Raw genomic sequence first — 68,348 nt, 5'->3', positions numbered from 1 at the left:
CTAAGTTCACTAGTTCAGCCTACACCTGCCCCCAGGTTCAGCTCTCCTCAGGAGCTGGCATCCCCAGGACAAAAGCCCCCATTCCATGAGTTGGCATCATCTGGGGCTTAAGTAAAACAACCGCCCTGAAACTCCAAGGAAATGGACTGGTGTGGAGAGTTTGACTCTGAGAAGGAAGCAGACACTGTTCTCAGTGCTCATGGACTGGAGGATCAGGGTCACCTCCCACCTTTCAGCTGCAGATTCCACAGCTCTATTTGAGAGTCACCAAATGCAGATTCCTAGCCCAGGTCCCATGTAATTCTCACGGGTTAGCTCCAGGGTCAGAACCTAGCACCCATGCCTTTGTGAAGCTCAGCTTCCAGGCAATGGGCAGAGTCCAGTGATTGGAGAGGGAGGCCAGATGTGTCATTTGTTCTATCTGTAAGCATTGATGGATATCAGTAGGTCCCATCAAAGCGTGGGGCAATAAATCAGACTCCAACCTCTCCTCAGACCTCAAAGCCCAAAGCAGGCCAGGAAATACATGGGCTAAACCAAGGGAGAAATACTTCCTATGAAAAAAAGGGGATCCCATGACTCAGAAACAGTCTAGAGGTGGCTTTGGGACTAGTTAGGACGAGAGACATGGAGGGAAGGAACCTTAGGCAGGGCATTGTGGTGGAAGTGATGGGACAGGAAGTGCATGGTGAGTCATGGAAGGATATAGAGTGGCCAGAGAGGAGGCGTGCATGCTCCTGGTGAGAAGACATAGCAGGATTGGCTGGGAACGGGGGCCTCAATTGCCTGCCACAGAGCTGTAACTTTCATCCATAGTCTGGGGTCACATCTTCTAGTACATTCTGAAGCTTGAGTTCCCAGGACTCAACAAGACTCAGTGCTCAGCCAGGGATTCACAAGATATTATTTTCTAGATGAGTTTGGGGAGTGCCAGAGTTCTGGGACTGAGGGGCCCTGGGAGAACAAGGCCACACACCTCATCTACAGTCACAAGAGGCCCCAGCTTCCCTCGGGTCCTACCTCCTCCCCAGTGCCTCACTACAAAGAATAGAAGAGAATAGTAAACAGAATACACCTTTATCGCCCAAGGGTGCTTATTGGGTAACCCTGGTTATTGACACTCTGGACTTGTTTGTTGGGAATGTCAACAGCAGTGAAAATGCTATTCAGCAAGATGAGTCCCAAAGCCTGACCCTGCTCACTTCACGTGTGAATGACTCAGCTTCCACGAGACATCCTGGCAGGAAGATGTGTCTGCCTATGTCTATGTCTATCCACATGCCCATGAGGCCAGCTTTCTCTGTAGGTTGGTGTGTTTCAGTTTGGAGGGTTGAGCATGTGTCTAGGTTCCTGCCCCTTGACCCTGACTTGTTCCCTTGCAACTAGCCATTGACCAGGCTGTCCCAGTCCTTAGTGGGTGACTTCCTGCTGTGTCTGGGTGGGCTTGTGAGGCAGCAAGCTCACAAGGCTTCTATCAGAGAGTACGAGAAGAAGCACTGGTGCTTGTTGAAGCCACAATTTACCCCAATGCCAAGAGGATGGGTTTGCACTGGCTCCTCTGGGTGTCCTCAGCAGTTTGGGCTATGGAGCTGCATGCAACAGAGACAGACTGACTAACTTAAGGAGGCAAAGGACTCATTGGCCGTGTAGGAAGAGCTCACAGAATTGGCAGGAAGGTTTTGTTTTGTAAACTTATCTTTTTTATTTCATGTGCATTGGTATGAATGTGTCACAGATCCTCTGGATGCAGAACTACAGACATTTTTTAACTGCCATGTGTGTGCTGGGATTTGAACCCAGGTCCTCTGGAAGGCCAGTCAGTGCTCTTAACCACTGAGCCATCTTTCCACCCCCAGCAGGAAGGTTTAAGAGCCAGAATTTTTATCTCATCTTTTAACTTTTCAGAGCTCCAGACATTTTTCCCAATTCTTTTCCTAGTTACTCAAGATTTAATGCTCTAAGTGTAAGAGTCAGTTGGGTTAGCTTGGATCCTCTGCCTAAGCCTTGATTCATGGCTCCACTAAGACCAGGGAGCCATGAAAACTGCTAGAAAAAGCAATGATTTAATTCTGATCATCAAAGCCAAATGCCCAGGGGTGCAGCTCTGTGCTTTCCCAGAAGACCCCAAGTTTGATTCCCAGTGCCAAAACAATGAAAGTTAAAAAAAATAAAACATCCCCTTCCTCAAACAGTAGCAGCATGTACTACAATGATTTGGGGCAGGCTACTGGCCTCTCCACAGAGGGAGAAAGAGGCATCACTCAATGTCCTTCCAGAGACTCTTTGTTTCTGATTGTCTCAGGCCGTGACCAAAGGTGACTGAAGCATCTATAATTTAGAAAGCGTTAAAAATGTTCAAATGAGCCATGTATATAGTAATGCATACAACTTTAATCCCAGTACTTGGGAAGCAGAGACAGGCAGATCTCTGAGCCAGCCTGCTCTACAGAGTAAGTTCCAGGACAGTCAAGGTTACACAGAGAAACTGTATCAGGGAGTGGAGGGGAGTGGGAAACTGTTCAAATGATGGAACAGGAACTTCTGTATGAGTAGGGATTCAGAGCCATCTGTTCTGAGGAGGAGAGAAGCAGAGATGAAATGTTCACAGTGAAACTCATGTGGCAGGCCAAGCTGGGGGATGGGGAAACTGCTGTGAGTCTCTGGGGTGGTAACAGCAGGAGCGGAGTAAGGATGACTTCTCCCCAGCTAGGGTGGTGACCTGCAGGAAAGCTGCTCCAAGGATGGAGGGAGGTGTTATTAGGGAGAAAATGCCTTTTCTACAGGCGGCAGGATTGAAATCTGGCTGGTTTCTGAGTCACCCAGAGCAACAGATATACAATACAAATCAACACATATTTCCTGCACCTGCTAAATGTCATTTGCTCATTTAATCAACAAACATTCTCTAAGCACCTCCTCTGCACTGGATAGTGAAGATGAATCAGACAGGGCAGGAGCCCTTGAGGCTCATGTCTTTGGGGGTGGAGTGGTAGTGGAATCATACAAACATAATCAGAATAATGAGTTTGGCGTGATGGAGGAATATGAATGTTACAAAATAGCCCCAAGGAGGAAATGATTGGTCATCCAGGTGGGTCAGGGAAGGCTTCCATGAGGAAGCGAAGCCTGTCCTGGATTTGTGAAGGACCAGCTATAGAAGCTAGCCTGGAAGGCTTTGTAGACAGACCCCAAATAAGGGGTCGGGGAAGGGGAGGGGAGGGGGACGGTTGAGCATGTGACGCTCTCCGTGGTCCTGAACCGTCATTGTGTTGGCGGAACCATCATTGCTTTTCTGGAGAAGGACAGACAGGGACTACAAACAAATGAGTCCATTTTTTTTGTCACTTGCCTAGGCTCCAGGAAGTATCTGACTGTCAATCTTGGGAGTCCTGTATCCTTGGAAGGACTTCTCAGATCCTTTATCATGAGATAGTGTGCTAGAGATATGTAGGAGGCTCTGAGGCCAGAAACACATGGGTCAGGAAGGGTTGTGAGAGAGATCTATGGAGAGGTTTCATGCCAGGCAGTGATTTGGTCACAGGTATGGTTTGAAAAATTACTAACAATCGGAGTGGGGGGGAGCCTGGAGGTGGATGTGAGAGCAGGCAATTCGAGTGAGACGTCTGAAGTTTATCAGTGGGCAATGGGGAACTTTGCAAGTGAGACTCAGCAGGCTATGGCAGATAAGGGCTTCAAGTAAAACAGTCATAAATGGCCCTTGGGGTTTCTCCTTGCCCCATTGTGGGTCAGGAGATATGATGCTATCTATGGTAAGAAGCAAATTTGAGGGGCAGATGGTGAGTTCCATTTGGGATATGCTGAGTTTAGGATGTGCCTGGGATTGCTAGGAGGATGTATGGGAGATGGAATGTAAAACTGGAACTTGGCAGTGAGGACTATTTAGAGGTGGAGGTCAGGTATTGTAAACAATGTCTGATTATTAAGAGCCCATATGTAAGTGGAGGCTGCCAAAACAGTGTACTAAGTGACAAGAAAAGCTACCACTGCCCAAGCCAGGGAAATGTTCCCTGTGGGGATGGCAGAGTTGAGAGGGACTGACCTCCATGCAGATCGTCAGGCTTGATGGAGCTCATTTTATGTTCCTTCAGAATGGCCTGTAGAGCCATAGACTTACAAAGTGTTTTGTGGGAATATGGTAGTTTCTCTGGGAGACTCATAATGTACATATTTATTGTCTTGGTTAGAGTTTCTATTACTGTGACAAAAAAGATCATGGCCAAAGGCAACTTGTGGAAAGAAAGGTTTATTTCACTTACACATACATTCCACAGTCCATCATTGAAGGAAATCAGGGCAGGAACCCAAGGCAGGAACTGAACCACACCACGGAGAAACGCCTCTTACCTGCTTGTTCTTTATGGTTTGATCAACTTGCTTTCTAACAGCAACCAGGACCACCTGCCCAGGCATAGCACCACCCTTTGGTGGTGGGTTGGGCTTTCCCATATCAGCCATTAATGAAGAAAACATACCATAGGCTTGCCCACATACCAGTCTATTGGGGGCAGTTTCTCAGTTGACTGTAGCCTGTATTAAATTGACATCAAATTAGCCAGCACACTCATAGCAAAGGATCTGAGAGGTCTCTCAATATGGAAATGTCTGTTTACCCCACCATTTCCCAAATATAGTTATTCTTGGAGTAACTGCCCTAATGTTCTGTGTCTCACTTGTTTTGGAATTTGTTGTTGAGACAAGGTCTCTCTGTGTAGATCACACTGGCCTGGAACTTGTGAGCTTCTAGACTCAGTTCCTCAGGTTCTGGGATTACAGGTATGTGCTATCTCATGTGTGGCAGTTACTGTCTAGACCTGATGAACAAACATCAGAAGGTCCTGGATCCATCACTGAGTTCAGATTCCCATCATGCCCAGAAAAAAAGAAAGAGTCCTGCAAAATCTATGGGCAGAGTGGTGGGGAACCAGGAAGTACTGACTTAGGAGGTAGCCATACCTTGGGTGGATTGCTTCTTTCCCAATTTCCTCACCACAGAGATAGAAATAATAACCCATAGGTCTGATGGTCATGGTGGCTCACACCAGACCTCTGTGTGTTTGAGACCAGCCTGGTTTACATAGTGAGTTCCAGGACAGCCAGGGCCCTGTCTCAGTACCCCCCCCCCGTCCACTAACAAACAATATCCTGCAAGTCCCCTGATTTATGGCCCTAGGATGCTTCCAGGAGTTCTCACAAAGTCCGCATGTACTTTCAACTGCATAGCTAGAAAGGACATTGCTGTTTCTGTCACCCTGCCCATGGATAGGAACCCCTTACCATGCACAGGACTAACTCCAGAAACTGCCTTTAACTTAGAAGCCCCATAGTAGGAATGAATGGCTTGCTCGGTGGCAAACAAGTGTTTCCCCCTGCCCCAAATATGAAGGACTTAAAGTCTTCCCTCTTTTCCTGCTCTAGAATTCAGCCAGAGTGGAGATGAGGGCAATGGATCAAAGACCAAAGCTTGCCTCCCTGGGCAGGATGAAAAAGTGGGAGTTCAGGGTGGGAGCTGCAGCATGGACAGAGTGCAGAGTCATGGTTGAATCTCCTTCACAGGTCCACAGCTGGACAGCATCCACAGCAGACACTGGCCTTTAGCTGGCACAGTCACACAGTTCTGGGGATCACTGTGGGGGTCCTAGTCTAGCCACATGGAGCTTCTGGGTCTGTACTTGTCTGCTAATCACCTGTTATCCCTGGCCACCCATTGAAATTCCCCCTGACTGACTTTTTGGGTCTGAATTCAGCCAGCTGGAAAGAAGCAGCAGGCAACTTTCAGAATGAAATCTGTTTTCCTAACCTTCCCGTCACAGTCATTCATACTCAACACAGTGAAGCATATTTTTAGTCACTTCACAGAATTTAAAAGACACCTTGAAGGCGCCAAGAAACACCAGCTTGGGGATTAACTTTGCTCACTCAGGCTGGTGTGTGTGTGTGTGTGTGTGTGTGTGTGTGTGTGTGTGTGTGTGCACGCTCGAGCGCGTGCGCCTCATGCTTTGTCATCCTTTGGCTATGCCATGACTCACTGTAGCCAACACCTTCACAAGATGTTCCTGTTGTGGACGTGGGCTCCGGAGCAGCCTGCAATAGCACGGAAGCTCCCAGCCTGGATGATGATTTCAGAGCCCTGAATTAGTACCAACCAGACCACTGACTAGTTGTCTGTTTATGAAGGGTCACTTTGGTGACCTGGAATCGCAGACAGAAACCACTAGATTTCTGAGGGTATTAATTAATTCTTATTCTCTCTCTCTCTCTCTCTCTCTCTCTATATATATATATATATATATGTGTGTGTGTGTGTGTGTGTGTGTGTGTGTGTGTGTATAATTTGAACCAAGGACTTGGCACAGGAAGAATACAATATACTGGGTTTTAATTTCTTTCTTTTTGTTTTTTGTTTTTCGAGACAGGGTTTCTCTGTATTGTTTTGGAGGCTGTCCTGGCGCTCACTCTGTAGACCAGGCTGGCCTCGAACTCACAGAGACCTGCCTACCTCTGCATCCTCAGTGCTGGGATTAAAGGTGGGTATCACCACCGCCCGGCTAATTTCTTTCTTTTTAAATATTTACTTTCTTAGAGACATGTTGGCTTGCACTCACTGGTCTGGAACATGGAGTTGGCTTTAAACTCACAGAGATCCATCTGCCTCTGCCTCCCAAATGATGGAATTATAAGAGTGTACTTCCATGGACAGCATAGATGTTGTTTTTTTAATTAAAGACCCAAAGAGACAAATGAGAGAGTTTTGGGAGAGCTCCTCAGACTCAGGCCACATCTGGGTTAAAGTGGTAAAGACTGTTCTGTACACAGAAGCTATCCAGCAATTCTCCAGAGTGGACAGAAACCCCCTCCCAACTCTTAGTCTCTAGATTGACCTTCTCATCTCCCCCATAAAGACAGTAGAGGTCTTGTCCAGAATTAAGTCATACACCAGAGCATACATGGCCCAGACGCCAGCTTTCCAACTTTCACTAAGGGCTTTAAGGAGGTGGTACCTCAGGTAGGAGGCTTTCCCTGCTCCATCTTTTCTCCTCCGTTTGTTTGAGACAGGATCTTTCCCGACTCAACTTCCCGAGTACTGACAGGTGTGGGGCACCATGCCTGACTTTAAGAAATTCCTCCTGGCTTTCGAATTCGAGCCCTGGCTTTCACGAGCACCAGGTGGGGGTAGGATAGGTCAGGGTGCCCACATAGGAGTGGGCCCACGGTAAGCGGGTGGCCTGCAGCTGCTTCTCGGGAGAGCAATGTGCCTCTTACGAGTTCTCCATCTTGGGTCCACCAGTTAGGTTTCTTAGGCAGCCCTACCTAAACTGACTGAATCAAGGTAACCGTTGGAGTCACCAGCTCTCCAACAGGTGCCTGTTTCGAGCATCTGAGACCTTTTTCTTCAAATGCGTAGCTCGTGCTGTGGGCTTCCTTCAGCCTCAGTCAGGGGTCCTCTCCCACCGCAGGGACAGGGGGAAGTTAAGTAGGGTCTGGGGCTTCCTGCTTCCCTCACCAAAATCCTGACTAGTGCCGCAATTCCCCCGCAATCCCCTCCTGATCCCCGCAGGTTCCTCGCCTCACCGCTCCTGCGTGACTTGCGCCCCCGTCAGGCGGGTGGGGCTCTGCGGCCAGGCTCCCCCGCACCCCCCGGGGCAGCACGTGCGGGGCGGGGTTGTGGCCTGAGCCTGGAAGTGATTGGGCACGAGCCTGGTGGGCGGGGCCGTCCGCAGCTGTCAGAGCGGCCGCGGCCGCGCGTCTGATTGAACAGTAGCAGCGCCGCAGCCGGGACTGGAGCCCGAGCGCAGAAGCCGACGGGCCGGGCCGGGATGGTGCAGCGGCGGCTCCGCGGCGCGTGCACGCTCTGAGCGGGCCCGGGCTGGGCCTCGCTTCCCCCGCGCCCCCCGCCGCCCCGGCCCCGGCCGGCATGATGTGCCTGGAATGCGCCTCGGCGGCGGCGGGCGGCGCGGAGGAGGAGGAGGCGGACGCCGAGCGGAGGCGCCGGCGCCGGGGGGCGCAGCCAGGGACTAGCGGTAGCGGTTGCTGCGGGGCGCGGGGCGCGGGGGGCGCTGGAGTCGTGTCCGCCGACGAAGAGGTGCAGACGTTGTCCGGCAGCGTGAGGCGGGTCCCGTCTGGACTCCCCAGCATCCCCAGCACCCCGGGCTGCTCAGCCTCTGCCAAGGGCCCCGGCGCGCCGCAGCCCAAACCCGCCAGCCTGGGCCGAGGGCGGGGGGCAGCCGCTGCCATCCTGAGCTTGGGCAACGTGCTCAACTATCTGGACAGGTACACCGTGGCAGGTGAGCAAGTGCCCCATCCAGCCAAAGGACCAGGGCCCCTCCACCCCAGATGCCCTAGGGAGCTTTTGGTTGCCAGCCCACTAGATCCAAGCCCTCTGGAGAGTCCCTAAGGACCCTATCTATGTTCAAGCGATGCTCTCCTGTTCCACGGGTCCAATCCAAAGCACCCCACGCTCCCCCGTGCTAGGGGTTGTAGGAGTTTCCACCCCCGGAGGAGTCAGTGAGTCCTCGCTAGCCCTTGACGGCCCATCCGTTGTCCTCCCGGAGTCTCCTCTGCGTCCCTCTTGCCTTTTCGCCTGTGCGCCCCCTCCCTCCGCATCCGCAGGTTCCCAGGCCTCTCCTCCTCTTCCTCTAGCCCAGGCCGTCTATGCGTGCACCGCCCGTCTGTTCCTTCCTTCCTCGACCGCCACCCCCTCCCTGCATGCGTGCAGCCAGTGTGTGCGCCCCTTGCGGGTGTGCGCCAGGCAGCCCGAGTGTGTGCGCGCGTGGCGGCGCAGATGTGTGTGTGTGTGTGTGTGTGTGTGTGTGTGTGTGTGTGTGTGCTTGTAAGCGCGTGGCTGACAAAGGCTCGGGCCTGCGGGGAGCCGAGGGAGGGGCGGGGCCGGTCTGTGCCGCCTGGGGACCTAGGATGCGGTTTGCAGCTGGCTCTGGCTTGAGGCCTGGAGACGCCTCCTTCTGCTCCATGGCGCTTGGAGCTTAGGGCAGGGCATAGGCCTGGGGGCGCGCGTGGGGCGGGGGTGGGAGGGAGGGATGTCTAAAGAGAAGCAGCCTCATGCTCCTTGCGCATCTCTGGGAATCAACCCCAGGTTTGGGACTGAAATGGATACAGCTGGGTTTCTATCCTGGATGTGCTTGATGTGTGACCTTGGGCCAGTTTCAGCTTGTGTTTAGGTCTCTTTCTGTTTGTGAATTGATTGATCTTGGGCCTCTGAGGATAGATGTGGTTCTGGGATTCTATTCTTCTGGCTTCTCTGCCTGTCTTCGCAGGGGTCAAGAGGTAGGGACTTGTCCTAGAGCTGTCCCTGCCTGAGGATAATGCAGCCTTGAAAAGAAAAGAATCTGGCCAGGTTGGCCGCAGGGCTCTCTGTGGAGGAGAACAGTTCTGGGGACCTAACCATTCTAGCCTAGACCCTAATGAGAGAGAGAGAGAGAGAGAGAGAGAGAGAGAGAGAGAGAGAGAGAGAGAGAGAGAGAGGGAGGGAGGGAGGGAGGGAGGGAGGGAGGGAGGGAAGGAGGGAGGGAGGGAGGGAGGGAGGGAGGGAGGGAGGAGAGGCAACAAGAGGAGAGAGGATGAATGAATTGGGTATTCTGTGCAACACTGAAGAAAACTCAGGGGTGATGGGGAAAGAGCCCTGGCATAAACCACATGCCACCTGGGTACCTGGGTGCTCTTCTTTGGGCCTCAGTCTTCTCCCGAGTTGACCAGGGGAAGGTAAGAACTAATCCGAGAGCAGAAGCTGCCCTTCCCCCACTCTTCTTTGCACACCCACCCACCTTGGCTCTCTATCCCTCCATGTGGGTGAACTTGAAGTAGATGCCAGTGGCATCAATTTTTGGGTCAGGTTGTCCCAAGATACTGTTTGTTCCCTTGCTCTAGTGAGCAAGAGCACAATGTACCCTCTAGTGTGCCAACCTACCACGAATGTGATGTGCTGCCTGGGACTCAAGATCTTAGGGGGCCTTCACTTTCCAGAACAGGATCTGCCCAGCTGGGGGGAACCCAGCAGGCCCATAGACAGCCTGTCCAAGATGGCCCAGGGGATGATCAGCAAAACAGGTGTTAGATCTTCTCAACCTGGCCTGAACGGAGGTCTCTTCTCTCTCTCTTAGGTAGGAAATATTGGTGTGACTTTTAGTTTTGTCATGCTTTTCAATGTGTTTTATTCTGGCCCCAGACTACCATTCTGAGGTTCCCAGAGAAGCCTGCCCAGGGGTAGAGGGGAAGGTGGGATCAGGGAAGTGGGGGTGGGGGTTATCTCCCTCCACCAATACTTAGGTCAGAGTGGGAGACTGAGATAGCAGGTTTCTGGTGAACTGGTTAGGGGGCCACAGTGAGGAGGAATACCTGGAAAGTTCTAGACACGCACCCGCCTGAGCTGTGTATCCCTTACTGTCCTGCCTAGGGTGTGAGCTTGTGCACTACCCCCACCCCATCCCCAACACAGCATGCATCATTTCCTCTCCGGATAAGCCTGCCTCCCCTTCTTCACGATGGCTTTCCCTCCCTCTGCCCCCGAGTTCAGGTTTTAGGAATATTTACAATCTCTATGGTGACTACTGTGGCTTTCAGGGTCTTGTGCCAGGACCCGAGTCCACCTGTTGCTTGCTGGTCCTGCTGGGACAGAGGCAGTCATACAGACACTCTGCTGTGTGGGCACTTTTGATGTTTGTGCCCACTTGGCCCCTAAGAACCTCACAGTCTGGCCCCAGCAGCCTCATCAAAGCACAGGGAGTTCCTGCTTTTCTTTATATCTCTCCTGTTTTCTCATAGCATAGCCAGTTCTGCCTAGAGGAGTGTAATGCAAGCTAAATCTGAATGCCAAAATGTCTGGTCTTCAGACAAAGACGAAACAGGTGCACTTAATATATTTTATTTGCGCGCGTGCACATGGGGTCCGTGTTCCTGTGAGTGCGTATATGAACGTGGATAGGTGTGGAAGCCTCAGCCTCAGGCGTGGTTCCTCAGCAACTGTCCACTCTGATGTTTGAGAAAGGGTCTCTCGTTGGCCTGGAGCTTGCTGCTTAGGCTAGACTGGCTAGCTATGGAGTCGCCTGTCTCTCCCTCACCAGTACTGTATTTACAAGCACAACTGCATTCTGTTGAGCCTGGTTTTTTGAAAATTATTTATTTTATATGTGGGTGGGCGTGAAGGTCAGAGGACCAACAACAGGAATTGGTTGTCTCCTTCCACCATGAGTTCTGGGAATTGGGCTCAGGTCGTTAGTCTTGACAGCAAAAGTCCTTGTTCTCCAATCATCTCAGTGGTCTGAGGCTGCCCCCTCCACACACACATGATGGGTTCTAAGGACAGGTCCTCATGTTTCAGGCCTTCATGAATTAAGCACTTTACCAGACCAAGTGATCGCCCCAGCCCTCATTAATAAATTTGTCCAAGAAACGTGTTATGTTATTCTGGGATATTTTGCATTTCTTCTCATATTGTCTTCCAAATCGTTGGATGATTGGATTTTAGCCTCACAGCCTGGGTCAGACTCGCAGTGGCTGGGGTCAAGGAGGATACAGAGCAGGGTTAGAGTCTTTGCCACTGGGATTTGAATTCAACCGCATCAGTTTACCAGCTTGCTAGTTGTGTGACCTTGCAGCCATCGTCTGAGGCTTCTGTGGAATGAGTGAGAATGTACCCGCAGCACCTGGGTGGAGGCCAGATACCTGGGAGGGCTTCACAAAATGTCAGCTGTCTGCTCTTTCATGCAGAGGCCCACGCTGTGCCCCTAACCGGTGTGTTCTTCCTCATTCTCTCTGTATGTGACAGTCCCTTTCAGGCTGTCCTTTGGGATACCTTTGTGAGAGCACCGCCCTTCTACACCAGGGTTGGTCTCTGTCCTGGGAACTCCAGTGGCTTCTGCCTCTATTCTAGCATTCCCAGCGCCACCCAGTGATCCAGGTAATTATGGACTCTCCTCCCCATGGGAACCCCCTGAGGGCAGGCAGCCTCAGACTTGGGGAGGAAGGCTGGGCCCCCATTCTCTGCTTCTACAGTACTGCTTCACTTGGATAACACTGAACCCAGCAATGTGGTGTAAATCCTTACCTCCACCTTCTTGTGTATATAGGGAAAAGGAGAACAGAGATACCTGTGGCTTCCAAGCCAGGGAGTTCTCTTTCTGTCTCTGCTTCCTGGAGCTCGAGTGACCTCTGCCCCTCAGCTCCAAGGATGCTCATACTTGGCTCCTGAAAGCAGGCCTAACCAAAGAAGGCTGGTCTGGGCTCTAATTGTGTTGGATGAACGACTATTTGATAACCAACTTCCTTCCCCAACTTCTTCAGAGCGCCTGTGCCTTTCCCAAGACCTATTTTCTGTCCCTTTGATCCAGCCTGTGGCACTCTCCCCAACCTGGAGTTGGTCGTCATTGTGGGGGCTGATGAGAAGAGACAGATCCTTGCCCTGGGGGAGTCCTTTTCTGCCAAAGAAGCTGAGACCAGTATCCATGGCAACCACTCACTAACACAAGCCCAGAAGGAGTGATGAGCACAGGGACCCCGCCAGGAACACAAACCTGGCAGGCGTGGGGCTTCCCTTGAGCCTCCGGGCTGGGTCCTGAGCTGTGGTGCCAGGCTGGGGCTCACTCTCCCCCAAGTTCTTTGTTCCTCTGTCTAGTTGAGTCTGTTTAGGGCAGATATATTAGGAAACTGAGGTCCAGGGTATCAAGCCACACTTCAGGGTCTTGTGGCTCTGTGACTGCCACTCTGGATAGAGATGGTCTCCCTAAGGATAAATACGGTCCTTGACACCTTAGGTAGGCTTGTCCTGGTAGTTCACCTGGCTACGTCTGCTCCGTGGGGAAATCCCCACTAGCGCTCTGGGTGTGGTGACCAGAGCACCCGTCCGGCAGGTGAGCTTCAGAGTCCTGGAATACTGGGTGCCTTAAGGTCAGCTGTCCAGTCCTATGCCCCTGTCTCCTCCTCAAGGCTCTTCCTGTTGCTCTTGCCAGACCTTTACCTTTGACCTCTGAGAGGTCAGTACCTCTCAGAGGAAGTACCCAGGGCTCCTTAGAACCCTGATTAGGCTTCAGTGTTCCCCTTTTTTTTTGTGGTTGGGGCAGGAAGGCTGCAGGGGCTGCAGGGTCACAGTCTGGTGTGAGATGAAGACTGTTGTGGATAGATGAAACTGTTGGGAGAAAGGAGAGAGACCCTCATCTCTCCCCCAGATCCTTAGGCAAGAGGAAGTGGTTTTTGTTTCTTCCTGAGCTGGAGGGCCTGAAATCTCGAGGATGGACAGAGATAAGAACAAAGAAGGCAAACTGAATACTGGCCTCATCCCCAGGCTCTGAGTGGCTCCTGGCTAAATGTTTTGCTATTTATTGGCTTTGCTAGATAGACTTCACCACCTTTGCCGTGTGATTCAAGGTGTCTCTTATCCCTGAATCTATAGTCAATGATTTTTGTCTTTCTTGCGGTGTCACTCCCAGAGTGTTTGGGCTCTTGGTCTCAGGAATGCTTGTCTGCTGGTCCTGGCTCCCTCTCCCTGGACCTCCCTCTCCGAGGACCATCAGTCATGGTCCCCAGGAAATTCAGTCACAGGCCTCTGTTTCCCTGTGCATCTTGTATGACTGCTCTTGTTCCAGAAGGTCTCCCTATTCTCTAGTCTGACACTTTTTTACTTTAGGTGTGGTTATTTTGAGTTTTTAAATTTTTTTTTCTTTTGGCCTGTGTGCATATCATGTCCGTGCCTCACACTCTGGGGGGTAAGAATAAGGGATCAGATACTCTGGTCCTGGAGTTAAAGATGCTTATAAGTCATTATGTGGGTGCTGGGAACTGAACCCAGGTCCTCTGCAATGCAAAGGCAATAAGTGCTTTCAGCCACTGAGCAATCTTTCAAGCCACCCTTTTTGAGACAAACTCTCATGCAGCCCAGCCTGGTGTTCAACCTGCTTTGTAGCCGAGGATGACTTTGAGCTCCTGATCCTCTTGCCTCTACCTCCCAAGTGCTGGGATTAAAGGTGTGTGCCACCATCCCTGATTTATGTAGTACTAGGGATCAAACCCAGGGTTTCAGCATGCTAGGCAAGCCCTCTACCAGCTGAGTTACATCCTCATCCCAGCTCTGGGTTTTATTTATTTAATTTAATTTAAAATTGTACATTTATGTATCTTGTGGGCACATGTGCCATAGCAAGCCTGTGGAAGTCAGAGGACAACTTGTGGGAATTGATTCGTTCCTTCCACAATGTGAATGCCAGGGATTGAACTTAGGTCGTTGGGCTTGGTGTCAGCAGCTTTACTTACTGAACCATAGCCCCTTTAAACTGCCTTTTTTTTTTCTTCCATCATGGCACATGTCCCCTCAACAGGGTCACTGTCTCCTTCCAGCCTCAAGAGGCTGACATATCTGTGATCACAGCATGTAGTTATTTTATGGGAGGCCGGCAGAGGCTCGGGCAGTAGTTAGATAGATGATCTAGCTCGGCCAACCCAGAACACCTTCTTTGTGATGGGCAGAGGGAGGATCAAGCCCATGTGTGGAAGTTTGGGCCTCTTATGGCCACAGCTTGTTGGTGGATTCTGCCCTTTTATCCTGGCCAGGGTGCACAGTGAGCCTCTGGGCTGGCATTTCCTGGAAGGAAATGAGAGGAAGTGGGGCAAGCCTGTTCTTGTCTGCCCAGTCAGTCTTCAACCTGGACAATGGGGATGGCCTCACCCCAGGTGGAGCCACTGCTGTGCATTCAGGAGGATGTTCGTTCGGGAGAGGAGGACACTGTGGGGGCTTTCCCTGTCTCACCTGGCCGTGCTGTGAGATCCTGTAAGCAGAGAGCTGGTCTGCTCGAAATCCGGTCCTCTCCTGTTGGCTAGGAGGGCATGAGCAGGCAAAGATAGCATGCACACTGCCAGAGCTGGGGTGCAGGGGACACAGTCCTGGTCTCCTGCTTCCCCTCTGCCCTCAGCTCAGTGACAGACCTTGGTCAAGTCTCCCTGCACCCAGCTGTGGTCTGTGTCACTGTTGAGTGAGACTCCCAAGCAAGGATCTGGATTTGACTGAGTGGGCCTAGGCAGAGGGGGTGGCTTCTATCATGCCTGTGAGGACAACTGGTGTGGGTGTTGAGGACTTGGGTTGACAATATAAGCCCAGGCAAAGCCCCAGAGGTTGGGAGCCAGCTCAGCCCAAGCCTGCTTAATCCTGGCTGTTGTCCCATGTACCTCTGAGATATGGAGGCAGAAGTCCCTCAGGCTCTGTGGCCACTGGTGCAGGACACAGAAGGTTGAGGGTGTGTGGGCTTTAGCCAACACAGCCCTGGCCTCTTATCTCTTCCCTCTGTTCACTGCTCCACACCTTGGCCTCCTATCACCTCTGATGGTCATACTGCCACACCTCTGAGGGTCAAGATAACCCTGTGGCCACCTTGTCCCTGGCCCCTGATGATCTGGGGAATAGCTGGGCCAGACCAGGGCTGAGCTGGAAGGAGTGGCTATGCAGTGCCCCTAAATTGCTAAGGCTGAGTCTGGTTCCAGGAAAGGCAGCCCCAAATGATAGAGTAGAACCACAGGCCAGTGGCTGGTCCCACCCACCCTGGCAGGAGTTTGATGAGGAGGGGCATCCTCAAGGCTGTTGGAGATCTGTGGCAGGTCTCTTGAGAAGCAAGGGTTTTCCTAGGGAGGACAAGACTTCCCAGGTTGGGGCTCCTTACCAACATGGTCCCAGTCAAAACTCACTGTAGGCTGTCCGGATATTAATGACATTGCAGGATGGTGTTAGAGAAGCAGGCTCCACATAGGAGAGTCTAGAACATACCCAGTGAAGATGTGTTGTGTTGCTAGGCCGCTTTTTTAAATCAGCAACTGAGGCTCTGAGAAGGGGGCAGATGTGTTGGTCAGCTTGGTCCTGAAGGACAAGGCAGGGGTTGGTCTAAGACTGTATGCCTCTGGGCTGGGTCCTCAGGCTGTGGCTTCCTGGCTGAAGCCACCCAGATCCAGGCTCTTGAGCCCCTATAATTACCAGGGTAGAAGCTGCCAAGCACTGGATGGGAAATACTCCCACAAGGAGCCAGTACTGAGGCCTCCACACAAGGGCCAGGTTTCTGAGAAGGACTGGCCGAGGGCAATGTGATCCATCCATCCCTTCAGATCCCTAGGACCTACTTTTCCAGGTATCTGCCTCATTTCAGAGAAAAGAAAACTGAAAGGACAGTTGTCTGGGCTTTGGCTGCATTCTGCCCCGCTAGTTAATGATGGGGGAGGTGACCACATGATAGGTATGGAGCACCTCCCATGTGTCAAACTCTGTTCTAAACATTTCAAATGGATTAACCTGCTCAAGCCTCCTGACAAGCATGGGAAACAAAACCAAGTCATAAAGATGGAAACTACCTCAGAGCTGTTAAGTATCCGGCCTAAAGTCACACAGCAGGGGAGGCAGAAAAGCTAGGATTTAAACCCAGATGCTCTGGCCTAGGAGTCTTTGCTTCTGAGAATTCATCTAAGCTGACTGCCACTTCAGGAGAAGCTAAGGCCGGTGAATATGGCTTGGGGGACAGGTTTGAGGGCCACACGGACTGTTCTGGGTAACTAACCCTGAAAAGCCCTCAAGGTCACTCTGTCTTGGCCTTGTATCTGAGGCTGCCTAAAGCAGGCTCCCAAGGGCAGTGCAGTCTTTTTCTTCTCCTTCTTGGGGCATGGGGATGCTTGTAGAGCAGGCTGGGTTTAAAGGGGTACTCCAACACACTCAGCAATGTGACCTTTTCTTATATTTGGCCTTCTGAGGACTCTGGTGTCAACAGGATATGATTGGCTGGAGGAGGCCCAGCATCCTAGGTCAGGAGCTAGTCTTTTGGGGCTACTGGCCAGGGGCCTCTGACACAGCTGAACTATAAGTAGGGCCAGAGGGCATCCAGCTCTAGGGTCCTCTGAGGGGTACAGGCTGCTCCTCACCAAGAGCCTCAGAGAGAAAAGCATACTCTGGTGGATGTGACCGTGGGTCTGGACTTGGAAGGATACAGTGGATCTTGACGGGTAGCATCTGACATCACTGGAAGGGACACAGGAGTGGTACTGGCTGTGAATGGGCAGTCATGGGGGCTTCTGATTTGCCCGGCCAGAGGCTTTTGGCTAGTGTGTTTATAGATTCATGGTCCTGGGAAGTCAACCTGGAACTTGTGCGTGCTAGGCAGCTGTGATATCACCAAGCTACACCCTCAGCTCTCTTTTCACCTTTTTTTAGATTGTGTCTCTCCCTGGCTGTCCTGGAACTCAATCTGTAGACCAGGCTGGTCTCAAACTCACAGAGATCCACTTGCCTCTGCCTTTCAAGTGCTGAGATTAAAGGTGTTCACCAGCGTGCCTGGCTCTCTTTTTACTTTTATTTTGAGACACTGTCTAAGTTTCTAGGTTGGCTTTAAACGTTTACTGTTTCTGCTCCAGCCTCCCAAGTAAATGGGCTTACAGATATATACCACCAGGCCTGATGAGGGAGGCTGTATTGTAAAGCAGGCACTCTCTCTGAGAGTGACTGAAAGTCCTGAGCAGGTTTGTTACCAGCCTGCTTTCTCCATTCTGTCCATTTACTCAAGAAAGAAATGGGGGCCCAGAGAAGTGAGTTGTCACTAGACCTTGGTGTGTGCACGTGTGTACATGTGTATGCATGCATGTGTGTGCACGGGTATGCATGCATGCCAAGTCAGGTCAGATCACAGACATTCTGAGTGCTGGACACCTAGACTTTATTCAGGCAATGGAGAACCACAGAAGGCTCTGGGCAGCCATGGACAGTAACACCTCAGAGCCAGACCTGGCTCATGGCGAGCACTCTTCACCTTGCTCGTGTCTGTTGTAGTGTCACCAAGCCAGAGGCTGAGTCAGCTGGTCTTGAGGAAGTTGTGAGTGATTCTGAGGCATGGTCAGAGCCGACACCCACCAGGCTGCAGTAGTAGCCTCTTGAGTGCAGGAATAGCCTTGAGGGTTCTAGAGCCTCATTCTAGTACCTGGAGCCCAGTCCGTGATTGCTAAGTGCTTTGAGGTTTGGCTGCAGGAGCAGGGAACAAGGGCAAACAAGAAGTAGATGCAGGGAAGCTGCTGCGAGGCTAGGGGTGAAGAAGAGAGTTTGCTGGGGCTTCTTCACGGGGCTGGGGGTGGTAAGAAGAGCTACAGGTGACTCCCAGGGTAGCCTGCGTGTTCAGCGGTGCCACTTAGGCATGGAGCTGTGGAAAGAAGCTGGGAAGCTGAAGCATGAGAGGAGAGTCTAGGGTAAACCACTGGGGGTTGTGCATCCTTGGTGAGGTCACAAATGGGAAGCCAGAACTCTATTTTTGTCTTGTCTTGTTTGGAGGGTCTCATGTAGCCCAGGCTGGTCTTGAACTTACTATATAGCCAAGGATATCTTGAACTAATGATCTCCTGCCTCTCTGCCTCTTGAGTGATGGGATTAGAGGCACCATGCACCACCACACTTAGTATATTATGTGTTGGGGATCAGATTGGGGGAGTTGTGTTTGCTAGGCAGGCAGTCTAACAACTGAGCCACACTCCTAGGCCCATGGTGGGGACAGAATTGCAAGAGCTACTGCTGTGAAGGAGGGGGGTGCTGGGCAAGGGGACAAGTTAGCGTACACCATAACCAGGACACACAAGGCAAGGAGTGCCAGGTGGAGACAGAGGCCAGGAAGAGGCTGAAAGCCAAGGTACCCGATAGAGGTTGACAGATGCAGGATCATATGAGGAGAGGAGAGCCTTCCCCAGAGATTTATGAGGGATGTGATGGCTGTGAGTGGTATTGAGAATTCAGAGATTCTGTTATTTCAGATTATGTGTCTTTTGGGATGGAGACCTTGTGGCTCTTGTGAGTGTGGGTTGGGTGGCCTCCTGGAGAGGCTGGCCTCTGACTGGAATAGGTAGGGACCACCTTGCCCAATCCCTGGCTGGAACTGGTGTGCCAGGGGGCTGGGCTTGGCCTGAGCTATGGGAAGCTGCTCCTGGGCGTGAGGCCCATCCTGTGACCCAGCAAACCTCAGCCTCCAGGAAAGAGTAAATGTAAGGCTGTGGTAAAAAGGGAGGATGTATGTGCCTGCGCCAGGCTGGAGCCCAGAGGAAAATGTGAGCCAGCTGTGAGCTCTGTGACACATGCTTCCCGTGCCAGTGGCTATCGGGATCCTGCTCTCCTGCCACCCTGCCTCTCTTCAGACCGGAAGAGAGAATGACCTAGAAAGGCTCCCAGGGGCCTGACCTCTTTTGATGCAGCCCCTGCTTTGCAAGTTTACTCGACAGCTTTGGGGCAGGCAAAGGGGATCCCAAACTTCCTGTGCCCTAGCTTCTAAACTTCCATAGAGCTCCTAGTGACTTTGGATGCCTGTCTGTGTGGAGAAATTGAGAAGTCAGGGAAAGCTTCCTGGAGGCAGCGGCAAACGTCAAACTAGAAAACCACTGGATGGGGCGTGACTAACTGGACGGTTTTACAGGTTTTGATACAACTTCCTTCCCTGAAAGAGGGCTCTCTTTAGACCCAGGCCCTTCCTTTGGCGATGGGCAGACAGCCATAGACTCAGGCTGAGGGAAGGGGAGGCAGTTCATTCTCCCACTCCTTCCTGATACCCATCCTTTATCTGCCCAGCACTGAGGCTGTGACTGCCATTGTTGTAGGCTCCAGAGCCAATTCCCGTGGCCTGTGTCATACCCATGGCCTCCCATCAATATACATCCACCCTACCCCCTACTGTTCCTGGGGACCAGCTCTGTGCTGGGCCCTGAGCTAGGGGATAGGGACAGATATGAAGCAGGAAGAAGCAGGGCAGCAAAAGAGCCTGTTTACTTCTCAACAGAATCATAGGAATTTTCAAAAGGATTAGCATATTTGGCTTGCTAATGAGTTGACTGGTGGTCATGCCCCCTGGGAGCATCAGTATATGGGCTGGTCGCTGAAGGTAAGGTTGAAAGCTGGGACCGAAGAGGGAAGAGCAGAGGGGTTGAGGTGATCACCACTGGTCAAGGGTTCAGTGAGTCAGGCCTATTTAACAAGGCCTCCACAAAAATCCCAAAGGACTGGAGAGCAGGTTGCTGGGAGGTTCTTGTAGGTGTTCCTGTAGGTGATGTTTTAGGAGATGAGGAGGCCTCATGCCCCTCCCCATGTGTCTCAACGTAGGCATTGTTCTATGGGTGATCTGAAATCTTTGTTATAGGTGTTGTGTGTGTGTGTGTGTGTGTCTGTGTCTGTGTTTGTATGTGCATGCATGTCTGTATGTGTTCCCTGAGTTCTGTGAGTGGTGCTACTAAATGAGTTGAACTTGAGGGGATTGTGGGAGCCCTGCAGGACAGCCTGGGGCTTATGATGGGTACCTGCAATGGGGAACAGCCTTAGGACTGAGTCTTCACCCCGGGGAGTCTGATGCCTCCTTAGGTGAACACTGTCAGAGCTGAAGTGACAGTTTCCCTATTTGTGTCTGCTGCAGCCACCATGACTTGTGTGTTGTATGGGGACTCCCCTGCCTTGACCTTTGCTCACAGAAGCTATCTGCTATGAGAGTACATTGACAGAGACAAAACTTTTTTCCCTTCAGTATTTCAAGATCTGGTTTCAAAGCCCATGTCCAGAGCCTGAGGTGCTATGTGACAATGACTTCCTTCCCCTTAGTCTTGGTTTATTCATGTGCATGCAGAATGGAGGTGGCAACTCATACCAGACAAGTGACAGGATCAGAGTTGCCACGAGAGCCTCTCAATACCAGAATTTGCCAGGAAGCAATTATTAATGACATTAGCCCCCAGTCACAGTGTCTAAATCCCATGTGTCTTTCCCACTGAACTCACCCTGACCCATCCTTGGGATTGGTGCTAGTGTCAGGGTGAACCAGGAAACACTGGGCACTGACTGACTTAGGGTGGCAGAAGGGGGAGAAATAAAGGAAGACTGCTTAGAAGAGGAGGCCTCGATGCCAACCTTGAAGGAGTGGCAGGGATCAGTATAGTGAGCCAAGTGCCAGGCTAGAGAAGAGGTGTTGGAGTGTGGAAGCAGCTTTGGGCAGTTTGAGAGGTGGGGCTGTCGAGGCAGGAGGGCAGGGTTGCCAGCACTGTGGGTCTGTTGTCTGTGACCTGAGGAAGGGCTAGTACACGTGGGGCCACAGGTGACAGCGACTGAGGGAAAGATCTGGCTCAGAAAAGGGAATGGGCTGGGGCCTGGGAGGTTGAGCCCACTGGTGTTGCCTCTTGGCCTCTGGGGCTTGTCAGAACACCTCTGGTCCCTCATAGTAACTGTGTCCATCTATAGGCCTAGCTCCTACCATCCAGCTCTGTGGCAAGGGCTTTGCCCCATTAGACCTTGGTTATTAAGTCATTAGCTGGGCCTCACACTGCCTCTTCATTAGCGTAATTATGGAGAATCCACTCAGGGAATTAGAGAGGAAGATGTTTTCTCCCGACTGTCAGGCTGCCAACCACCAGCCAAGCTTGGTCCTAAAGCCTGGGAGATCCCTCAGCTTCCCGGGAGGGTCTAAAGAGGGACAATGACATTTGGTGCCCCCACCCCATCTGCCTTACTAGACCCAGACACAGTGCTCCGTAATCCTTGATTCCTCCTTCCATGTTGGCAACTTTGAGCTTATGGCTCAATCTCCTGCGCCTCAGTTTCTTCACCTGTCCAGTGGGATAGCAGTGTGGTCTCATGGGGCTACATGGGGAGAAAACAAACAAGGAGTTCCACCCCCAGCAACATAAACTGCCAGTCACCAGTAATGCTGCAATTTTCAGAGAAAGCTCCAGGGTCCCCAAGGGCCTCTGCTCCCTGTGTGGGCAGCTCTTGAAGGCAGGGCGTGGTCTCTTCCTCTCCCTAACCCCTTCTCTGTGGTAAAGGACTGTGGCAGTGGTCCTTCTGTCCACAGAGATAAGCCTGGGGGTGGGAGGAGTGGCTGGGGCTAGGCTGTTGGTGGTGCAAACTCTGGAGACTTGACTGAGAGCTGCAGAAGCGATCTGGGGTCTGTAGCCTCAACGCATCGATGGCTGTCAGCAGTGGATGATTTGTAGCTTTTCTTTAGCGTCTGTTGACAGTCAGAGCCCTAGTGGAGAGCAACGGTGGCAGACTGGGGAGCAGTCATGGCCTCTAGGACCTGTTTCCCTGAGACCTGCTTCCTGTGTCTGGAAATTGGAGTCCTGGTCATGAAGGCAGCTAGCTAGCATGAATGGTGTGCGTGTGTGCGCACACACAGCGTGCACATAGGCTTGCACACAGGTACAAGAGCCTGTGTGAATGTTGCCTTAAGCCACCTCGTCCTTGTTCCTAGTCATTGGTTATCTCCACAACTGGCTGTGGCTGCACTTTGCTGGGGACTTTGTGAATGGCAGAGGACAGGATCCAGGCCTGTGGTTCGGGTCCTGCTCTCTCACCCAGGGTGGAGCACAGGCGTCATGAGTGACCACAGGAAAGCCTTGCTCTGCTTCATATTTCAGGCTCCTACCCTGGCTGATGAGTGGATATCATGCCCAGTCTGAGCATGGGAAGTCCTCAGTAGGGATAGGAGGGAAGGCTGGCACCCCAAGCTTCCCAGTGGTCTGGATAGCCTGGGCAAAGTGTAGGTGACGGCAGGGCAGGAATAGGAGAGATGGGTCAGGCTGGTCTCAGACTGGGGCAGCTAATGGGAATGCCCTTGTATTTGATTTTGTAGTAAGCACCCTCTGTCTCTCCTCCAGGTGTTCTTCTGGACATCCAGCAGCACTTTGGGGTCAAGGACCGGGGCGCCGGCTTGCTGCAGTCAGGTGAGGCCTATTCCTACCTCACTATCTGCCGGGGGTGGTGGCTCTGCTCAGCCTTTGTTCTCCTGTTCTCAAATCAGAATGAGGGAGGACACTGCAGCAAAATTCCACTATTGCCATCTACCATGGGCCCTGTCTTTCTACGCCCCAGCTTCTTTTCTTGTAAAACACAATACATGTGCCTGCCCTGAGTGCGTAGAAGAGACAATGACGAGCACAGGGTTGGAGCTGAAGCCCTCACCTAGGAGACCCTTCTTTTGGGTTCTAAGAAATCCTCGGCACCCAGTGTCTTGGCCCACTTGGTAAGGGGAGCCAGTGATCTGGGTGATGCTAGCTGAGCCTTGGTGACCTATTCCTGTCACTGCACCTCCTTCCCCTCCTTCATTCTGATCCACTTAGGCATCACCTCTTGAATGACAAGGGATGCCACCACCTGTCAGTTTCTGAGGGAGTCTGAGGTTTTGGGTCCTGTCTAGGCTCAGCCTGAGGGTTCCTGCCCCTCCCTCCTGGGATCAGATCCTCCCATAGGACATCAGAGGCAGGACCTGAAGTCTTCTGGGCTGTAGTACATACCACAGAGGCCACAGGGGACCACTGTGCAGCTAACCTAGCCCCTCAGTGTCCCTTCTGGAGACAGAGACCGTATCTTCCCTTTTCCGTGTCCTATTCTTCAGGGTCCCATAGGATCTGTACTCTTGGCTCCCTGGCCTTTCTACTGGCTTTGCCTATACCACCATGACCTAGGCTGGCTCTCAAGGTCTGCTGGAGACTCAGTCCAATGGGAGATCCCAGGATGCCTGGTCTTGACTGGGCTCCAACCTTGTTGTATGACCCCAGCCTGTCTCTGGGCCTTTGGTCCTAGAGTTCATCTGGCTGTGAACCCGAGGCAGGCTGGTATGGGAGAGCTCTGGCTTGCATTCCAGACCATGAACCCTTCCCTAACCTAGCTGTTCTGGGAGGGTGGGGGTGGAGGGAATCTGCCCTGGAACCTGCCTGACCTGTCTAGGTGGCATTCCATATGCACAATGGCCCCTGGAGTTCATAAAAAGACACAGTACGGGCACACAACACTACTGCCCAGGTACCTCAGCGAACACCCAGACCTTTGTCCCTGGTCAAAGATCCTGGATAGGGTCTTGTGGCTTCGTGAGAGATCTTTTACTGGCTCTCAGACCCCTTCTTAACAAGTGACACTAAACTAAGGAGGGGCAAGGCTGTGTGGTCTCATGTCCACATAATGGTCAGGGTCCTACCCCAACAGCTGTGGCCTCCACCCAAGTCGTGAGCCCAGGCCTTTGTTTCCCCTTCCTGACCTCTCTGTCTGGGTTGCCCTGCTCTGGGCACAGTGGTCACCGAGAGGAAGGGGTCCTGGCCAGTGGTAGTATGGGAAGAGTGGACTGCACAGCTTTCTTAGATCCTGGCCCCTACCCCACATGGCCCCTGAGTCCCCAAGAACCTGGATAAACCTTATCCCTCTGGTGTTAATCTTGCTGGTGATCTGGAGGGAGGCTGCACTCCAGCTTCCTTCAGCTACCCTGAGTGTGGTCAGTCCTACATGGCCTCTCAGGGGCATGGGGGTAGGGGTACCAGTCCCAGAGAGTGTGAGAGGTCAGCAGTACCTCCCAGGCTGGATTATTGCTTCACTAGAGGGCACGTGGCCCCGACTAACCTCCAGAGATCTGGTTGGAAGGGGACAGCCCCCTTCCCAAATATGGTTTCCTTTGATTCTTCTAGAACCCTACAGGCTCCCTTTGACAAGTTCACTTGCTGGCGAAAGAGGTGTGGGACAAGGGAGGGAGCAACTCTGGTGTGTTGGAGAGACCCTGCCTCTGCATCCTGCTTCCCTCTTGACTTTCGGAGTCTGAGTGGCTGTCATCTCAGTGTCCCCACAGTGGGTGGCTCTGGGCCCAGATGAGAATTCCCAGTCGTCTCAGTCTCGTGAGTCCTTGCCCCATGGCCTTAGCCCTGTTGTTTACTGAGACACATCTGGGATGGCTCCCTACAGTGTCCTCACCCTGTTGGCCATTTTAGCTGAGAAGCTGGGCAAGCTCAACAAGGATGTGACTCAGTAGGCACCAGAGCAAGGCACCTAATTGGCCTGTGCCCCAGGCACCTGTCTCTCCCCTGAGCCTGATAAGGTCAGAGCTGGCGGAGGGCGCCAGTTTGGTGTCGCTGCTTGCCTGGATCAAAGGGCCAGGGCTGAGAACAGCGCCAACTCACTTGTGGGCTCCAGGGGCTTTGGGACTGGGAGGCATGTGAGGAGACAGAGGGTTTGGTTTAGGCCTGCCCTTTCTGTTATCACCTGGGAAGAGGGTCCACTGTCAGCATCCCCTTGTACATTGCTGCTGGTTCAGCTTGGCCTCTGTGGCCGCCACAGAAGAATTCTGGCCGTTGGGGGAGCCCCCATAGCTCACGTTGAAAGGGATGCCAGCTACTCAGCCTATTGCTTGGCATGCCCTAGGCTGGATGTTGTTCATGCTTAGTCCTTTTAGCAAGCAGATTCCCCCTGTCAATGGGAGTAGAAAATGCCATTCAGTTACTGCTCAGAGTCCAGGGCTCAGTGTGGGAGCCTGGATAAATGTCAGAGTGTGCTCCTAGCTGTAGCTGATGGCAGGTGGAAAAGGCTTCCCTGAAGAGGGAATATTTCAGTGGGGCTTTTTCATTCATGGGAAAGGACACCTAGTCAGTTTGTCAGTAGATGTCAGAACCCCACCTCTACCTCCACCCCTACTCCCACCCCGCACACCTTGCTCTCCTAGCTATAAGAATTATTCAGAGAAAACCTGTTTAAATTACAGAGCTGCACTTGAAAGCTAAAGCTATCAGGGAATTCCCAGGTGCCAGAAGCAAAGAGCTGAAGCCAAAAGCTGGCCTGGGAGATGGAGCTGAAGTCAAGTGCTTCGGAGCACGGGGACACTTGTATGTGTTGGGCACTTGGCAGTGTTCGTAATGAGATTTTCACAAAATTCCGAACATGCGCAAGGGCAGACTAGCACAACATGCTTCCCCCATACGCTAGTTCAGTGGCTTCCTCAGTGAAGCTGGTCACCGTCCAGGCTGGGGGCTCAGGGCAGTGCTGGTGTGGGCTTCCAGGGTCACAGGGCCGACTCAGTTTTCCCTCGGCACTCAGGCAGGCTTCCTGACCCCAAGCTTTCCTAGGCTGGCGAACAACTCAGCTGGTAGTGCTCCCACTCCAGGCAGATGTTCCCTGCCTGCCTCTGACTTTCTGCAGAGAGCCTGGTGCCAGCCCTGGTGCACTCGGACCTGCCACTTACTCCTTTTTCCACGGAAGCCGTCTGTTTCCAGGGACCCCAACAAAAGCAAATCCAAGCGGCTCTTTAGGGAAGCCTTCATGATGTAGAGCTGGCCTGGACACAGGCGGCCGCTCTCCCTGAAGACAAGCTCACATTCAAAATGAATAGCGCACACAGCAAGGCAGGGTGGAGCGCTTGCCTCACAGGTGCTAGGCCTTAGGCTCCATCCCCAGCACCAGGAGAGAAAATAGAGGTCAAGACAACTCATCTTTGTGAGAAGCAGACAGCTGGTCCTAAAAACACCCTGAAGAACTACAGAGAATAATCTAGTTTTTAAAGGATTTTAAAAATAGCCATAATTAGCATGGTAGCTCACACCTGAAATCCCAAACTCTTAAGAGGCTGGGGCAAGAGGTTTACTATGAGTTTGGGACTAGCCTGGGCTATGGAACAAATTCCAGGATAGCCTGAGCTAGAGTGAGACCCTGTCTCAAGAAAACAAACAAAAGCCTAGGAGGCAGAAGAATCACCATGACATTCTTTTGAAGGCTGGGCTAAGGTTCCTGGGTTTGTCTTGGAGCAATAGGGAGCCAGAAAAGGCTTGACAGCAGGGCAGTCCCTGCAGTTGTATGCATCAGCGTGTTCACACCCTGCCTAGTGCAGGAATGGATGTCAGAGGAGGTTGGAGGCTACTCTGGGCTTGAATTTGTGGGGTCACAGGAAGCATCAGGCTGGGGTAGAGTTGGAGGAAGAGCTGGCTCAGACTGAAACCAGACAGTGTCTTGCTCCTCTCACATCTTGATCAGCCCAACAACATGCTCTGCTTCAGCGGACTCAAGCTCCACAGGCGAAACTTGGCATCCCCTCAGCCACCATCCGTTGATCTGCTGTCCAAAGGATGCCCAAGAAGCCACCCACCTGTGGCTGGACAGGCCAGCGCAGACTTTCTGTCCAAAGTAGAGTATAGAGAGTAGTGGTGGGTTCTTCCTGCCTGCGGGCTGAAGTGGAGCCACGTGTGTCCTGCGTCAACCCCATCGGCTAGGGTGGCCTGGGCTGTGCCTGGATGGCAGAGGCTGCCCACATCTGTCTGAGCATCCTCCCTGCCCACAGGATGTGGAGGGTTGTGCGTCTTCTTGAAATAGCAGCCAGCTGGAATTTGGACTTGGAAAACAGCCCTGGTTTAGCCAGGCCAGGCAGGGGCGGTAGGTAGACTCCATGGCCACAGAACTCCCCTAGTAACCACCTTGCCATCTCCTACTCTGATGCCACTTTCTCTGGTCAGGCAGGTTCCATGTATAGTGAGAGTGGCATCTCCTACCATGGATAGGGCTACAGCTGTGGTTGCCTGCCAGCATGCAGATTCCCTGTGAGGCTTGCTCCTACCTTCTGGATGTTGTTAGCACACTGAGGCCTGTGTCAGCCACAGGAGATAGATGATACCTCAGACATGCCATTGAGCCAACCATCTGTCTTATTTTTCTTTTGTGGTACTGGGGAATCAAACCCAGTACCTAACACTTGCTAGGTAAGTGCTGTGCCACTGAGCTATGTTCTAAGCACTTCCCATTTTACTTTGAAACAAAGTCTTGCTTTGTGTCCCAGGCTGGCCTGGAACCCCCTATGTAGCTCAAATTGGCCTCAAACATGTAATCCCACTGCTTCAGTCTCTTGAGTGCTAGGGTTACATGCATCATCCAATATGCCTGGCACCCCTCTCCCCCAACCCCTCCCACTCCCAGACTCCCTTCCATTTTTTCTGATGGCTTTGAGCCAGCTCTGTGAAGGAGAGAGAGTGTGAGGTTTGGTGCCTGAGTTCCAATACTGAGCTAGACTCCTCCCATCAGCAGTAGCCCGGGTACCCTGCCCCCTCTGCCTGGCTCCTTGCCCTACAGCTCCATTGTCCAAGACCTGTGGGCTCAGCAAGCGTGAGCTGAGTGAGGTCTTCCCCACACCCTGGCCACAGGATGTCCTCGTGTATGCGGGAACTGCCGGAAAGCCACTGTGTCTACATTGAGGTTGGGGGCGGGGCAGCCAGCCTGGTCTGAAAGCTCTCCTCCCACAAAGACCATGGAGCAGGGGTGGAAGGCACAGGAAGCTTCTAGCTGTTGCTGGTCTTTATTTCCAGCAGAGCAGCCTGCTGGCTTTGAAAGCCTCTCAGTGCCCATTGTTCCCATGGGACATAGTTCACTGTCCAGGCCTTTGCCTGGGCTGTTCCTCCAGTCTCTATCCTGACAGTGTGCACGGCCTGCCGCTGCCCGGTAACGTCTCTGAGGACTAGGAGGAGCCTGAGGGATGAGGCTGCAAAGATGACCCACACATTCCTGACCCTGGATTCCTTTGTTCCTAAGGGGAAGGCACTCAAGTCCGTGCTGGGCTTGCTATGTCATTCGGGTGTGTTCCTCTGCTCCTTGGGGCCTCAGTGTCCCAGCTGTAATGTGGGTACAGAAAAGTAGAGCTCAACTTTTCTGATGGAGTGGAGGAGCTTGAGGGAGTGGCAGACTGGCCTGGCAGGTGGGAACAGTGCACTGCTGCTCTACCCAGCCCCGGTGCTCCTGCCCACTGCAGGAGCAAAAAGCCAGGGCTGGGAGAGCCAGAAGGCTGCCCTGTTGAAGACAGTACGATGTGGCCAAGGTCTGGGTGCTTGCTTTGGGTTCCTTCAGTCACCCGATGGGATCTTTTCCAAGCGCTGCTCCTTACAAAGGTGGGATGGAGTCATGCTGTGGCTCAGAAGGCAAGCCCAGTCCTGGTGTCTAGGGACCTGTCTCCCTCTGTGCCCTTCTTACACTGCAGCCTGACCCATCCCCTGCTGTCCCAGTACACCCTGACCATCCTCTGACCTCAGGGGCTTCTGTGGGGACCATCTCCTTCCTAGTCTGGCAGTGATGTGATGTGATTTAGAGCAAGGGCTTTAGAGTCAGCTAAACTGAGGTTTAATTCTGCTTCAGCCACACACTTGCCGTGTGACATCACTTCTTTCAGCCGGGTCATCTCCTCTGTAAGATGACGTTAATAGCAAGAGTCTGACTGAGATAAATGAATGCATAGGCCAAGAGTGTGTCTAGGACCCAGCCTGTAATAAGTGATCCACCAATGACAATGGCAGGCATTACTAACAATAAGCATCATGCTTCATTAACTGTCATACACTATGATTAGAAGACTTGAAATTTGCATAATATAGATAAAGTTTATGCATATACATGTATACATGTACACACACACACACAAGTGTTATCCTCATGGTGAATACTAGGCATGTTTTATTGCCTGCTCTGACATCATCAGGATTTGGTGCTCCTGACTGGTTCCCAGGCTTTAAATACATCGAGCTGTGTGATTCACAAATGGACCTGCACTTTGGCCAGACAAGAGGCCTCGCCTGCTCCGATTTTCTCGGCCCACTCCCCACCCGGCTCAGACAGGCACGCAGAGGGCAGTTGTTCCTCTTCCCCTAAGCACGCGGAGGCCCTTTGCCACTAAGCTTTTCCTTGTCCACATCCTGATCTGATCTCGGGCAGGTCTTGGGAGGTGGGGCTGACAAGAAAGCATTCTTTCTGTAGACGTAAGGAAATAATATTGGCCCTGGCTAATGTAAACAAGAGCCTTGTTGACCCAGGCGGGTAGGGCGTGAGGCACCTTCCCCCGCACTGCCTCATCCAATACTCAAGCCACCCAGAGCAGCAGCTATTTTTATCTTCATTTTACAGATGAGGAAGTTGGCGTGGAGAGCTGGCACAGACCGGCTCATGAGAGTCGATTGTTAAATTTTTAGGAATTGTGTGTGAGCTGCTCGTTAGACAGAGCCATTGTTCAGAACTGAGTTATATAAACTTACAACTGAGTGATTTATATTAAAAGAAACTGATAAATACTCAGAAGCCATCATTTCCTAATTACTACAACATCAGGCTATATTACCAGTGAGCTTGAGGTGAACTCCTTTTAACTGAGTGGTGGGAACACCTGTGATTGGGGAGGTCCTGAGCTCTGAGCTTCACATCTCCTGGGTGGTTTGGCCTCAGGGGCATTTATACTATGGAGACACACAATCTCCAGGCATCATGCCCCTCCCCCGCCCTTTTCTAGAGAACCTGTTTTTACACATTTATCAGCACACCAATGAAGCTGGGACACAGATGTGACCTGGCGGAGGGTCCCAGCTCAGAAGGTACAGAGCAAGGCTTGAACCCTGGACAGTGTGTCTGAGGCCCATGACTGGTTCTGCTTAAAGCCTAAGTTACAGACTTGAATTACCAGGTCCTCTGTCCTGTGACTTCAAGTCCAGCAGAGAGAAGGATCTTTCATGTTCCTCCACACAGCCCACATTGCCCTGCTCGAGTCCCCCTTGTCTTCATTACTCCTCCCTACCAAATGCTGCCTTCCCAGGGGCTGCTAAGCCATGCACACATGAGCCCAGCAGGCAGAGGCCGGTGTTGTCTGGGCATCTGCATGCTAGCTGTGGGACTGCCTTCCATGGGATAGAGGGGCTGCCTTGTGTGGTTGACCCCTACCTGCCTTACCTGAGCCTCTTTATCTCACCTGGGACGCCAAGCCCCTCCCATCACCAACAGTGGCATTCTCTGCAAGTCCCACAAGATTCTATACTGTGCTCTTGTCCTTAGTCATTAGTCTTTGCTCTGCACCCTTCTGACTTTGACATGGAGGATCCCACTCCATCTGGCCTCTCAACCTTGTCCTCCACCCCTCCCCACTCCATCCTTTTGCTGCAGACACTCTGGCCTCTCTCCTGCCCCTCAGACATGCTAAGTGCACTCCTGCCTGCTCTCCCCAGTATTTCTGTAAATATTTCCTTGCCTCCTGCAGGCCTTTGCTAAGGCAAAACTTCCCAGAGTGCAATCTCCTGTCTCTTTCCTTTGATCCTCCCTAGTATTTCTCACCATCTTACACAGCTTGTTAGTCATTACTGCTATTGTGTTATCTATGTGTTTTTCTTCTTTAGAATGCAAGTCCTAAACAGGCAGTAGTCTCGTGTTCATTCACTCATGAATCCCAGATAACTAATGTTAGTACGTTGTGAATGTCCTGTCTTAGTTACTATTCTGCTACTGTGGAGAGACACCATAACCAAGACAACTTATAATTTGAATGAGGATGACCCCACAGGCTCATGGATTTCAGTGCTTGGCTCCCGGTTGTCTGTTTAGGAAGGATTAAGAGGTGTGGCTTTGGAGTAGGTATGTCATGGGGTGGGCCTTGAGGGTTCAAAAGCTTACTCCCAGTTAGCTCCCTCACTGCCTCCAACCTTTGGATAAGATGCAAGCTCTCAGTTACATGCCTGCCTGCCTGCTGCCACACTCCCCACCACGATGCTCACAGACTTACCCTCTAAAACTGTAAGGAAGTCCCCAGCTTCTTTTATAATTTGCCATTGTCACAGTGTCTCTTCATAGCAGTAGGACAGTAACTAAGAAATGTTCATCCCCCTACTTTCTAAATGAATAAATACATGCATGCATGTGTGAAGAAGTGAATGGCAGGGTTCCTGTGTTCAGGACAGCCTCTACAGCCTGCTGGGAGTAAAGGTGGCTGAGTGACCTGGCAGATGATAAGACCCAGAGTTCCAGCCTCAAGTTTACCTTGATTTGCTGCATGACCTTAGGGTATCAGATTCCTTACCCTCTCTGAATATCTCTTTCTCTTAAGTGCTTGTGAAGGATTTTTTTTAATTTTATGTGTATGAATGTTTCTGTATATGTGCAAGCACTGCATGAGTGTTTGGTGACTACAAAGGTCGGAAGAGGGCACCAAATCCCCTGGAACTGGAGTTACAGATAGTTGTGAGCTGCCGTGTGGGTGCTGGGAACTGAACCTGGGTCTTCTGCAAGAGCAAAAATTGCTCTTAACATCCGAGCCATCTCTCCGGCCCCTCTCTCAAGTATATTATAGAAAGCAATGCAAGCCAGGCATAGTGGTGCACACTTTTAATCCCAACAGTTGGGAGGCAGAGGCAGGAAGAACTCTGTGAGTTCGAGGCCAGCCTGGTTTTCATAGCATGCTCCGTGCCAGCCAGGGCTATGTAGTGAGAACTCATCTTAAAACAATGTGGGCTGGGCATGTAGCTCGGTTGGTAGAGTGCTTATCTATCTATCATACCTGAGGCCCTGGGTTTGATCACTCAGACTCAGTGGCTAGGGAAGGATTCCATTTCTACCTGTGGGGCCTTGGCAAGTCACTTTCCCTCTGAATCTTGACCTCATCTATGAGATGGGAAGCTTTGGGCCGTCACTCTGTGTGAGCGAGTATTCCAAGGCTCACGGGCATGGAATAAGCTGGTGGTGTAGAAGAGCTAGAGCCCCATGTCCCCTAACCCCAGGCATCCCCCTGCCTGCTGTGTGCCAGGCGCTGAAGTTGTCCTCCCAGAGCTCCCTCTGCCTGGATCCAGGCTCATCTGTGTCTCATCGCACGTGGCCTTAGCCAGGGCATGCACAGCCTCCAGCTCTCCTCTCTTCTTTCCACAGTGTTCATCTGCAGCTTCATGGTGGCTGCCCCCATCTTCGGCTACCTGGGTGACCGATTCAACAGGAAGGTGATCCTCAGCTGTGGCATCTTCTTCTGGTCGGCCGTCACCTTCTCTAGCTCTTTCATCCCTCAGCAGGTGAGTCCCCCATGGTTCTCCTGCTTACCCCTCCCCCTGCCTTGTCCAGTGTACAGGTCCCTCGAGGAGGGCTGGTCTGTGCTGTAGTCTGAGAGCTGCTCCTGAGCTGCCCCCACCCAAGCAAAGCCACAGGACGTATCTTTGGGTTCAATTATAAAACAGCCCTGCAGACGGGGCCTCCTCTGCACTGACCTGGACTAAGAAGCTTGCAGTCCTGCATGGAAACCTGACTCTCTGAGCAGCCTCTAGCTTGGCAGGATGTTAGGAACAGGGAGTAAGTCTGAGTCTGCCCTAGGTATAAGGGCCTTGGCCTCCAGTCCTGCCTCCCCCCCCCCAAGTTCTCTTGCTGTGCAAACCTAGTCTAGTTTCTGACTCTGTTTCTGGCTCACTTAGCTCTTTGGTGACCAGTCAACTCCTTGAATCCAAGTCCCAGTACAGCAAGTGTCAATTCAACATCAAGGTGTTTCTTTTAAGAAATATCCTTGGCACAGAAAAGAAAAGAAAGAAGAAATACCCTTGGCTTTCACAGTCCTGTGTTTGAATATCCTCACTTTGTTGCCCATTCAACTTTGTGACCTGGAGAAAATGTGGTTCACCTCTCTGAGCCTCAGTTTTCCTCATTGTTAAAATGGGAATAACCCTACACAGGCTGGTCCTCTGTGAGAAGTAACTGAGTTGATGCACATCCATCTGTGGAGCATGGCCAGTGTCCAGCAAATCCTCTTTTCTGTTTGTTCTTTCCAAGAAGGCCTGTGTTGTCTCAAGAGGGCAGTGAGCTTCTCATGGCTAGGATTAGTCTGTCATGTGATAGTCTCTGTGGGGATTGATGGAGGAAGAACCAACATCCATCCTCAAGAGCTTTCTGTCTGTCCCTGAGAGACGGGGGTGGGAAGATGTGACAGGAGCTTCAGGCTCACAGCCTTCAAGCTGTCCAAAGTGCTGAACACTGAAGAGGAACTGACCCTTGTTGTCCATAGGTCCCAGGAAGGCTTCCTGGAGGAGGTGACACGTGAATCTAGCAGAAATGACTGAGAAGCCAGCACTTATGGTGAAACTAGCACAGGCAGGGGGCCATACCTAAAGATTCAGAGCTAGTGGATTGTGTTGAGAGAAAGAGAAAGGTGTCATGGTTGGAAAGGAAAGTGGAGACCAGGTCAAAGAAGGCCTTGAGTGCCAGGCCTGCGGCACAGTCCTTCCTCCTGCAGCAGCACTGAGCCCTGGAAGAGTCTGAAGGACAGGGGTGAGCCAGATGCTGGCTGGTGGACCAGACAGGTGTGCAGGAGCTGACTTTGCTCCAGGGAGGTGGGTCAGGTCCAAGGCAATTCCAGGCCCAGTGCAGGGTGGGGCCTCATGGTCACTGTAGAAACAAAGACCAAGCTAGGAGCCTTCAGAGCCTCTGTGCCTTGCCCTGTCCCTGGCTGGGCCCCTGGGGCTGCTGCTGGGACTGATCAATGGCTAAGTCTAGGCCTTGATCCTTCTGTATAAGGGAGAAGAGATGAGCAGAGGCAAAGAGAGAAGCAAACAGATCACTTTCAATTGCTTTGTAAACTCATTGTGATCACCATTCAAGCCCCACAGGGGCTTTTAGGGGGACATTGGCAATGTGGTTTTAAAGTTAATTTGGCAGAGAAAATGTTCCAAACATCCAAGAACAATGTAAAAGATAACAGTAAATGAGGCTTGCCCTATCAGTTGTCAAAACAATGGCCGTTCTGACTAAAGAAGCCAAGGGACAGACTAAGCAATGATAGATCCGTGAAGCAAGGCCCCAAAGGGTGGGGAGCCAGCACTGGCTGAAGGCACATCTCTCACCAGTAGCTCCAGGGAAAAGAGTGCTATGTCAACCACTGTGCAGAGTAAACTACAAATGGGGAAGTGAAAACCAAAGCAAGACTGAGAAACCAAAACTATAAACAAGCAAGAGAAAAACAATAATGCTAGGAAAATAAGCAAAGGGTTCTCAAGGCATTCCAGAACATGACCAATGGTCAGTGAATGGAGGAAGAGATTCCTCAGCCTCCAGAGGAATCAGAGAAATGCAAAACAAAACAACAATGAGATACCATTTCACACCCATCAGATTCGCAACAATTAAATAGACTGTCAATACCAAGTGTTAGCACAGCTGTGGGGATCCCAGAGATGCCTAGTTATTGGTGGGAGTTTAAATTGGTGGAGCCTCTTTGGAGATCAGAATGGCAAGATACTGTAAATCTCTGCTGTGTCCCAGCTTCTGTCTGGAGGAACACAGCCTAGAAAAACTCCAGCATGTGGACAGACAAAGGTGAGGATCCTCCTGTGGTCAGGGAAGCCTGGAAAAATGGCTTAGTGGTTGAGAGTACTGACTGCTCTCCCAGAGGACCCAACTTCGGTTCTCAGCTCCCATATAGGTGGCTCTCAACCACCTATGACTCCAGCTCCAGGGGACTCAAACTTCCTCTTCTGGCCTCTAGCACTGCACACTACACACACACACACACACACACACACACACACACACACACACACACACACACACACTTGAAAATAAGTATTTAAAAAACAAAAGGAAAAAGAGAGACTGGAAAGATGGGTCAGTGGATAGGAGTGCTTGCTGTGCATGAGTCCTGAGTTAGCTCTCCAGCAACCTGTCTAAAAGCCAAGTGTGCTGGTATGTTCCTGTAACCCCAGGGCCAGGGAAGGGGGGATGGCTGGCTCCTAGGAGCTAACTGTCTAGCTACATTGGTGGTCTCCATGTTCAGTAAGAGACCCTATTTCTGTGAATAAGATGCCCAGCATTAACTCCAGGCCTCTCTGTGTTCCTGCACACACTCATGCACATACTTCTTATGCACACATGCACGCACACACACACACACACACACACACGTACACACTGAGAAGGAAGGAAGGAAGGAAACTATCCAAATGACCACCACTGGACCTGCACAGATACTCTAGGTGTATTCATACTGAGTGGCCAGTGGAAGAATGAATTTGTTCAATGTCAGCCATCATGCATATATCTCAAAAAATAATGAAGCAAGTAGTAGAATAAAACAAGTGGCGCGCCCCTTTCTGTCCACTTGTTGCAAACAGAGAGGCCATTAAATGCTGGTTCTTGGTACTTATGTGTGCAGCATAAGGGCAGAGATAGCATCAACCTGGCAGACACTGGTGGGGAGGGGACAGAGTCACCTTAGCATGCTTGAGTGCTGAACAGGACTGATGTCTCTCTCCAAATTGTTTCAAACATGAAATAGAAGAGGGTGTTTTTATACTTTGGGGCTGGAATAGGCCTTCTTGAACAAGGCATGGAGGAAAAAAATCAAGATTTGACAGCATCAAATTAGACATCAGGAAGCCTGTGAATGGTGAAAGTGGGTAAACAAAGAGGAGAGAAAGGATGCTGAGAACAGTGATAACACAGATGACAAGGGATATATCCCTGTGATGTAGAAGAAGCTAATGTAGATCTATACAATAAAGACAAGACAGCCCGATAGAAAAATAAGGAAAGGCTGTGGATGGCTGATCTGCACAGAAAGAAATGCCAGGAACCAGGGAGAGTGAGACAAGGTAGAGGCAGAGTCGGCAGCTCCCAGCAGAGACAGCCAGGGGCCAGAGAGGTGGCAGGAGGTGGCTGGAAAGAGACAATAGGGGAGAGTTGGATGTGGGTAATGCTGGCTGGATGGGTGGTAAGGTGGGGCAGGGAAACCGTGGCCACACTGGGTCCCCTGGCCCTGGGCAGTTAGGGACCAGAAGAAGGTAGGTTCATATAAAAGGGTTGGACCACTAACAGCTGGCATGGCCACACCCTTCCTCCATGCTGGCCTTTGAAATGTGCGTCAACGAGGGGCTCAGAGCCCACTAGGCAACTGCACACTCCCCATACACACTAGGTCTTCAATGTGATCAGGTTGTCTAGCCTCCATACTTGGGGGAGGGTACAGAGTAAAGGCGACTTTTGGATCCTGAAGTGAGGCCAGAGACACCAAGATGCCCCAAGAACATGGTCCCCAGTTCTTGTGGGAACACAGAACCTTGTCTTCTCCCAACCTGGAATTGATCAGTCCTAGTCAGATCCATCATTTTGAGGGGTATCCCAGGGTCCTGTGTGGCCCGTGGCTGTGGTCACTGCTAAGGCTAATACTGGGCTCCATCCTCTTTCCTGGCTCCTGGACCCTGCCAGGCTAGGGTGTCATGGGATAGGGATGAGCAAGTCTGGGAATGGCCGGTTCCCCAGCATTCTCTGTCCTCCTCCACAGTACTTCTGGCTGCTGGTCCTGTCCCGAGGGCTAGTAGGTATCGGTGAAGCCAGCTACTCCACCATAGCACCCACCATCATCGGCGACTTGTTTACCAAGAACACACGCACACTTATGCTATCAGTCTTCTATTTTGCCATCCCACTGGGCAGGTAAGTGTGGAGCGCCATGATTTGCGGGAAGAGCGCCAAGGTCCCCTTGAACTCACCAACCCTGCACTAAGCAGACATGGAGGCAGGCAGCTGTAGAGGACCCCTGGACCTGCTCTTCCACGGGCTGGCTGGGTGGGAGGCCAACAAGAACTTCCCACTCAGCCCAGGTGCTCACTCTGATGTGTGTCTGTCTTCTCTGCAGCGGCCTGGGCTACATCACAGGTTCCAGTGTCAAGCAGGCAGCTGGAGACTGGCATTGGGCGCTGCGGGTAAGGCCTAGGCCCCTCCTGTTTAGGCTCCCCACTCCAACCTTTTGTTCCGGAGAGAAGCTCAGCCCAGAGGCCAGGCTTTAACCTCCAGGCTTCCTCCCTCACTAGCCTGGGCTCTGAGGTCTTGTCCCTCTAGATCAGTTCAGGTTGAGGTATCAGGGAGTTAGACAGTCCTGTCACCCACAAGGCCTCAGTCCAGGATTGGAACCCTACCCCCAATCCCCGGGACCTGGATATGATGAGGATTCTCTCACCACATCAGGAAATTCCAGGTCCACAGCACAGCTTCCTGCTTCCAGCCCTGGCTCTGTTCTAGGGCAATGTTGGGACAGGACCTCTTTGTGGGGGCCCTTAGGGTCTGGAGCCACTTCCTGTTCTGTTGGAGGGTTGGGGCAAGTCACCAAGGCCCCAGGACAGTGCAATCGGAGGAAACAGAGATCCCCCGTCTCTCAGAGGAACGGAAGCTCAAGACAAAGTGTTTTTTCCTCAAAAGCAGGAAGGAAGCAGCCACCGTGGAATTCCATGATGGGGAGGGTGGTGAGCCATACGGTGGAGGGATTACATGTAGAAGAGCTCCCCAGCCTACAGCTCCCAGGCCTGGGGAAGCTAGCTTCTCTTTTCTTCTGGGCTGGTGTTTGGTTCTGTGTAGAGAGAGGCCTGGAGCCTTGCAGATTCCATTCTTAACATGAGGTTGGACACAGGGAAGACCCAAAGCTCATACCCTGTAAAGAATAGGTCACCTGTCTGGCCAATCCCTACCTAATGTTCATGTTCGAGGGACACACCTTGGAACATTCCTAGCCCCAGGGGTTAGGCAAGTTGGCATATGGCTCTCTACCCCTACAAATGAACTCTTCTACTCAAAGACATCATTCACTCTGTCTTTCTTTCCATCTACCCATTCAGCCAGCCACCCACCCATTCACCTACTTGTCCATCCATCCATGCATGAGTGCATCTGTCTATCCATCTTCTGGTTTTTCCATCTCTTCTTCATCTGTTGAGCTATCTCTCCCTCACTTCCTTTCCCCCTCTTCTCTCCCCACCCCCTCTCTTCCTCCCTCCCCTGAAGTCTGTCAGTCTTCCTTGAACATGTTTTCCTACTTTGCCTTTGGTCTGGACTGTCCACTTTGAGCCCCCTAACCCCTTCCCTGGCCTCAACTCAGCTGGGCAAATATTAGCCTAGGAAAAGGGCTTGGAGCTCAGATAAGGAACAGTGGCTCAGGCCCACCTGTGCAGCACAGACAGTCTATTTGGCATTCAAACTTCACATTTCTTGTCCTACCAGGTATCCCCTGTCCTGGGCATGATCACAGGAACTCTCATCCTCATCCTGGTCCCAGCCACTAAGAGAGGCCATGCTGACCAACTTGGGGGACAACTCAAAGCACGGACCTCATGGCTCCGAGACATGAAGGCTCTGATCCGAAAGTGAGTGCCACTGTGCAGGGTGTGGTAGGAGGAGGCCTGGAAGAGAGGCCCCAAGAGAGGTCCACCCACACTCACCTGCCACCGTCTCCACTCCGGTGCCGAATGACATTTTGGCTTGCGAGCTTATTATTCCTGCATCCTGAATCTTCACCTGGGCCTGTAAAAGAGCATTTATATCTGGGGGAGGCAGCAGGTAGCTAGCTGTGGGGTAATAGGGCTGCCTGCTGTGCCAACTCAGTGTCCCTCCCTGGATTCTTCCCAGCCGCAGTTACGTCTTCTCCTCCCTGGCCACATCTGCTGTGTCCTTCGCCACAGGGGCCCTGGGCATGTGGATTCCCCTCTATCTGCATCGTGCTCAAGTTGTACAAAAGACAGCCGAGACGTGCAACAGCCCACCCTGTGGAGCCAAAGACAGGTAAAACCTGGACACAAGGGACTGGGTGTCTCTGTCCCAACCATGATCTTATTCAAATCACACTCTACTGTCCTTTGTCCCCACAGCCTCATCTTTGGGGCCATTACCTGCTTTACTGGCTTTCTGGGCGTGGTCACAGGTGCGGGAGCCACTCGCTGGTGCCGCCTGCGGACTCAGCGCGCTGACCCATTGGTGTGTGCTGTGGGCATGCTGGGATCTGCCATCTTCATCTGCCTCATCTTTGTGGCTGCCAAGACCAGCATTGTGGGAGCTTATGTGAGTCCTTGGGAAGCTGGGAAAGATGGGCTAGAGATGCAGTCTGACTTGCTGGACCCTCTATCCCCATAGGAAGGGTCCTGTGTTCCTGCCCAGTGCCCCTCATGATACTCTCTTCTCTATGAATAGATCTGCATCTTTGTTGGGGAGACACTGCTGTTTTCTAACTGGGCCATCACTGCAGACATCCTCATGGTAAGCCAGGAAGTCCACAGTTGCCTTCCGCTGACTGACCCAGGCTTATAAGTTTCACTGGGGTAGTTTGGGAGGGTGGGTGAAGGGTAAGCATCGATTGTTGGTGGGAGAGATGAACTCAGAGGCAGGGAGGGGACCAGATATACATAGGGGTCAGATCTAGGAAGGGCCTTGAAATAGGGGTGAGCAGATGGATGTTGGGGTGCAGGGGCAGCGTTGTTTCTAGTTTCAGGTTTGTGGCTAGGAGGCTGGTGGTGCCAGGCTGGCACTGAGGTGGTGCTGCCTGCCAACACTCCTCCCCCAGGAGTTGAGTGTCCTTGCATTCTGCTTTGCCAGCTCAGGCTGGGTCCCAGGCGTGCCTGCAGAGTGCCTGCGGCTTGCTGGACAGACAGAGGCTGTCTTTAGGATACTAACAATGGCCTCCAGACCAGCAGGCCAGAGACAAAGGGCTGTCTGAGCAGTCTGCTTGAGCTTGTGTTCCTGGGTGGGGACAGGAGAACAGGGGAGGGGCTATGGGCCTAGTGACTTGTATCTCTGAGTGAAGTGGGGGTGGGGATGGCAGGACTATGACTCCTGCCCTTGGTCCTCAAGGGACCTCCTGATTAGGGTCAGAAGACGACCGAGGGCTGGAGCTGGAGTGGTAGGAGGTGTAAGACAGGGGAATAAACACCCTCTGGGTGTTTAGGGCTGGTGCTTAGGTCAGGAGGTCAGAGTCTGGGGGCTTCTGTAGTCTGTCCATCTCAGGAAGCCTGCTTTCTCAAGTCCCTGGGTCCCCCGCCAGTGCCTCGGTTCTCCACCCATCCATGCACTATGCGGAAGTGTGGGGGACTCAGCTAAGTGCCTCAACAAGGGCTGGGCAAGAACAAGGGCAGGGGCGGTAGCTTCGTAACTGCGGCAAGACTGAATCGAGTATCTTTGGTGCTGGGCAGCGTGCCCTCCCCCGACACCCCCCCCAGCAGCCCCTGAGGGCTGTTGGCAGGGTCTGGGTCCCAGGGAAATCATGTCCCAGTTTTATTAAGTGTCCCAGCTAAGTGACTAATTAGTGCTAGAATGGGGCCATGCAATTTCCGTGGATCCAGATCCCTCCCTGTCTCACCACCAGCAGGTATTTTGAGGATGCTGGCTCCTCCCACTATCCACAGTGACAGGTGTCATGGACAGTGAGAGTAGCTGGAGCTCAGGGCAAGGGCCACTTGGTTCTGGTTGTCTTAGTCTCGCCTGTCTATCTTCAAGTGGGGTCAGGGCCTGCACTGTCTAGTTCTAGTTCAGGATGACCTGGGGCCCAGTGGCTTTTAGCCTCTGGTGTCAGAGTTCTTGAGTTCAAGTAAAGGATTCTAGTTCATATCCTCTCCACCTCAGCCAGCCTCAGGCTTGCTGAGTCCTCATGGAAGGGAACAAGACAGGTGTTTTGTTTAGCTTATAGAAAGGGAGGGCAGGAAGCCTAGAGGCTAGAATCCTACGTTCAGAGTTGCACAACTCCACACGTGATCCCTCAGAGACTAGGGTTCTCTCCAGAAGCATAGCATGTTGAGGTCAGCCTGGGTTAAGCACTAAGGCCTTATCTTTAAAAAAGAAAGAAAAAAAGAAAAAGTTCCTCTGGGCTTTTTAACTCAGTTCCTCCATGCTCCAAGAACTCTGGCTTTGGAGGACCTGTGCCAACTTGTACTGAAGTTGTGCTCTGTGGCTGAGTGTGGTGGGGAGGGAGGTACAGATCCCCATCACTGAGACTGAGGTCTGGGCCTGTCAGGGCCATTGGGGTGACAGGGACTGAGCTGTATGTGAAGGCTTCAAGACTCCAGATAGGAGGGACAGATGGAGTAGAGAAAAGCAGCCATTCCTACATGCTGGGGAGGGAAGTATAGGGCTGGGTGGGAGGAGTATCTACCAGGCAGGAAGTTAAGACTGTGGGGGCTTCAGAAGTGTTATAGCCACAGGGCGAGCCTAGTCCATGGCCCTGGCCCTTGTGGCCTGACCCACCCTTTCTCCTGCAGTATGTGGTCATCCCCACCCGACGAGCCACTGCTGTGGCCCTGCAGAGCTTTACCTCCCATCTGCTGGGGGATGCTGGAAGCCCCTACCTCATTGGCTTTGTGAGTGGCTGAAGGGGGGGCTTGCCTGGGGTGGGGCACAGAAGATGGCCATGTCCTCATACCTGTACCCCAATTCCCACAGATCTCGGACCTAATCCGCCAGAGCACCAAGGACTCCCCACTCTGGGAGTTTCTGAGCCTGGGCTATGCCCTCATGCTGTGCCCTTTTGTTGTGGTCCTGGGTGGCATGTTCTTCCTTGCCACTGCTCTCTTCTTCCTCAGCGACCGTGCCAAGGCTGAACAGCAGTGAGTAGGGTGGAGGTGGGCACTGTGAAGCCGGGACTGTGACAGTTCTTTTACACTAGGGTGGAGGAGACAGTGGGCTACTTTGTACCCTTAGGGCTATGTGACCCCCTGGAGGCCAGGACCATCTCTATAACACTTGGCTCAGTCTTCTCAAGCCCCCAGCCAGCATGTCATGGGTCCAGCCCATGGTGGTCCAGGCTGGCAGATACCAGACCTTTCTGTAGCCCTACACATGGGTTTTCTCTGGAGTTAACAGGGTTTTAGAGTTGGGAGTCCCATCCCCTTCTCCTCTCATTTTCTGACTTCTTTCTCCTCTTTTGTCTATTCCTTTCTCTCTTCTCTCCCTACCCCTGGGCTTTCCCACCTCCCCCTGGGGCTGACGAGGTCCCTGCCCAGCGCCTCCGGTCTACCGGCCCCAGTGATGCGATGTGCCAGAGCCGTGCCTGGGCCCAATCCCCGCTGATGTGCCACCCTGACCCCTGCCCGTCTCTCCCTCAGGGTGAACCAGCTGGTGATGCCGCCTGCATCCGTGAAAGTCTGAGATGGTGAGTGCAGGTCAGGAAGGCCCTATCATGGGAGTGGCCATAAAAGAACAGGGAACAAAATACCTTCCAAGCCATCTCCTTCCTGAGCAGATTCCCCAGTGCCTGGTTCTGCCCTCTTCCTTCTGAGATGTTGACATGGAATCTGGATTTTTGGGAGCTGACTTCTTCCAGTAAATCAGTTCCCTCCCTTCCCTTTGAATGACTGGGAACATAGGTCAGCCCTGGATCTTGCCAGAAACTCCTGCTTTTCTCCTCTAAATCCTAGACGTGTCAGGGTGCAGTTCCCACCCTGACCTTCCCAGTGGCCTATCCCTGGGAGGTTAAAGCTTCCTGCCAATGTAAAACCTGGGTCATAGCCCCTAATACCACAGTGGTGGTGAAAGCTAAGGAAGCCAGCTTTGCAACAGTTCCCAAAGCTCCACCTCTGACCTGGTGTCCTTCCCACAGGTGCCGTTGGGACAGCACTGATCTGCAGTTTAGATTAGGAGAGGTCCTCCAGCATCCTGGACCTGCAGGACTGTCCCAAAACTTCCCGTGTGACTCACAGCTGGGCACCCACCCTCTTTGGCGCAGAACTGAGTGGCCCTATCTCCAAGAAGAAGCTGCATCCTCCGTTAACACAGAGGGTTGTGTGCGCTGGAGCCAGTCAGCTGGACACAGTTACAGCCCTGGTTGGGGGCTGAAGGGCCAAGAGAGAAGCCAGCCTTCAGTGGGTATTTGGGGAAAGCCTGGCCCACCCCTAGCTCATGTGATCTCGAGGGAGCCCCTATCCTCCCTGGACAGTGGAGCCAAGGAGCTGGAGCTGCCTCCATTGCGTGCCTTCCAAGGCACCCTCCACAGCTTTGAAGAAACAAGTCCTAGGCTGTACACAGAAGACATGGCTCAAGTCTCAGGACCTCAGTTCTGGTTCTGAGGTCCCCCAAAAGCTCTGGTGTGTGGGAATCACTTTCCCATTCTTAAGCTCTGACCTTGGGGCCATCAAATTCAGCCTGATACATGGAGCTGGGTACCCACTGCTGGGTGTTCCCTGGCTGAGATAGTCACCCTGGAGGATACTGTCTCCAGCTGGTTCTTTGCCTGGAGGTTCTTCCAGGTGGGATCACCCCTTCAGAAGCTGCAGCACCAGGGGTGAAAGCCCTGGCAGGCCTGTACCAGGGGCTGAGACTGTGAGAAGCTATTTCCTCACCTTACCCCTCAACTCTTGTCATCCCTTGGAAGCCATTCCCTCCTACAGGATGACCTTTTCAATGAGTCAGATTTGGCTGCTGAAAGCTATACCTAGCAGTTGTTCATACTGCTTCTTGGCTTAAGGTATGAAATTGCTGGAAATTGCCCACCAGTGCCTGTAGGTATTATACCCCAACTGACCCTTGGGGGGCCAGGCCTTCACCTCAGCCTTTGATCACCCTATTCCCACACACATACAACCCCTCACTGCCCTGCAGCCACCTTAGTCACCTCTGGACACTCCCTAGCTTCAACTCCTTGCACGTTGTGACCAAGGTGGCTCTGATCCTGGGGGTACCATTGTAACCGTCAGGAAAACTTTAGAACCAGCTCAGACAACAGTCCTGTGGCTGTCCCCCACTTGCTGGCTGTGGCTTCAGTGGTGTTAGTTAGTGGTACCCACTCCACCCAAGCTCTGGAGCACCCTGGGGGTTTGGATGTAGGTGGGCAGAGGGTGCTATCCCTTATGACCAGCCTGGCCCTCACCCTAACCCCAGCAGGGGCCCCAGAGATGTTTTCTTGTTGTACAAGAACCAGGTCCAAGTGTTGCCTCCTCTTCCTTCCGGAAGCTGAACCGCTCCTTTATTTTTTAGAGCTGCTGATTGTGAATCTCAGAGTCTTAAGAGAGAAGCCAAATATATATTCCTCTTGTAAATGAAGAAATAAACCTATTTAAATGTTTTGGTGGCTCTCCATTGGAACAGCCCTGGGGAGGGGCAGAACTGAGTACCTTAGCTCGGAGCCTGGCTACACAGCTAGGGCCAGGCCTGTAGTAGACAGACTCTGCCCCTGGAAAGTTGGTGATAGAATCACTGCCCAAAGCCAGACTGGTATCATATACCATGACAATATTTATTAAAATATTGGTGAAAAAATAGGAGTCTCTTGGGCTACTGAAGGTGGGAGGGGAAACAGACCACACCACACTCAGGGTGTCTGCACTTTCCTCCGGGCCACTTTCCTTTTCTTGACCCCACTCTGTAATAGGCTGGGGCTCCTGCTAACCAGAGACAGTCTTGCCCTTTTTCGTGGCAGGGCAGACTGGGGGGACTTTCTCAAGACCTCCTTTGTGGGAAGAGCCTTCTGGTGATGCTTTTTGCCTTCAGGTTCTATAGGGGACACAGGAGTGGCTCCATTCACCTGTGAAAGCTTCTCTTTCTTCTTCTGTAGTTTTGGGGACTTAAAAGGGGTGCTGGGGCTTAGGGTGGGGTTGTTGGGAGCTGGACTCTTGGTGACAGGTGCCCCATTCACCTGGGATGGAGTGCTGGCCTTCGCCCTCTTCCTTTTCTTCTTGCCTGTGCTGGGGGGTTGGCCTTCACCAGCAGCAGGTGTGGCATCTGCTGACACTACATCCTGCCCTGATGTAGCATCCTTTCCTGGTGTGGTGTCCTCAGATTTAAGTTTTTTTCGCTTCTTGGTCTCAGGCAAGAATCCCTTTTTCTTCCGCTTCATACTAACGGGGCTCTGGGAGTCGCTAGGAATATCCTTGACATTCTTCTTTTCTGACTTGGGACGTCTGTAAGGAAGCAGTAAAACACAGAAGTGAAGTGAGAGAAGGCAATACTGGCCCTCCTGAGGTGTGGGTCCCTCTCCCAGAACATACTGGACTCCCAGCATCTTCATGGCCTGCCAGTAGAGGTCGTAGAGGCGGTTGGAGCCAGAAGAGTGGTTCCCCTGCTGCAAGCTCTGCTGCAGCTTCTGCTGCTTGCTCTGCAGCAGGCCCAAGACAGAGGTGAGGTCCACGGACAGCTTCTGCAGAGGAAAGGCAGGCTTAGAGGAGCAGTGGTGGTGACATGCCCTCTCACCAGCTTTGGGGTCTTCCACTTGCTCCTGGGTCCTTAGCCACTCCTGTCTCTAAATCACTAGTCTCTACTGTGGAGGAAACAAGGCCGCTAGCATTCCGTTTCTCTTTCCAGAGCCAGAGCCCAGGTCTCTGCTGCTTCAGCTCTGCAGTCCCCTGTAAGGGTGATTCTAGACTAGGGAACACAGATGCCCATTTCCAGCGGCTTCCTGACCTTCTACCTATGAGTAACTCTTACTCCTTACTGGTCTTTCCTTACCACCCCCCTCCCTGCCTGGAAACCTGGCCTCCTTCCAAATGGCTGCCCACCTGGGATCATCTCTAGCTTGTCTCACTATCACTAAATCTCACTTTAGTTTCCTGACACATGGTGACACAGCCTCACCCCCAGTCTGCCAGGTCCAGATGTGGCTGTCTACCTTTTGAAGTCAACACAGTAGCACCATAGTCTTAAAAAGGCCAGATTCTCCCCCTGGAAGGACCACTTCCAGAACCCTTATGTGATGGTGATTCCATCTAGGGCACCAATTCTTAGGCGGCTGGCTGCCTTACCTCATGATTGACTGTCTTGAAGAGAACGTTCAGTAGCTCCAAGGCGGAGAACTCCCTCTGCTGCTCCCCCTTGCTCTGTGCTTCTCCAAGTGTCTGAAGGGTCTATGGAAGACGGTCAACACTGAGGCATTCCTGAGAACTGCCCAAGGTCCTTTATATCCCTCACATAGTAGTGGCCCCAGAGAGAGGAAATGTCCCTGGGGACTAGCTAGCTTACACCACCCACTCTGGAACCTCAAGGTCCAAGCAATCTGGTTTCCGGAAACCCGGGATGAGTTCATGGGTGGCAGCTTCACAGCTATTTGTTACCTGGGTGACCTTTCCCAAGACCTGGCCTATCAGCTGCTCCCACTCAGGATCCTCAAAACATACTCTCAGCTCCCGTGCAGACAGGGTCTTCTGAAGCAGCAGACACGCCTGAGCCTGCATTAAGGAGAATGTAGTCAGCAGGAGCCCCAGCATGCCAGGTAAAGGCTCAGGAAGCACACAACACAAGCTTAGGAGACTGTGCTTACAATCATCAGTTCCCCTCTTCTTATGTATATGGGTAAAGGGCTGCTGAGACCTGAAGAGGCAATGGTCCCTGGCCCTTACTAACTTAATGCTGTGCCCTCTACCTTGCCTGACAGCCCTAGCATCTAAGTGGGCAGGGAGTGCCCTCTTGTGCATGTCAGAGATGAGGTCTTAGCAGTGTTGGAGGTCTCAAGCCAGACAGCAAGGCTCCTGAAATTCCTCTGTGCCTACCAAGTATTGCAGCACAAGTATAGCCAAGGGCAGTGAAGCAGGCCTCTTAGGCCCCAGTGAGCGGGCTGCACAAGAGTCAGACAGAACCTTACCTGATGCCGGGGCCTCAATGGGCCAGCCACATGCTGGACCAGGATAGGGAGTAGGTTCTTACAGATTACCTGGAGGTTGAGGAAGGACAGGGACCATTAGTTGGTGACTGGGCTGGGCAAGGTTCCTAAGAGGCAGGCTGGCTCCTGCACTTACCGGGTATCGAGAGAAGAGGCTGAGAAACATGGGGACAGTAAGCGGGCTGTTACGCTTGGTCAGGAAAGACTCCAGTGCTGCCGAGTACACCCGGGTCACAAAATCCAAGTCCAAGCAATTGGCAGTCTGGACCTGGTGAGAAACCTGTTATGAGACAGGGAGCAAGGCATAGAAGACTGAAGCCGGATCCTGGGCAAAGGCTGGCTTAAGCCCTCTGGAAATTGCCTGGGTTGGCCCCTGGCCCACCTCTGAATCTTTGGGTTCAGCTTCTGGTAGATTCTGACCATCCTGGTATCTCTTAGCAGTGTTGCCCTTGAGGACTCGCAGCAGGTACAGCGAGGCGTTGAAGTAGTAAAGGGCGAGAGAAGCGTCAGCCTGATTGCCAGCCTGCTGCACAAGCCGCTCCACCTGGGCAAGCAGACTCTTTGCACAGGGCCCCACCTCGTGGCAGTAGTGGCGGGCACGGCACAGATGGTGCCTGTGGGTGGACAGGGCAAGCTGGTCAAAAGGTGCTCTCCACCTTGCTCTGCATTGCCCAGCAAGAAGAGCAGCCCCAAGTACCATTGCATAGGTTAGAAAACTGACTTAAGAGACGGACACAGACTTGACCCAGGGGCCAAGCACCTCTGATCTGGCCCACCTCTCTTGTCTGTACCTGTTTTGTGGGACAGTGGCCTCAGACTCTGTAAGGCAAGACTAAGTTCTATGTGCTCAGGGATATGGACAAAGCAGGGGCAAGGACCAGTCAATAGGTGGTCTGGACTGGCAAAGTGTTCTGTGAGACAGCCCTACCCTCTTGTCAGAATTGCCAACTACCACACTACTGGCTGGGACGGGATCCCCGCTCTATGCACAGGGAGCATGAAGAATTGGAAGGATCAGTCAGGGGTGACGTGCTGCCCAGGGAAATGTGCACTCACATGAAGATGCGGGCGGTCTTGTGCAGGAGGTCTTGCTCCTGCTTGGTGGAGCCTTTGCTGCGCATGCTGCGCTGGATGATGCTCAGCAGCGGCTCAAGCAGCTCCAGGATCAGGGGGTGCTCAGGCTGCTTGGTCACCAGCACTTCAATCAGGTCCAGTACCTGTGGCCACAAGACTGGGAGTCAGCCCAAGCAGGAGCACAGAGGGGCAGGAGCAGCTCAGGGTGCCTGGCAGCCACTTGCACACTCACTCGGATTTGGAAGTCCCTGCGGAGCTGCTTCTCCTTCTGCAGCTTGTTCTTCTCCTCTTGCCGGGCCCGGATGCGCAGCTTTTGCTCTGCAAATAGGCTGGCCAGGTTCTGGTCCAGGGCCATCATAGCCTCATCCCCAAGCTCCTCCTCCTCCTCCTCACTGTCCACTCCACCCTGAGGTACAGAAGCACAGCCATCAGTCTAGCCTCAGGTAGGTGGACAAAAGCCCTCTCCCCTGGTGCCTGCTCACCAGTGCATTCCCAGCTTGTAGCACTTCCATCAGCTGCTGACGAAAGCCTGGGTCCACATCCTTGTCACGGTCCTCCTCTTCACTCTCTGCTCCATCCTCGCTATCCACATCACTGTCTGAGTTTTTATTGTCCTCACTGTCTGAGTCCTCATCCTATGGGTGGGAGGCAGGCAAGTTACACCTTCTCAATGACACCATGTGACTTCCTCCAGCTGCCCACCCTACCTTGCACTTCACTAAGTACCTCTCCATGCTTCGGTTGCTTCTCATTGGTATCATCAGTGACCACCACGTTGTCATCCTCATCCTCATTTGTCTCAGGGTTGAGCACCTGAGGAGAAGTCCCAGACCACCACTGCACTTGCTGCCCGAGCGCCTACCTTCCTCAGGTCACTCCTGCAGTCTCTTCTATCTTGGCCAAGGGCCCCACCCCAGGGGAAGATGTCACACACTCCCACTACGTCTCAGCAGACCCATCTTACAATCTGTATCCCTAAAGGCCCCAACTCACAGCCAGGATTAGCTGCAGACCGCGGGGAGTAAGGTGGGAACAGATATGGCCAAAGACGTTCCGAACCACCTTGCGCATCAAGTTGCTGGGCTGAGACAGCAGAGACAGCAAGATCTCCACCATCACCTCCACCCATGCAGGTTCCTGGGGAGCTACAAGTGGGAAAGCAGATTTAGGCTGAGCAGGATAAAGATAGCATGGTTGCCCGGTCTGCCCCAGGAGCAATGACGCACCTTTGGCTCTAGAACGTGATCGACGGGGATTCTGCTCCGTACTTTTCTTGATGCAGGTCTGGATGTCACTCAGGACATCACAACTCTCTGTAGGGGACTGTGGGTAGGGTAAGGCAGAAGTCAGAAAGGAACTGGAACCGAGTTCTGACACTGCCCTATGCTGACCAGTCACTCTCCCCATTCAGAATGAGCACCTGGGAGCTGCCCAAGAGCCTTTTCACGCCGTGTACACAGTCATGAGATCATAGAACCCAAGTTCCTCATGGACAGTCACAGTCAAGGCTGACAAGGACACCCAGGGCCACAGGACCAGCAAATGCCAACCTCACATAGTTGGGCTCTCCTTGAACTGCTGGTTTTAGATACAACTTGAAAACCATTAGTTTTAACTAAATTTAAATGCATCTTACTGGGGATAACCTGGGTACCCAGAAAGCAGTCTTTTTGTTTTGTTTCTCGAGACAGGGTTTCTCTGTATTGCTTTGGAGGTTGTCCTGGAACTCACTCTGTAGACCTCGAACTCACAAAGATCCGCCTGCCTCTGCCTCCTGAGTGCAGGGATTGAAGGCGTGCACCACCAACGCCCGGCTCAGAAAGCAGTCTTTTGCCTGACAATGCTGTGGGTAGAGAGGCAGGAGCCCAAGTCTCTAGCTCTCTGGTTTTGAGAACTGCTAGGTACCCGCCCACTGGGCTGTGCCTTTTTTCCATGGGTCTGCCAAACCTGTATTGCAATTTCTTCTGCCAATCAAGTTCAGAGGCGCAGGGGCCTGGGGATGGGGACATGTATCTGAAAACCACAGGCTTGTTGCTAACAAGAATCCTGTATACCCAGGCCATTAAGATCAGAAGCAGTCTTGATAAAAGAGCCTCAGAGGTCTAGCGAGATAAACCAAGGGGGCAACAGCACCTGTGGCCAAACCCAACATCTACAACCCACACAGCAGGAGAATTAAATCCCCCAAGTTGTCCTCTGACCTTTGCACAGAATACCACACAAAATAAATTTTAAAATGTTTAAAAAGCTTCTTATAAGAAGAGGGGGTGGGAAGAGGGAGAGGTTCTAGAAGGCCCAGGACTAGGAAGCATAAAAACTGCAGAATATGATACAGTAGGAAACAGTGACAAGCCACAGACCCATTGTTGGGGACATCACCAGCTTCAGGCATGACTGTTCCTTGCTTTGGGGTAAAGAGAAGCCCTTGAGGTTACATATGAAAGCCTGGGCCCCATTTCCAAATGACTACTAATACATTAAGTGTCCTGGGTGTCAGACTGGCCTCCCTCCTGCAGGGGGCAGCACTTTCGAGAAACCCTGTCTCGAAAAACAAAACAAAAAAGACTGCTTTCTGGGTACCCAGGTTATCCCCAGTAAGATGCATTTAAATTTAGTTAAAACCAACGGTTTTCAAGTTGTATCTAAAACCAGCAGTTCAAGGATAGCCCATCACTTCCGATCAGTAAATCACATCTAAGAGGGACTGTGGACTCTCAATCTCAGCCACTGGAGGTAGGATACTCTGCTTCTGGTACCTGGCAAACACATGGAAGCCCTGCACAGTAAGCTGGTATGCAAGACTGGGTATAAGTTAAGGAATCTACCTTCAATCTCCATCTCCCACTGCCCCCAAAGCCTCTCTGCAGGGGTAGTCCCATGGTGCCTCAGAACCCCACGCCCCTTTCTCTGTAGACCACAATACCTTAAAGAGGTGGAGGCCCACCAGAAGCAGCAGGTGCTGGAAGGCAACAGCTCTGGTCTCCGAGGAGCGGGCCTCTAGTTCCTTCAGAGTACTCATCATCCTGGGGGAGGACAAAGGCATTTACAGGTCCCAGTGGCAGACAGGGCACCATCCTCCACCCCCCAGAAATCCCATGCCCTTACTGGTCCCAGGCCTGGCGCTGCTGTGCTGTGAAGGGTGTCACAATGGTCACGTTGCGGCTATGGTTCAACAGCATGTCTGCCAACTGCACCAGGCGGTAAGCCCAGGGCTTCCCACTTTCATCCAGGTCTGGTGTCTGCCTAAACTTCATACTGAGGGTCTGTAGCAGGCTGGGAAAGGAGGTAGGGTTCATAAGACTGCACTAGCATACCCAGTCACCCTGCCTACCCTGGGGTTCAGCCCCCCGCCCCTGGACCCACCAGGCTCTCTGACCTTGCTCACAGCTCAGTAAGGAACATGTGTCCCCATTTCCCAAGTGGCGCAGGCCTACCTGAAGAAGGCACCAATATTGACACTTCGGTTCCGATCGTCCAAGGGGAAGGAGAAGTGCTGCTTTGTCTCTGGAATCTGTGGAGTGGCTTTCTTTGTCTTAAAGAAGGCGTGGAAGAAGCAAAACCTGGGAGCAGAGCAGGATTGGCACAGCTCGACCCCCTCATCTACACCATGTAAGGCCACTTCTCTGGTTTGACCCTCTGAACACAGGTGAGTCACCTGAGTTGGAGCAGCAGAACCAGAGCTTTTCCCCTAGATCCAACAGATGCTGGCTAGTGTGGGGCAAAGGCTCGCAGATACTGATTAGCAAAAAAGATTGCCTGTAGAATCCACAGACCAAGCCTTTGGGGGGTCCCCAGGTTCTACACTTTTTTCCCTTGGTTTTTCGAGACAGGGATTCTCTGTGGCTTTGGAGGCTGTCCTAGAACTAGCTCTTGTAGACCAGGCTGGTCTGGAACTCAAGAGATTCTGTCTCTGCTTCCCAAGTGCTGGGATTAAAGGCGTGCACCACCACCGCCTGGCCTGGTTCTAAACTTTCAAGGTCTCTTTCCATCACAGGCTAAGGTACACTGTAAATTCCCTTGGGCCTATTTCTACTAACATTTTTTTTCCAAGATCAGGTTTCTCTGCATTGCTTTGGAGCCTATCCTGGCACTCTGTAGACCAGGCTAGTCTCGAACTCATATAGGTCCGCCTGCCTCTGCCTCCCGAGTGCTGGGATTAAAGGCTTCTGGCTCCAGGAAGAACAAACAAGGACCAGGTAGCAATGGACCTAGTTCCATGGCCACGCCACCCACGGGGAGGCTAGTTCCTCACATACCTGGCTACTTGTTCGATCACGGCATCATCTTTCTCCAGGTGCAGATGTTCCACAAGGCTGACCAGGCGGTGGATGATCCACTTCCGGAGACGGAATACAGATCGCTCTGGCCTGGGGAGCATAAGCAGGTCACATGAGTCAAAATGACAATAAAAGCAGGGTGCTCCTTTGCCCCATTGTGGCAGGACCACTCACACTCCACCCCAACCTCCCAACACCAATCAGGAAACACCATGGCACCTTCCAGAGCTAATTTGCCTCCCCTCCGCACTCTAGTTCAGAGCCACACCACTCAGGGGTTTGGGTTCTGGGTGCTCTGCCACTGTCTACTCACACAGTAAGTGAAGCATCCTGCACTCTCTTCTGGTTGGCAGTGCTGAAGTCAACCAAGGAGTCCAGGTCAGGCTGGAGGAACATGTCCCGCAGCCAGGCCACATAGCTCTGCACGGCTTCACTACTCAATACCCGTGTGACACGCCAGAAGGTAGGCATGACAGGGAGACCTTGGTTGGTGATGGATGTGAAGGCCACCATCATGGCAAACTGCCGCTTAGGGTCATCCTGGCACCCTTCTAGGAAGGTACTCACATATGTACTTATCTCTGGGATGATCTTGAACAGGTTTTGGGGCTGCAAGGGATGAGCATGAGGTCAGGTGACCAGTGTGAAGAGAACATTACCACCTTGCTCCCTCTCCCTTTCTAGGTTAAACCCAGAGCTAGGAACCCCCCCCCCCAAGTCCACAGCAGGGCTGAGTCTAATGTTGCCATAGCTCCATCAAGGCCTCTCCAATCTTTTACCCCTCAAATTCCTACACCCCAGCTCAAGAAGGTTGAGGAAATTTTGCTTCGGAAGATTGAGGACAAGATATTTTCCTAATGTGATGTGGCATGAGGGGAACCTGTGTTCAAATCCTGATAGATCAGTACCTAGTCGTGTCATGATGGGACTCAAATCACACCTACGCCATGTGATTGCCATACGCCATGCACCAGGTTACTAGTTTGCTTATGACAACCCTTTGCACTGGGCCCCAGCTATCATTGTCATACAGACGACAGGCACATTTAATGATTACCAGGCACATGATTGCAGAGCATACTGGGGACAATAACTATCTCATCAATGTGACCCAGCAGAGTTCCGGGTAGAGGGTTGGTTGGGCCTGATGGTGAGTGAGTGGGCCTCAGGACAAAGGGCCTGATCACTGCTCAGACTCTCGTACGGCCCCCAGTCCTGCCATGTATCTTCAGAGGACAAACACTGTCTGCCCTTTTGAGTGTGCTGAACCACATGGGGTGACACCTACCTTAGAAATGACCATATGCTCCCCAAAATGGCGGATCAAGTCTCCCCGCATCACCAGGCGCAGCTGCTCTTCTGACAGCAGGGGCAGCGATGCACCCAGCAGGCGGAAACACATGTAGCTAAGGAGGGTTGGGACAGAGCCTGGTCAGTGACCCTGTTCTTTGGGGCGGGCTTCAGGACACAACCCACCCAGACTGGAGTGGGTGTTAAGAGTCACACACACCTGGCTGACCAGCAGGGCTTGTTCAGCAGTCTCTGTTCCAAAACCTCCTTCCAGAACAGTGTGAATTTATTCTCCTTAAGTGCCAGGCGGAGCAGGTCCAGGGCCACTTCGGGCAGTATATGCTCCTTCCTCACAGAGTTGGCTGCTGTCTTCAGCACATTCACCAGACTATGGGGGTGGGGACGACTCAGTCAACACTGCCTAGAGGTCCAGGGTTCAGGACACCCCCAGGGGTGAGCCTACCCACTCTCTCCTCAAACCTGGGAATATTCTCTTCTGAGAACAGGTCAACCGAGCCCATCAGTGACTCAAGTTTCGCTGGCACCCTCTGCTGAGCCAAGAGGAAGAGCTCCAGGTGCTTAGGGGAGCTGAGGACCACTTTCAAGTCACCGCCCTTGAGGATCTTGGGCAGGATCTCCTGGAACATGGACTCTGGGACCTGGAGTGGGAACACAGGGGGAAAGGGTGGCTCTATTAGCACCTTTGTTTCCCTCTGGGTCTTATTCTACCCATGGGCTTTTGCTACAGCTCCAGTCAGTCAACTGTCAGGCCCATAAGTAAGTGATGGCTACCCATCCCTGGCATATAGCTAACTGTCCTGGAGCTATATATTTAAAACTATTCCTTTTGTTTTTTAGAGCAACTGCAACTTGAATTCTGGTCCTTCTCTATTTGTGCAAGAAGGCCCAAACAGGGATGAACTAGTAGCAAATGATTCTAAATGTGAACCTGCCTCGGTCTCCCAAGTAGGACAGTGCAGACCCAGGCTTGATCAAAATAACTATGGCACATGCATTGACAAACGCAGAAACCACAATAGAGAGCTAGCTATGGAGCGAAATGCCTAACTGAATGGAGATATGCTGTGAACCTCAAAGGCGGGCAGGATTTAAGATATTTGATGGGGGGGGGAAGGAAACCAAAACTATCTTCACAGCTCTTTATACCAGTTGTATGGTGTTCTTACGTTCTAACCCAACTCTTCTTAATGTTTCCAAAACCAGACATCATGATCTATGACAGACCCCTTACCTGGGAGAGGATGTCCACCAGGACCTTCACTGGCTGCCCCTGTAAGTGGTTGTAGTGATGGGACAGGATCTTCAGCAATTTCACTGACTTCATCAGGGCCTCCTGGTCCTAGCACCCACAGAAAACGGCAGAGTGTGAAGAGGGCACACTACTGTCTGCTCCCTACCACCCCAGCCCCCTTGCCTCCGGTACCCAAAGCTCTTACCTTCACCAGGCGGCCTGACTGGAAGAGAGCTAGCACTCCAAACAGGTTTGCAAAGACAGCAGGTCTCCTCATCCCCTAGAAAAAGATCCCAAATGCCTGTAGGAGGATCCATCGCCTCATCCGCACGTGTTTCAGGGGCGGGCTAGTCTGTCTGGGACCACACTCACCTTGTTCACGGTTTGCAGATTGTATTTTTCTTGCACCTGATCCAGGATGCTGCACAAAGGGATGTCTTCAAAAGACTGCAACAGCTGCCAGCAAAACCAGAAGGAGCTCAGAGGAGTGGCCCAGGGAAGTGACATTAGAGCAAGTCAACTCCCCTTCTTCAGCTTTCCCTCGGCATAGTCTCCGTCACTCCCATCTCTCACAAGTGGTAAGGATAATCTGCTGCTTTCATTGGACCAAATCTTGCGCCGAGCCCCATCTCCACCAGGGCTTCTGAAAGCCTAGACTGCTCATGTTTACCTCCTGAAACACCCATCCTACCCACACAGCCTGCTCCAAGACGCCTCGAGGTCGACCCTAAGGGCGAGAGTCTTCACTGCTCTGTTATACAAATTTCTGAGTTGTGTTCCTAACCTAGAGAGGGGTCCCAGCCTTCCAGAAGCCAACCTCAAAGTTCACTACTTCCAATAACTGTAGCAAATACGTCTGCTAAACACGTATCAGAAATAAACTTAAGAAGCCTCTCGGATTTCTCCTTACCCACCAGCTGCGGTGCCCCCAATCCTTACACCCCACCTTTTTGCTCGGTGTGGCTGAGCCCTTACCACCTCACCTGTGCCAGCGCCAGACTGTAGCAGGGCCGAGCCGTTTCTCGGCCCACCCCAAGCCCAGTGATCAGACGCTTCAGGGCGTAGTTCATCTCTGAACCCTGTGGAACCAAGAGCATCCCTCGTGTTCAACAGTGACCTGAGGGCCCGCCCCTGCCCCCTTGCATCTAGAGCCACGACTGCGTCCGGGCCCCGCCATCATACACTCGGCCTGGTGCGCAAGTACTCCAGCAGCTTCTCCGTGGCCTGGAGCCGCGTTTCCTGCTCCGGCTTCGCGATGTCCCAGAAGAAGTCCAAGAACTCGCGGCTGTGCTCCAGCAGGCCGCGGCGTTCATCTTGCGCCGCTTCTGTGGGAGACGCAGTTTCAGCTTTCGCGGGGCTCTTCATCTCCGCCATGCTACACGAAACACGTGGGCTCGGAAGACGGTCTCTTCCAGGTCAGGTCCCGGCGCGTGCGCACTGAGCCGGCCGGCTGGGGGCGGGGCCTGGCCGGTCGGGAGGTGGAGGCGGGAAGTCCCGCCTTTCCGGCCTGGCTGTGGGTGGAGCAGCGTCCGGTGCTCACACCCGCTTGTCGGGTGTCTGCTGCTTTGATACCTTTCTTTACGCCGGATGCGTTCTCGACGGCCCGCGGCTCAAACAAATCCACTGAAAAGTACGGCCTCCTCCCAGACCTCCATCTGCTCGCCAGCCATTCCGTGATACCCGTACAGCCCCTATTCCGTTCGGGCACAAAGCCACGACTTCTGAGGACTTCCTTTCTTGTGGGAGGAGATCGTTGATGAACAAATAGCCAAATACATTTAAAACGATAATTATGATGACAATATGGACTGTAAGGAGCAGAGCCCTATAAATATTAAAAATGTCAGAACATCTCCTGTTTGCCCTGGTAATTAAGAAGAAAATTCAGCCGGGCGTTGGTGGCGCACGCCTTTAATCCCAGCACTTGGGAGGTAGAGGCAGGTGGATCTCTGTGAGTTCGAAGCCAGCCTGGTCTACAGAGCGAGTTCCAGGACAGCCTCCAAAACAATACAGAGAAACCCTGTCTCGAAAAAAACCAAAAAAAAAAAAAAAAAAAAAAAAAAAGAAGAAGAAGAAAATTCAATAGATCCCAAGATACACTCGATGTGACTATAACGAAACTGTGACATGTGGGTTGACAGCTGAGGGACAAGATGGACTCAACTATCCTCCTGGGGAGAAAACAAAAGGAGCAGGCCAAGGACATTGCTTCCACAAAGGCCCCTCTTCTCCAGAGAGAGAGTGAGGCCAATGAGGGCACAGGGACGCGGGTGCCAGGAAGGGAGAGCAAGGTTGTTTAGGACCCCAGGCCAGGGTCAAAAGTTCAGGCTTTCTTCTGAGAGTGCAGGGAAAGATTTACATCGGATTTGCATTTTTAAAAGATCAACTGTTGGCTGAGTGGGCATGGCCTGTGGCTGTGAGTACAGAGACAGAGTGAATTGGGCTGGAGGAGTAGTAGTCGGCAGACCTGGGCTAATCTTGAGCTGGTCATGGTGGCGGCTGATGAACTGGGTCAAAGGAGAAGATAAGTAGAGAGGACACCAGGCTAAGAAGCTAAGATAGTTGAGTAGATAGTGAAATGATTGAACCTAGGGGTGTTTTGTTTGAGACAGAGATGGAGGTGGTATAATCAAGAGTTCTACTGGCTTGGGACTGGGGATATGGAGCAGTAGTAGAGCACCTGCCAAGTGTGCTGAGGCTCTAAATTTGATCTCCGACTCAACAAAACAATTAGCTGAGTGTGTTGGTGGTCCATGTGCCTGGGTCAGACTGGATTACATAGTGAGACGATGCCTTAAAAAAAAAAAAAACAAAGCCGGGCGGTGGTGGCGCACGCCTTTAATCCCAGCACTCAGGAGGCAGAGGCAGGCGGATCTCTGTGAGTTCGAGGCCGGGCTGGACCGATAGCCTTCAAAACAATACAGAGAAACCCTGTCTCGTAAAAACCAAAAACAAACAAACAAACAAAAAAACAAATTATAGGGGCCAGGGAGATGGCTCATTGTTTAAGAGCACTTACTACTCTTGCCAAGGACCTAAGTTCAGTTCCCAGCACCCATATAGCAGTTCAGAACTGTACCCCCAGTTCCAGACACAAGATGCATGTGGTTTGCATACACATATGAAGTCAAAACACTCATATAAAATAAAAAAATATTTAATTAAAAAATTAAACCCTCAAAACATTACATCAGAATTGCCCTTTACTTTGTCAGGTAGGGGAAGTCTATTGGCTGTCGTTGCCCTTGGCCTGAGGAGCTATTTCTAGAGGGTTATAGCCCAGAGATCTCAATCCTAGAGGGAAGGTCATGGCCAAACCGGTTTCAGCCCTTTTGTAACGAGCAGCACCTCTCACTCACTGTCCCAACCCTTCTCTGCTCTGCCTTCTGTTCTACGAGTGGAATAAGATTTACCTTGCACAGGTGGATCCCCAGGAGGCAGAGGGTGGGTGGAGCAGGGGAAAGTTGAAAGACACCAGTCCAGGCTCCACCTGCGTCTGCCATTCATCATTTGCGTTGCACATGGTGGATGCTGCCTTGGCATTAGAGATCTCAAAGGGTAATGGGAAAGTTAACCAAAACACAGGAATGGCACTTGGTTCCTGGGAGAGTTGGACTTTATACGTTTCCATCCCAACTGATAAAGATCAGCAGGGAATGGTCCAATGGAAGATGGTGCTGTCCACCCTGCCCAAAGACAGCCAGGGGCTGACAACCCTCCACTGGACTTTCCTGAAGGTGAGTTGCACTCAGTCTCTTTTCCATCATCCTCTAGGTCCTTATCTGATAGAAAACCCTGAACAATTCCATCAGTGTGGGTACTAGGAAACATGGGTGGACTAGCCCTGGATGCCAGAGCTAGATCCAGGTGACAGAACACGCTGGAGGACGGGCTGATGGAGCATCGAACCCATCACGGGTACATTCTCTTTATACACTCATTGCTGCTAGGCCTCATCTGTTTTGGCACTCAGGTTCCAAACAACTCTGCCCTCTCCAGACTCTGTCCTTCTGTTAATACCCCTGGAAGGGGCAGCAGCCACTGGGGACACTGGAGACATGGGCATGTTCTGCATGAACTACAACCTGGAGTAGGTTCCCTTGACCACAGACTCCAGGCCTTTCTGTGGATCTTTGTTGAGCTTGAGGGATTTGGGGTGCTGCCAGATGATTGAGCAAGGTGCAAGTCATTGCTTTGGCCCCACTGAGTGTCCCTGAAGCCAGTAGCCCCAACATATCGGCTTCTGTGTCATCCAGGCTACCACGGAGAATGAGTGGGCAGGCCCAGGCACTGGGTTCAGATCTGGCCACCAGGTTGCTGAGCAGAACACCAGTGCTTGGGGACAGGTGTCCAGAACCAAAGGAGCTGTTGATTGAAGAGGTTAGAAGGAGCATAGAACCACTGCTGTCCACGGTGGCGAGGGCGCTATCCACTGAGGTCATGGCCGTTTGCAGGAGAGATAGACAGGAAGTAGGACTGGGTGTCCTGGAGTGAAGGGCGGACTCCAGCAGTTCCAGAAGTTCTGGGCCAGCTGAGGGACCAGGAGTAGTAAAGAGGACACCCTGTGGCATGGAAAGCTGCAGTGCAGGCTCTAGGGAGGGCACGGGCTGAGTAGGGGCCTCTTCTAGCCCCAGGTCTCTGACCAGCAGACTCAGCAAGGCATCCCCAGCAAGATCTGGACTGGAGGCCAGGGCCGCCCGGTGCAACACAGATGCCAGGCTGGGGTTGGTGGCTTGAGCCCCAAGACCCAGTAGAGTCCCGTTGGTATGGCAGAAGAGTGGACAGAGCCCCTTTGTGCCCTGGGCTGCTAGTGCATTTGCCAGGGGTGCATCTACCTCAAAGCCGTTTTGAGCCAGCATGGCAGGCTTGGCCAGGAGGTGTGGCCAGGGCAGGTGGCCGAAGTGTGTGTGAAGCAAATAAAGGGCAGGCAGTGCTGTGGGCAGCCCCAGGCCAGGAGCCAGGGTTCGGGCTGGGCCTGCTGTCAGGGCAGTTGCATTTCCCGAGGAGCTGTTGTAGAAGAGGCCCCAGAACATGGCACCTGTTGGGAGACAACGAGACCACACGGGTCAGAGGCACTGGCCGGGATCAAGGTCAGGATCCTCCCGCCGTCCCAGGTGGAGAATCAGGAATTACTGACAAACCTGGTGTCAAAAATCACCCAAGACCAGGCCTGGTGCTCAGACACTATGCCCTTCTCACTAGCTAGCCTTGGGGTAATGGTCACTGATTAGGTCCCAGGTTGGAGCCTCTGTCCAGGGCCCACAGATCCCACTAACCTAGCCCTGTTGCATGAGGATGTACTACTGCCAGACACAAAGCTGCTCCAACTCCAGCATCCACGACGTTCCCCCCATCGACAAGTAGCTCTTGACCCAGCTGAGAACACGTGGCTGCAGTAAGAAAAGGGCCGCGTGTGATGGGGAGGCACCCTGGACCATTGACCCCCAGCCCCTTCCCAAGCACTGACCTGCAGGGCTGATAATGGCTCCATGGTGGTACACACCAGGGTTATGGGAGTGTCGGCTGGCTGGAGGGGCTGCAGAGCCCAGGTTTCCTTTTGGACTGTCCCTATTGTGCAGCTGCCTCAGAGCCAGGGAGCTGCTAACAGCTAGCAGCAGCAGGCTTGCAAGCAGGCGGGCCCAGGCTCCTGGCAGCCCACCAACCTTGTTCCTGCAGGAAGGGGTGTCTTGAGCCAGGGATGGGGTGGAGGGGTACCCAAGAACCCCAAGAGGAACCAAGGAATGTTTCCCCAAAAGGTTTGATTTCGCAAGAGTATAAGCTGGCTAAGGAGAGAGAGAGAGAGAGAGAGAGAGAGAGAGAGAGAGAGAGAGAGAGAGAGAGAGAGAGAGAGAGAGACAGAGAGAGACAGAGAGAGACAGACAGAGACAGAGAGAGACAGAGAGAGAGATTGATTTTTCCAGGCCCAGGGCACTGCATTGGCAAAAACACAGAAGTAGGAAAAAGTTGGAGAAACTGAGGCTGACTTGGAGGGAGTGTCTACAGAAGATCTGGTGGACGCAGAGGCCAGTCAGAAAGAGGCCTGGAAGGGGCTTGGCATACAGGAGGGAGAGAGGAGGCTGAGCACGGCTCAGCCAGGCGTAGCCAGGTCCCAACCTGCCTAGCAGGTGCTATGGCATGGGGGGGGGTGAGGCTGGCAGAGCTGGGACAGGATAGGGACCGGCTTGATACAAATGTCCCTTCAGATACACATACAGACTTTTGATTAACTGCTTCAGTCCCAGGTTGGGTCTGCAGTCTAGAGCCCCCCCCCCCCACTCATTTAGAAAGTCCCTGGAGCTCAGCCGAGTATGGGATTGCCTGACCCAGCTTAGGGTATCCAGAGAGAGGACCTTGCCAGCCTTCTAGACTGAATTATGGGGTTCCCAGGCCCTTTGATGACTCACCGGGGGATATTTTGGGATCTCCTTAGGGAGAGGACCAGTGGCTCTGCTATTTCTTCCTCCTCCTCCTCCGACTCCATGCCAGGCTCCCAGAGTTGCAGCTTGTGGTAGATTACAGCCTCTGTGGTGGCATCCATGGCCTGTGCTGCCCCAGGTCTCTGCTGAGAGCCCTGGCAGTTGAGACTGCCAGGTAGGTAGGTAAGCAGGCTGTGGCTGCTGCTGTGTGGCCTTGGGGAAGGGAGGTGGTGAAACAGAGAACAGGTCTGGGCAGGGCGGGGCTGGGGAGGCTGCTATGAGCCTGCCTCATCAGGGCATACGAGGTTCTCATAAAGGTTACCCAAGCAGCTGCCACACAGGGGTCACAGTTTATCCAGGTCTAGGATGAGCTCAACACTATAACTGTAGACCATGGGGTGGGGGACACTCCCTCTTAACCTTTGACATCCCTAACCTACTCAGGTCTCTAGGGATCATGGACATGAATTAGAACTAGAAGTACAAGGGTGGCTTGGGTGGTGGCTTAGCAACACAAACCAGGTTATATTGTCAGGGGTGTGTCTTCCAGGTAGGGTCATGGTCCAGTCTTATGCTATAGTGAGATCTTTTGACAACTCTTTTGAAGGCCACCCCTGGAAATGTCATGTGGCTCTAGTCCAGTAGGCGGCATTAGAGACATCTGTGGGGAAACATGGTTCCAATTCCTTCTCACTGGAATTCACAACAAGGATGTGTTCCAGGGAAAAACAGTGCTATTTGCAACAGTCCCAAAGGGGAAACTACTCAAACACCCATTGTCGGGAAAATGAACCATGCCAGGCATTATTCAGTCAATGGGGTATCTATAGCAGAAAGAAATAGCAAGTTACAGTCATGTGTAATATTGTACATGAATCCTCTGATTCATGTACACTGTGATTGAACGAGGCCAGCCAGGGAAGGGCACACAATGTGTGTTTTAAGCAAGGCTTAAAACCAGCAGGACTAGTAGAGTCAGAATATGGCTGAAGTAGGGACTAGGAACAGGGCATCTGGGAAGCTGGAGATATCTGCCTGCCTGCCTGCCTGCCTTCCTCCTGTCCTTCTTTATTTCTTATTTCTGGGACAGGGTCTACATAGCTCTGGCTGTACTAGAAATCACTACGTAGACCAGGCTGGCCTTTAACTCACAGAGATTCACTTTCCTCTGCTTCCCAGTGCAGGGATTAAAGGCCTTTTTTTTTTAAGACTATTACTAATGTTTAGTAAATTAAAAGGTTTTTTTTGTTTTTGTTTTTGTTTTTTTGTTTTTCGAGACAGGGTTTCTCTGTGGCTTTGGAGGCTGTCCTGAAACTCACTTTGTAGACCAGGTTGGCCTCGAACTCACAGAAATCCGCCTGCCTCTGCCTCCCGAGTGCTGGGATTAAAGGCGTGCGCCACCACTAAAAGGTTTTTTGAGTTTTTGTTTGTTTGTTTGAGGACAACTTGTGGGGTTGGTTTTCTCCTTCCATCATCTGGATCCAGGTGACAAACTGAAGTGGGCAGGCTTGACAACCAGCAGCGTTATCCACGGAGCCATCTCAGTGGTCCTTCTTTTTTTTTTTTTTTTTTTTGAGACAGGGTTTCATGTGGCCCAGGTGTCCCTCAGCTAAGGGAGGATGGCCTTGAATTTCTAATCCCCCTGCCTTTATCTCCTCAAAGCTGGGATTATAGGCATGCATCACCATGCCTGATCTAATTAATTAAAAGTTTAATATTAAAATATAAATGAATACTGGGCAGTGGTGGCACACCTTTAATCCCAGCACTCGGGAAACAGAGGCAGGCGGATCTCTTTGAGTTGAAAGCCAGCCTGATCTACAGAATGAGTTCTAGGACAGCCAGAGTTACAGAGTGAAACCCTGTCTCAAAAAAACTAAAAAAAAAAAAAAAAAAACCCAGAAAAATATATAAGTAACTTAATTTTAGACAGCCATTTTTTTTTTTTTTTGGTTTTTACGAGACAGGGTTTCTCTGTATTGTTTTGGAGGCTATCCGTCCAGCCGGGCCTTGAACTCACAGAGATCCGCCTGCCTCTGCCTCCCGAGTGCTGGGACTAAAGGCGTGTGCCGCCGCCGCCGCTGCCACCGTCACCACCACCGCCACCCGGCGCCATTGTTTTTATTTGTTAAAGCTAGTCTTTCTTTTTTTTTTTTTTTTTTCTTGAGACAGGGTTTCTCCGTGGCTTTGGAGCCTGTCTTGGAACTCACTCTGTAAACCAAGCTGACCTCAAAACTCACAGAGATCCGCCTGCCTCTACGTCCCGAGTGCTGGGATTAAAGGTGTGTGCCACCACTGCCTAGCTTGTTAAGGTGTTTGTAACATGTTAAACCACCACTGTCCCATATGGTGCCCACTAGCTGTCATTTCTACACATTGTCTATACAAAATTCATAAAGGGATCAAGTCTTTGCAACACTCACTGGACGTGTTTGCTGCCATTGAACTTCATAGATAGTTTCTTTTCTTTCTTCCTTCCTTTTTTCCTTTTTTTTTTTTTTTTTTTTTTTTTTTTGGAGACAAGGTGCTTTTCTGTGTAGCCTTGTCTGTCCCAAACTCACTCTGTAGACCAGGCTGGCCTTGAACTCAGAGATCCACCTGCCTCTGCCTCCCAAGTGCTGGGGTTAAAGGCATGTGCCACTATTCCCAGCCAAGCATACATAATTTTTTAAAATCCTAGTATAGGGGCTAAAGCAGTGGCTCAGCAGTTAATAGCACTTGCTGCTCTTGCAGATGACCTGGCTTTGATTCCCAGCACCTGAATGGTGGCTCACAACTGTCCATAACTTCGTTTCCAGGGCATCTGATGCCTTCTTTTCGACTCATTGGGCACCAGGCATGCACTGCACATACATACATACACACAGGCAAAACATTTTAAATATACATTTAAAAATTGTTTTTTAAAAAGATACTGGGTACAGTCCCACATGCCTGTAATCTGAGTATTCAGGAGCAAAGTTAGTCATGGTTACTTAGATAGACTGTGTGTTAAGAAACAAATTGAGGGGCTCAGTGGTTAAGAACAGCATAACCTGCTCTTGCAGAGAACCTGAGTTCAGTTCCCAGGACCCACATCAGCTAGCTCTAGGGAGTCAAACCCTCTTTGGGTTTCCGAGGACACATCTACCCACTTGAACCCATATACACATACCCAAATGCACATGTACACATAATTAAAATAAAAACAAAGTAAGCTTGGGAAGTCAAGCATGGCAGCATAGACGTATAATCCCTGTACTGAGGAGGTGGAGGCAGTAGTTCAAGGCCAGCCTGGGCTATCTTTGACATTGTCTCAAACAAAAACAAGCTGTGGTTGTAAATACAAGGCAGAGGGCATTCTGCTTCACATGCACAAGGCCCTGAGCTCCAGAAAAAAAGTTTGTTCCCATGTTTTCATACATGTCTGTTATTCCAGCACTCAGAAGATTGGAATAGGAAGCTATGAGCTCATGGTCAGTCTGGGCTATATAATAAGATCTTGTCTCAAAACTTCCCAAATAGACAACTGTGGTGTGCAAACCCTTGCTCCCAGCACTTGGGAGGCAGAGGCGGACAGACATCTGTGAGTTCGAGGCCAGCCTGATCTACAGAGTGAGACCCAGGACAGCCTGGGCCATGTACAGAGACCCTGTCAGTAGGCCCAGAAGTGAAGAGCACTTGCTCCTGTGGAGAACCTGGGTTCAGTTCCTAGCACCCACATGGTGGCTCACAACCAGTATAATTCTTAAGAGGTTATGCTCAGGCATACTCATTGTGCACATATGCACATACAAGAAAAGTAGTCATACACATACAAAAGAAAGCCTTTTTTCTTTTTCTTTCGAGACAGGGTTTCTCTGCATTGCTTTGGAACTTGTCCTGGAACAGGCTGGCTTTGAACTCACAGAGATCTGCCTGCCTCTGCCTCTCAAGTGCTGAGATTAAAAGCATGAGCCACCACCGCCCGGCCGCCCTTTCTTTCTCTCTTTCTTTTCTCCCTCCCTCCCTCCCTCCCTGCCTCCCTCCCTCCCTCCCTTCTTTCTTTCTTTTTTTCTTTCTTTCTTTCTAAGATTTTATTATGTATACAGTGTTTGGCCTGCACAGATCTCATTACAGATGGTTGTGAGCCATTATGTGGTTGCTGCGAATTGAACTCAGAACCTTAGGAAGAGCAGCCAGTGAGCCTTGCCTTTTCTTTCTTATTTATTATTGTGTATATATGCACATGCATATGTGGGGAGGTGCACATCACAGCGTCAGAGATAACTTTGACCAGTCTCTCCTCTCATATTTGCGTGGATTCTTGGGGTTGACTTCAGGTCTCCATATACATTGAATCATCTTATCCAGCTACTTATTTTATTTATTTATTTATTTATTTTTGGTTTTACGAGACAGGGTTTCTCTGAATTGTTTTGGAGGCTGTCGGTCCAGCCTGGCCTCGAACTCACAGAGATCCACCTGCCTCTGCCTCCTGAGTGCTGGGATTAAAGGCGTGCACCACCACCATCTGGCCCAGCTACTTATTTTAAGATTCGTTTTTATTATTTTGTTTTATGTGTATGTATGTATATCTCTCTGTGTGTATGCACATGTAAGTGCAGGTGCCTGAGGAGGCCAGAGGTGTCAGGTTACCCTGGAACTGGAGTCACCGGTGGTTAGGAATCACCCATCATGGGTGCTGGGAATTGAACTAGGGTCCTCTACAAGAGCAGGGTGTTTTTAACCGCTGAACCATCTTTTTAAATTTGTTTATCTCTGTTTTATATGCATCTGTGTGATGATGTTGGATCTCCTGGAAGTGGAGTTACAGATAGTTGTGAGCTGCCTTATGGATGCTGGGAATTGAACTCGGGTCCTCTGGAAGAGCAGCCGGTGCTCTTAAGCACTGAGCCATCTCTTCAGCCCCTCCTTTATTCTTTTGAGAAAGGATCTCATATGATAGCCTTGAACTTGTGATCCTCTTGTATTGGCTTCCCGAGGGCTGCGTTTACAGATGTGCCCTACCGTGCCTGGCTTACATCTTCCTTTTCGATATGAGCGCTGTGGAAGTAGCTGTTTCTTGGGCTTCTGGCAGCCTCCTCTATGGTCTCCTCTCTGTCTGAAGGAAGATCTCCCTACAAAGGTGATTTTGCTTTTATCTAGGTGAGAGTTGAAAATGGAATGCTAACCCACTTGAAAACTGGCCACAAGATGGCAGTGGCATACAGTGAGGCTTGGCTTGGGTGGAACTTGGACCTGACTGTCGACGAGAAGTCCCTCTGAGCAGGCGACCTTCTAGAGAAGGCACTTCAGAGCCACCATCCAGAAAGTGAAGAGAAGTGAAGAGAAGAGAGAGGGATCAGAAAGGTGATTCCATGTCTGGTGAAGGGGAGAAAGAACTCGAGGGCAGCAGTATCCTGGGCTCTCTAGAACTGTTGTGTGGTTAGAGCAAAACATTTTGTGCTGTGCATATTGACCACAATAAAACTAGCAACAACAACAACAAAAAGTGCAAGGAAAATAAACAACAATTTAAAGACAACAGGCCAAGAAAATTGCCCAATTTCCCTAAACTCGTGATTTTTTTTTCTTTGTTCTGTTTGAGCAGGCAGCAGGTAATGGAAAGTGACAGAGAGAGAGAGGGAGGGGGGCGGATTTGTTTATCTGTTCTTGGATTCTTCTTGGTGGCTTTTGTTTCCCCAGAGACTGGCAGGAGGAGGAACCGGCAGCCAACCCCAAGTCCCGGGTGAGCTGGTACAGCGTCTTCTCGAGCCGTGTGTGTGTGTGTGTGTGTGTGTGTGTGTGTGTGTGTGTGTGTGTGTGTGTGTGTGTGTGTGTGAGGGGGTGGATGTGTGTGTGTGTGTGTGTGTGTGTGTGTGTGTGTAATGGACTCTTTATCTATTGGGCGCCTTAGTGCGTTCTTCCAGGACCCCAACCCTAACCTTCACTAGGAAAACAAACGTTTGTTACTCAGAACTCCTCGGGTGTTGGCTGCGGTTGAGCCTACTTTGCCTCCAGGTGGCGCTCTTGAGAAGCCTTCAATAGGGTTCTAGTTCCTGAGCCCCTGGCTCACATGGTTTTGTAGGATACAATCACATTTCTGCCCCTGATAGATTTTAGGGGTACCAGTTTTCAGTCAGGCAACGTTCTTCATTTTATTATCAAACCATTATTAGTTAACAAGTATTTTACAGATTTGAGTTTTTGTTTGTTTATTTTTTCAGACGCTCTCAACCGTGTAGCTATTGGAACTTACTTTGTAGACCAGGTGGCCTCCCGAGTGCTGGGATTAATGGTATGTGCCACACCTGACCTGGGTTTTTTTTTGTTTTTTTGTTTTTTGTTTTTTTTTTTTCGAGACAGGGTTTCTCTGTATTGTCTTGGAGGCTGTCCTGGAACTCGCTTGGTAGACCAGGCTGGCCTCGAACTCACAGAGATCCTCCTGCCTCTGCCTCCCAAGTGCTGGGATTAAAGGCGTGTGTCACCAACGCCCGGCTGGAATGTATTTTTATAAAAACATGTTTTATTTATGTGTGTCTGTGTATGTGTATGCACATGTGTAGGTGCCTGTTGGATCTCCTGGAAATGGAGTTTCAGGTGTTTGTGGGTCCTGGGATCTAAACTCAACAAGGGCAGCAAATACTCTTGACCTCTGAACCATCTTTTCAGTCCAGAGATTGTAGTCTTTTCAGGTAATGGGTAAACCTTTTCTTCTTTGTGTTTGGGGTTCTTTCCTTTTCCTTTCCTTCCTTCCCCTTTGAGACAGGATCTCCTTTATCCCAGGCTGGTGTCAAACTCACAATGTAGACAAGAATGACCTTGAACTCTAATCCTCTGCCTCCATTTCCTGGGGTTACAGACGTGTGTCCCTACACTCAGATGATGAATTGGGGGTTGAATGAATGCAGCGCTTTAAATTTTATTTAATGTCCATGTGTTCTTTGCCTGCATGTATATCTGTGCACCTTGTATGTGCCTTCTGCCCACAGAGGCCAGACGTAGGCATTGGGTCCCCTGGAACTGGACGGACAGATGGTTGTGAGCCACCATGTCCGTTCTGGGAATTGAATCTGGGTCCTCTGTGAAAGCAACCATTTCTCCAGCCCATAATGCAGAGTTTTGTAGATACTAAGCAAGTGCTGTACCAACTGAGCTGTATCCTCAACCTATCTGGTGGTTTTTAAATGGGTACTAG

The 68,348-nt window shown here is 51.7% G+C and overlaps 3 protein-coding genes across 10 annotated transcripts; 1 reads left to right on the top strand and 2 right to left on the bottom strand.

Moving 5' to 3' along the window:
* Nucleotides 1-7,801: 7,801 nt before the first annotated feature.
* On the top strand, nucleotides 7,802-44,354 carry Spns2 (sphingolipid transporter 2). Of its 7 annotated transcripts, none has more exons than XM_040749090.1 (13): nucleotides 7,802-8,303; nucleotides 22,648-22,713; nucleotides 32,444-32,580; nucleotides 36,828-36,979; nucleotides 37,182-37,248; nucleotides 38,537-38,679; nucleotides 38,942-39,094; nucleotides 39,181-39,370; nucleotides 39,500-39,565; nucleotides 41,557-41,655; nucleotides 41,738-41,901; nucleotides 42,400-42,446; nucleotides 42,894-43,032. In XM_040749090.1, exons 1-12 carry the CDS (start codon nucleotides 7,934-7,936, stop codon nucleotides 42,440-42,442), a joined length of 1,650 nt encoding a protein of 549 aa, XP_040605024.1. In that variant the 5' UTR covers nucleotides 7,802-7,933; the 3' UTR covers nucleotides 42,443-42,446; nucleotides 42,894-43,032. The 7 variants fall into 7 exon arrangements, 5 of the variants coding, with proteins under 5 accessions (XP_040605024.1, XP_040605021.1, XP_040605022.1 ...); XM_040749087.1 differs by having other exon boundaries at nucleotides 7,804-8,303; nucleotides 42,255-42,446; nucleotides 42,894-44,354; XM_040749088.1 differs by having other exon boundaries at nucleotides 7,863-8,303; nucleotides 42,255-42,456; nucleotides 42,894-43,030.
* A 152-nt stretch (nucleotides 44,355-44,506) lies between these two features.
* Nucleotides 44,507-56,190, bottom strand: Mybbp1a (MYB binding protein 1a). 2 transcript variants are annotated; one of them, XM_013111692.3, is made up of 26 exons: nucleotides 55,956-56,190; nucleotides 55,757-55,852; nucleotides 55,146-55,229; nucleotides 54,979-55,053; nucleotides 54,774-54,881; nucleotides 54,002-54,180; nucleotides 53,742-53,909; nucleotides 53,520-53,637; nucleotides 52,545-52,840; nucleotides 52,211-52,321; nucleotides 51,389-51,514; nucleotides 51,060-51,227; nucleotides 50,878-50,977; nucleotides 49,181-49,277; nucleotides 48,948-49,099; nucleotides 48,681-48,767; nucleotides 48,437-48,589; nucleotides 48,187-48,360; nucleotides 47,937-48,097; nucleotides 47,263-47,494; nucleotides 47,017-47,160; nucleotides 46,863-46,931; nucleotides 46,336-46,449; nucleotides 46,027-46,128; nucleotides 45,277-45,425; nucleotides 44,507-45,189 (listed from the first exon to the last, which is right to left on the bottom strand). In XM_013111692.3, the coding sequence occupies exons 1-26, from the start codon at nucleotides 56,145-56,147 to the stop codon at nucleotides 44,601-44,603; spliced, it is 4,044 nt and encodes a 1,347-aa protein (XP_012967146.2). In that variant the 5' UTR covers nucleotides 56,148-56,190; the 3' UTR covers nucleotides 44,507-44,600. The 2 variants fall into 2 exon arrangements, with proteins under 2 accessions (XP_012967146.2, XP_005067498.2); XM_005067441.4 differs by having other exon boundaries at nucleotides 47,017-47,148.
* A 1,724-nt stretch (nucleotides 56,191-57,914) lies between these two features.
* Nucleotides 57,915-61,311, bottom strand: Ggt6 (gamma-glutamyltransferase 6). Its single transcript, XM_040749085.1, has 4 exons — nucleotides 61,178-61,311; nucleotides 60,241-60,443; nucleotides 60,050-60,163; nucleotides 57,915-59,811 (listed from the first exon to the last, which is right to left on the bottom strand). Exons 1-4 carry the CDS (start codon nucleotides 61,309-61,311, stop codon nucleotides 58,787-58,789), a joined length of 1,476 nt encoding a protein of 491 aa, XP_040605019.1. The 3' UTR covers nucleotides 57,915-58,786.
* Between the last annotated feature and the right edge of the window lie 7,037 nt (nucleotides 61,312-68,348).

The sequence above is a fragment of the Mesocricetus auratus genome, unplaced genomic scaffold, assembly GCF_017639785.1.
Source record: "Mesocricetus auratus isolate SY011 unplaced genomic scaffold, BCM_Maur_2.0 Super-Scaffold_100007, whole genome shotgun sequence".
NCBI classification, from domain to species: domain Eukaryota; kingdom Metazoa; phylum Chordata; class Mammalia; order Rodentia; family Cricetidae; genus Mesocricetus; species Mesocricetus auratus.
This window is presented reverse-complemented; position numbering and strand designations above follow the sequence as displayed.

Excerpts from the sequence above, each read along its gene's own strand:
- Spns2 (XM_040749087.1), top strand. The coding sequence starts at position 7,934 with ATGATGTGCCTGGAATGCGCCTCGGCGGCGGCGGGCGGCGCGGAGGAG. Across the intron at positions 37,249-38,536 it reads ACTGGCATTGGGCGCTGCGG|GTATCCCCTGTCCTGGGCAT; the intron begins GTAAGGCCTAGG and ends TTGTCCTACCAG. Across the intron at positions 41,656-41,737 it reads GCCCCTACCTCATTGGCTTT|ATCTCGGACCTAATCCGCCA; the intron begins GTGAGTGGCTGA and ends CAATTCCCACAG.
- Mybbp1a (XM_013111692.3), bottom strand. The coding sequence starts at position 56,147 with ATGGCGGAGATGAAGAGCCCCGCGAAAGCTGAAACTGCGTCTCCCACA. Across the intron at positions 54,882-54,978 it reads AGTCAGGCCGCCTGGTGAAG|GACCAGGAGGCCCTGATGAA; the intron begins GTAAGAGCTTTG and ends TGTGGGTGCTAG. Across the intron at positions 53,910-54,001 it reads TCAGAAGAGAATATTCCCAG|TCTGGTGAATGTGCTGAAGA; the intron begins GTTTGAGGAGAG and ends CCACCCCCATAG.
- Ggt6 (XM_040749085.1), bottom strand. The coding sequence starts at position 61,311 with ATGGATGCCACCACAGAGGCTGTAATCTACCACAAGCTGCAACTCTGG. Across the intron at positions 60,444-61,177 it reads AGATCCCAAAATATCCCCCG|GAACAAGGTTGGTGGGCTGC; the intron begins GTGAGTCATCAA and ends CCCTTCCTGCAG. Across the intron at positions 59,812-60,049 it reads TCCTCATGCAACAGGGCTAG|GTGCCATGTTCTGGGGCCTC; the intron begins GTTAGTGGGATC and ends GTCTCCCAACAG.